The following is a 72,089-nucleotide window of genomic DNA, read 5'->3' on the forward strand; positions in this document are numbered from 1 at the left end:
TTGAAGTCACTTGACCTGAAACTAAATTGTAGGACCTGTCATTTTCTTCTAACTGATACACTAACTTCATCAGCAACTTTCTGTAAACCATCCTCTGATATTGTAAGATGCTGAGGAATAACTATATATGTTGCAGGGTAACCACACTGTGGGTATGGATGTTGCATCATTGGCGAGGTTTTGGAGTCAGGGGTAGACTTATAAACCGCAGATCCGATTGGTTGGACATACCCTCCATACCAGAATTCTTCAGAGATCCCTCAAGGTATGCAATCGAAAAGTCACTTAAATTATGTTTGTTCTTATGGGATAATGTTTAGCTTCAATGATCAGTAGTGTTCATATAAAGCTCACAAATATCTTAATTCGATTATAGCAAAGTCTAACATCAAATAAACTATATTTTAAAAACAAGGACTGATTTGTATGCAAAGTAAAGATAACGAACAGTGGTCAATCTCGTAACTACTAAAGACATACAAAATAGATAGTTGGGCCAACGCGGACCCCTGGAAACACCAGAAGTGGGATCAGGTGCCTAAGAGTAGTAAGCATCCCCTGTTTACCGGTCACACCCACCGTGAGTCCTATTTTCTGATCAGGTAAACGGAATTATTCGCAGTCAAAATTAGTGCGCCAAGAACGGCTTAACAATCGGTATGAAACACGTTAGACAGCATGCGAGGTTGTATTGACGAACTAGATCGCTATAACCACCATATAATTTGCGAAATGCTGACTTCCATCGAGACTCTTGAAATACCTGTACCATCAACTTGTTTGTCAGTAGCTTATTTCGATTTAAAAACTGACTATATGCAGAACAAGCTCTTGCATATCGAATCAGGTGAGATATATAAACACCACATGCAGTTGATAATGGAATATTGCTTCATAAATATGGGAAGTTGACGACGGAGAAGCTGAAATAATCCCGTTTGTCATACATTTGAGTTGTCAGTTTGCCGTTAATGTCTACTTTCAATAAAATATCTTAGTATGAAGCAGAAGTGGACGACTCTCTGGTGTCCTTTATTTCCTTTATTTATATATGAATCGTACATTGGCTTATCTGAACTTTCAAAGGCTTTAAAGTAGTTACTGATAGCTAGCCGCAAAACACCACTCATTGATTTTTAAAAAAAAATTATTTATTATAATATTTGGACTTTATCGTGAAACATATAAACAAATCGACGAAAGTAATTAGGTTGATTTTCGAAGAAAACGAGATTGAAATCCTCTCTTTTGCAGCCCCAAAAATCAAAAAATGCCAAAATAGAGCAAATTGACACAGAAGCCAATAAAGTTTTTATTGACACCAGATATATTGTTTGTCATATATAGTTATGTAAATTAAACACAAACTGATAAAAATCAACATTTACTAAAGCTTCAAAATGCATCTAAGGAAAACATTGCGATGATTCGACTTGGCAATTGGCTAAATTTATCCTAAATATGGCATTTCTCAATCACTATCAGGCATAAATGTTCTGAAAACAAAACGTTTCTGCTCATAAAATTTCTGATTTTATTTCATTTTTACAATTAGTCAAGTAATATCTAAAATATTGAATCGAAAAGATAGACCAATTGAGATTTAATCTGAAACTATGTCAGATTTTGTAACCCTACCCCATCCCTGCCAGAAATGAATTTTAAGATATACAGTCAGCAGAGATAAATTATTGACCTTAAATGATTAAGCATTCCCAACTTATCACTTTGAGCATTCAACATCACAATGCTAGAAGTTTCTATGACCCATTTAAGAATGATCTTTGGTGTGTGCTATTGCAGTTTACCTTTTTGCACTCACAATGATTGCCTAAATATTTACTTATTTTTCATACAATGTCGTGTAATAACTGGACCCAATATATTACCTATGCATATTTTTTTATAGAGTATAATACACCAAATATGTTTAAATAACCATTTCATATTTCAATAAATAATTGATATCAATGGAAAGAGACCTATGGACTACTCATGGATCACTAAGTTCATCTGAGTCATCTTGCCCTCACAGATAGGTGTGTCTTTCATAAGGTTAAGATTCCTAATTGTGGTTTCACAATTAACCAAAACTCACTATTGGATAACTGAGAATACATGTATATTGCATTAACTATTAACTAACTGCAATTTCTCCAAGTGAAGGTATATGATAACTGTATGTATAAGGTGGTGGTGGTGGTGGTGGACGGGGAGGGGGTTTTCTATTATGAAACGTTTCTAAAACTTTGATGTGCATTAAAATATCAATGATGTATGTTTCAACTAAATTTTGAATTACAAGGAAAATTCAAACACATTGATTGAAGTTATAAAATTGGTATTCTATCATGTGTAATTTCTTTTACTAATATGCAAGGTGAAGATAACGAACAGTGATCAATCTCATAACTGCTATACGCAATACAAAATAGATAGTTGGGCAAACACGGACCCCTGGACACACCAGAGGTGGGATCAGGTGCCTAGGAGGAGTAAGCATCTCCTGTTGACCGGTAACACCCGCCGTGAGCCCCATATCCTGATCAGGTAAACGGAGTTATCCGCAGTCAAAACCAGTGCGCCAAGAACGGCCTAACAATCGGCATGAAACAAGTCAGACATCATTTGACCCAATGCGAGGTTGTATTGACGAACTAGATTGTAACTTTATCAAATATTTTTAAATTTGTGGAGTTGTGGGGGTCCAGGGGATATACCATCGTCACTGTAAATGGAGTACCTGTTCAAAATATAGATAGATATATTTAAATATAGCGAAAAAGAGGAATATCTGATATACTCAGAATTGTCTTTACAAATGCTGTCTGATGTTTATCTAAAGAAAATATAGTACCTCTCTTGCTGTTAAACTTGTTGACTTGAAACCCACTTCAACCTGCACTGGTCCTATCTAACCTCCATTAGTCCTCAGGCTGATGCCTAGAAAAAAGATCATCATAATTGATATTTAAACAGTTAGGTCTATATTATACCATTGAGTAATTAAACGGCATCAGACAATGTGAATTTTAAAATTGTGTCTCAACACATATTCAGTAAAAATTTAAATACTGATGTTTCAAAATTATAAATAGCAATATGAGATGACATATATGTTTTCATAAACTACCATAGACTCATCATATATGTTTTATTTACAAAATGTAAGTCAAGAAAAGGACATAAGTGTAGTATACATATCTTACTTATACCTGTATACAATGCATGCATTTGCCCATGAAAGGGCATATGCAGGCATCTGATTAATTTACATTATTTTTAAAAAGGTTTTGTCAACCTACATGTTTGTATGAAACTCGAAACCTCAGGTTTGACATATTTCTTAGGTCACTGAAATTCCAAAGTAATAGTATATGTATACTTTAGTCTAGGGAATTATAATTCAAAACATGCCCCCTCCCCTTCCACTTTCTATTCGGTTAATCCATACACCTAGATATTAGATCTATACAGATATTTGTTTTTCATCACTTTTATACATATAGTTCAAGGTATGTTATTTTCTTAATAAAAGATATGTGATATATCCCTGTGAGCTGGAAATATAGGACACCACAGAGTCGTCCACTTCTGCTTCATACTTAGATATTTTATTGAAAGTAGACATTAACGGCAAACTAACAACTCAACTGTATGACAAACGGGATGATTTCAGCTTCTCCATCGTCAACTTCCCACATTTATGTAGCAATATTTCATTATCACCTGCATAAGGTGTTTATATATCTCAACTGATTCGATATGCAAGAGCTTGTTCTGCGTATAGTCAGTTTTTAAATCGAGGTAAGCTACTGACAAACAAGTTGATGGAACAGGGATTTCAACAGTCTCGATTGAAGTCAGCATATCGCAAATTCTATGGTCGTTATAACGATCTAGTTCGTCAATACAATCTCCCATTGGGTCAAATGCTGTCTGATGTGTTTCATACGGATTGTTAAGCCGTTCTTGGCACACTGATTTTGACTGCGGATAACTCCGTTTACCTGATCAGGATATGGGGCTCACGGCAGGTGTGACCGGTCAACAGTCGATGGTTACTCCTCCTAGGCACCTGATCCCACCTCTGGTGTGTCCAGGGGTCCGTGTTTGCCCAACTATCTATTTTGTATTGCTTGTAGGAGTTATGAGATTGATCGCTGCTCGTTATCTTCACTTTGTATAGACATAGGCCTCACAGTCAAGAGGAGCTGCTTACTTACAACTGGTATATCAGGGAGACCAAGTTCCCCTTCTTTGATTTTTTTTATTCCTTGTAGAATTTTGAGAGTGATTACTATTCGTTATCTTCATCGATTTCAGTGCAGCATTGTTCTTTATTACCATGGAAGGTCATATAAATGTATGTAGCAAACTGGACGCATTCCAAATACCCGGGCATTTCACGCATCTTGGTTCTTTAGCTGGAAACCAAAGCGTCTAGTTAATTAATACTCAATTGTATTTATCAATAAGAGTAATTACCACATAGGTGTTTCAAGCAGCACTAGCAAACCGTGTCTTGTTTACGTGTTTAATATAGTCCATATTTGATGCCTTGCATAATTTTTGATTTTGTGTTAGAAAACATTTTGGAATATCTTTATTATTATACATGGGTTGAAAAACATAAACAAACAAAAAATGGATGTTCTCTTGCAAGCTTAGTTGTTTCCTCCACAGAATCAGTCAGGTGGAAACTTTGATTTTATATTTCAGCATTCATCATTTATATCACACATGTTGACCAGACTGTGTGGTCTCTCCTCTTTGTTGATTGTTGTTCCAGAGCATCCTGTCGTCATTGAATATTCTTCATTTGCAGCACCCTTGTTCAACTCTACAAGTCCATCTTCAGAAGTAAAGCCAGTAAGACTGCAAGTGGATTTCTTGTTTTGTCTGCGCCAGGTAAAATCGGCTCCAGATATTCTGTTCACGATTTTGAATCTTCCCTTTCTTTTTTTTTTTCGCTGGGTCACCTATGATACCAGATGATTTCACTGGTGTGTACTCTTCCTGTGAACTGCATGCTCCTTCACGCCTTGGCCATCCATCCATGTTTGAATCAGCACTTTGTCTTTTCTTTAACCGAAGGGTGCTGTACTGACCCTCATCCTCATATTTACTGTAAATGTTTTGCGACATTCGAGTTTTGCTATCACTGATGATGGTTCCGTTTCCACAACACGGAGAAGGACATGAGTCTACCCATGAGTTGCTGCAGTTATATTGGAATGAGTTGCGAATTTCGTCGTAAATGTCAGCATCATCATTGGAACCACACATCTCGCCTATGGGCTGTCCGTCAGGTTCCACTTCAATGTTATTTCCAGCAATAGCAGTTTCACCTCCTAGATATGATATCAATGACTTTTAAATACTTCCGAAAGTTATTCATATAAAATTTCTCAATTAATTTTCCAATTAAAGTGCTTTAATATTAGATTCCATGGAATAAAATCTCTCATACTTACTTACATATCTGTCTATACTGATAATGTTTTATTACAGGAGGATGAAGCAATCATTATTGTAATTGATAATAAGAGTATTCTGCAAAATATTTGAATGTATTACCTAAATAAGGATATTGTGAAGTAGATTTGCACCTGAAATGTAAAACATAGGTGTTTTATCAACCGGAATTGAAAAACAAAATCAACAAAACAACATACACAGTATTTTATGGCATATCTACAACTCTGGTGTGTCCAGGGGCCCGTGTTTGCTCAACTCTCTATTTTGTATTGAATTTAGGAATTATGACATTGAACACTGTTCGTTGTCTTCACCTTTCATTCAGTGCCATACTTTACCACCCCAAACCATTAGAAAACGGAAATAAAAAAGTGATATTTGCAATTATTTCTTTCGAAATGTTAATTCAAAGACGAAAAAACAACTTTAAAATATTCACTGTGAACATCTATTCCACTAACTCTCAGGGTCGATAAATAATTTTCTACTCAAATAGAAAGTAATGAATCGACATGCACTGTATTTGTAGCCATTAACTACATTAGATTCATTAGTAAAGCATATACAAAGCAAATATATCTTTATTTCAGATGTTAAGACAACATCTGAAATAAGTAAGACATCCTACACAATATTTTAAACGAAAGGGTGGCGATAACGAACAGGCATCAACCTTCTAACTCTAATAAGGAATTCAAAATAGAGTTGGACAAACACGGACCCCTGGATATACCAAAGGTGGTGTCAGGTAACAAAGAGGAGTAAGAACCCCCCTTGTCCATCGACACATATAAACATAATTCATAGTAACTTGTCAACATTGACAATGAACAGTTCCAAATATTACGTATGGAAATCAACTGGCAAAACATTAGTTTAATGCGTTGTGTTAGCCTGTATGAATACGATACCACATTATAATTATTGCAAGAGCCGCAGAGGTGGAAATTCGAAATTAATTTTGGGTGCGAAATAAACCAGTCGAAGAAATATGTTCATTTCTCAACTGCAAATACATTAATATTCAGATTTTCGTTTTTGCTGCATGATTTGGCAACATATAATTTGTATTAAAATTCTACTTTACAAGCATATGAATATAAAAAAATGCTAGGAAATAAGTTCCTCATCAACGGAGTTTCGTAGTTCTACAACTACAACATACCAGCTCAGCTTCCTCGTACAAATGACAAGACCAGCAATGAGAGTTGTGCCTGAATCCAACGAGAGCAAGGCCGACCAACATCCAAATCTGATTTTCATGATGATCCCTGAAAACAGGATCCCCCCTTGCCTGCGCTAATATTAATTTCGTAGATTCTGAATGTATCGCTGAGCTTTCTTGAAATGGTATCGTAATTTTGCCTTGGGTTGGTTTCTTGGAACTCGTGTTGCCACTGACATCAAAATTAAACAAAAGGAAACATACACACCAACAAACATGTTTTGTAAATTCATTATCTGGAAAGGAAAATGTTCCAATATTTTTGCACATATTATTTTTATTTTTTCAGCTAAAACATAGTGGAACATATCGAAATAAATAACATCACAATGAATTTAAGTGGTAGGTTGCATGTTTTAGTTTGAATAAAAAACGTTCATTACTTGAATGATCTTGGCATCCTGTAACTGGATCGCATGCGGATACTTCACAACTGCAGTTCCTCTGGAAAAGATAGCCATAATAACCTCTAATACATTCTTCTTTACAATTCACTCCAAAACTGTCCAATGGACACTCTAAATCGGGATATATATATATATATAATTACTTTTCGGAATGATCCGTAAAAATATAGGTAACAAAATGAAAATGATATACGACCTAGTTTGCCGTGTTTCATACCGATTGTTAGACCGTTCTTGGTATACTGATTTTGACTAAGTATAACTCCACTTACATGATCAAGATATATGACTCACGACAGGCGATGCTTACTCCTCCTAGGCACCTGATCCCACTTCTGGTGTGTCCAGTGGTCCGCGTTTGACCATCTATTTTGTATTTCTTATAGGAGTTATGAAATTGATCACTGTTCGTTATCTTCACCTTTCATTGATCACTGTTCGTTATCTTCACATTTCATACACAAAGACGTTTAGTAAATCTTTAGCGCTTTCATTTCCATGTTACGTAACATAGCAACGTTACGTCACAAACAACGGAACGTTAAAATCAACAAATCCAGACATTATTAGATATTGACTCAATCTCTCCGACAAGGCCTCGTCTGTTATATGTATATGCATGCAGTTATATATCTTCAACAGAACAAGTAAGTGCGAAGCAGATATGGATGACTGTGGCGTATTTGATTCAGAATTCACCGAGATACATTGCATCGACATATGAATTAATACTATAATTGCAAATAGGTAAATATTCGTCGATTTATCTAGATATCGAATTGAAGGCCACAGCAAGAGATTTTTACATCTGATCATATAGAACTTTTGGAATAAATTTTGTTTTGTATGTCTTAAAATCAAATACGCTCACAGACTGTTTCTTAATGCTTTTATTCCCAACATTGTTCAATACGAATAGGAGAATTACAGAACATTTATTCGTGTACTTGTAATAGGGAGAAAAAACAAATAACTTACCTACACAGCGGTGGACACTTTCGTTGAAATAGGTATTGTAACCACACGTTTTAAGCGATTCGCTGAAAATTGTATATTTCTATAGAAGTACAATGCATTAAAATTATACATATATAACACAACACTTGATAAGTCAATGTAGAATCTTCCTGAAATTCCAAACTACTTGAAGATAGATGTAGAATTTACTAAAAAAAAAATACGGATTAACGACCAAATGTGAAGATGTAGATCAAGAAATCCCCCAAAAAACTTTCTTCTGAAATCATCTATTCTAAAACGCTTGGAAACGTCTCGATAGCTCGAAGAATTCAGAGGATGTCTAGATATACGTATATACGTACCTATTATTATAACCAATATTCGAGGACACTCCATTAACCCCTGATGATGCTGCGGTAAACAACAACTGAATTAAAAGACTTCCATCCATCCTGACATTTAATTTATGAAATAAAACAAGTAAATTGCTACAATTAATATTATAGGGAAATGCATTTGAGTATGCTCCGGAATTGGGAATTTGGAATGATTATGGGCGCATTGTTTCGTGATTGGTTACAACAGAGTGAATCATCACGTGTACATGTATGCATGCTTTGAAATATTGATGCACTACAGGAGAATGGTGGGATGCTTACCATACTCCTCTTAGGCACCTGATCCCGTCTCTGGTGTGTCCAAGGGTCCGTGTTTGTCTGATCCCTCCTCTAGTGTGTCCAATGGTCCGTGTTTGGCCAACTTCCTATTTTGTTTTGCTTTTAGGAGTTATCAGTAATGAGATTGATCACTGTTCGTAACATTCAACTTTCTTAACCGTTTATTCTTTAGGGGATTTGTTCAATTGATCACTGTTAGTTAACTTTCCCTTTCACACCGCACAGAGTACATGCAAGTGTTAAAATTGTTGCATATCATCGATTACCGCAGCCTGTAACAGAAAAAGCTTTGATTAATACATTGAACGTTCGATATCATAAATATTGAACAATTAATGAACAATCCTAGTCAAAAGGAAATCATTCGTGCGAAGCTGTCCTCGCAGATTTTAAAACTTTGCGTCCAATTGGATTGTAAATTAGCCTATTTTGAAAAACTCAAATGATGGTTCCAATAAAGGCATACAGTACCGTATAATTTCTAGTAAATCCTCCACCTTTAAAAATTTGAAACTGAATCAAATAATTCACTGCTGTCATTTAACCATGTTTATTTGATATCATTATGTTTTTACGTAATATGCAATAAACCTTCAAATAAAATCGACAACAATACAAGAGAGATAACTCTTACGATGACGTTTTGTTGACTTTGAATTCAACATCAGATGTCTTTGCCCAACTTTTAATTTCGTATTCCTTAGGTCTCAAACTACCAGGAAATGGAGGAAAATTCGCCTTCAGAAGCCCAGGTTTTAATTTTCAAATTTCATTACTATGGCAACCAATTGTCAAAAAAAAATGTATATGGTTCTTGAAAGTACACATGTGAAAGATTGTAAAGGTCCATCATGACATCTGATGCTAGCCTGGAAATGGGTCGGGATACACTCAGGCATGTGCCATCCTGGAAGTAAAAAAGCAACAAAAACGAGGAAAATATACCCATTTTCAACCCCTTCTAATTCAACAAAAAAAAAAATGTTCCCAGTATAATGACAGATATCAACTTTCAGCAAAATTCCTCACCTTTCCAACAAGGCCAAATTTCCATATGGTCCTTGATTCTTTTTCGAGATATTTTACATCAAAGATGCAGCATGCTCTTTTCAACTTACCGTTTAAAGTGAAAGTAGAATTGCCCGCCTAGAAGTCAAACTCTCATACATCTCACAGTCACAGTTTCGAATCCCATAAAAGGGCACTGGATTAATGCAAGGTGAAGATAACGAACAGTGATCCATCTCATAACTCCCACAAGCAATACAAATTAGATAGTTGGTGTAGAATGGTCACCTCCCTATATTAATACAGATATTAATAACAATGAAATTATTTAAATTCTATAAAATACTCTTTTAACATATTTACATTTTAACCCTGGTCACTTTAGTTTCGTATTGGCAATTCGCCAGGTATATTGAGACTTTATAGGAGTTATAAGATTGATCATTGGTCCTTATCTTCGTCTGTTCATAGATGATGTGAAATGTATGTCTTTCAAAGTCTGAACTCACTATTGTGTGTTCTCGAGATTTAATTGAATGACACATGCATAAAAGACTCCAAAATCGTCCATATCTGCTTCAGTTTGAATATTTTATTGATCATGGATGTTAAAGGTATATAACTTCCATATCTGCTTTATTTTAGAAATTTCATTGAAGGTATAGATGTAGTAATAAACAGTGTCTCGTTCCATGTTAAAATGCTACAGCGACCAAAAGTTTGTTAAACAGGTATATGGAATAATCCGTAGTCAAGATCAGTAAAATGTGTTTTTTTCTTTTTATTATCTATTTTATTTTCTCTTATTTCTCGGTATGTAAATATTTTTATAGAGGTCCTCAGTGTAAACTATTCATTTCATACTATTTGTGTAATTCTGTTTAAATGAAACAATTTATTATCATTATTATTACTTTGATTACAATATATATTTTTGTATGATCTTTCGATGATGGGAAAGTCAAATAACATATCGTCATTCTGGGACAATGACAAAACAGAATATAATCATATAAATACATATTGATTTCAATACATAGCCCTAAATAAACCAGGGTTGTAAATATTGTCAAGTGCCAAACACAGTCTATCTCTACTCTGTAATTATATATACAACACATTCAGGAAACTGTTAGAGTATTTGTAAATCTAAACACTTCAATTTCAATGAGATCACAGTGATTATATCAATACTATCAACAGTTTGCTGTTGTCAATGACGTACACCACTTATGGCCACTTCATACGTTTCATGATAAAAAGGGTTATCCTCTTCCTCATGCCAAAAATGTAAAATAGTTCTTTTGTTAAGGTATTCTGTGTATATCGAATGTAAAGCAGTTCTTTTGTTATGGTATTCTGTGTATATCGAATGTAAAACAGATCTTTTGTTAAGGTAATCTGTGTATATTGAATGTAAAACAGTTCTTTTGTTAAGGTATTCTGTGTATATCGAATGTAAAACAATTGTTTTGTTAAGGTATTCTGTGTATATCGAATGGATGTAAAACGGTTCTTTTGTTAAGGTATTCTGTGTATATCGAATGTAAAACAGTTCTTTTGTTACGGTATTCTGTGTATATCGAATGAATATCGAACAACCGCGAAGATAAATGATTACTACATAATAATGAAGGTAAAACAGACCAGACATACCAATTATAAAGTCTGCCGAACGAGTACTGACTGTATAAAAGTTAGTTTTTCTGAGTTCTACTATTTTCCTCTCTTGCACAAAAGCCATGCCAATTTTGACTCATTTAAAATGTAGTGGATCAACTAGATCACAAAGACCGTGATTTATAATTTTTCAAAAGATACTGGGTTTTTTGGTTTCTTACAATTGGCGTCACTTGACTTTGAACCTAGTTTGTAGGCGCCATGTCTCTATCAGTCCCGGTTCTAAAGTTATATAAGTTTTTATAATCAAGGTCAAATGTCAAGGTCACTAGAGATATCATTTTGTAGGTCACAACACATTTTTATTATTTCTGAAAATTCCATGTCTCTGTCAGTCCCGCTTCTGAAGTTGTATCGGATTCATGTTCAACGTCAATATCACAGAAGTCGCTGACCTTGATACCAATTTCTAGATCCCATCATCTTTTTATCATTTCCTAAGATCACATCTCTTTATCAGACGTATTTCTTAAGTATTACCAAGTTTATATCCTACGGTAAAGGTCAATGTCACTGGAGTCACTTGAACCTGATACTAGTTTGCAGGTCCTGTCATTATCTTAAAATTTATGGAGATCCAATGTCCTGTTTGTTCCACTTCTAAAGTTATACCAGATTTTATGTTCATTGTCTGAGGTCAAGGTTGCTGTAGTTACTTGACCCGAGACTAAAGTGTAGAACCAGTCATTTCCTTCTCACAGAAGCGCTACCTTCATCATGAATTTCCTGCAAATCATCGACTGATATTGTACGATGCTGAAGATTAAGTAGATATGATGCAGGATAACCAAACTGTGGGTGTCGGTGTTGCATCATTGGCGAGGTTTTGGAATCAGGGGTAGACCTAAAAACCGACGCTCCGAGTTGGTTGGACCTACACTCTATACCAGAAATATTCAGAGATCCCTCAAGGTTTTTTTTTACTTACAATCTCCTAGTATGTAATCGAAAGGTCACTTAATTTACGTTTGTTCTTATCACACATACTACATACTAGAGGGTACAGACGTGGGGATAATGTTTAGCATCGATGATGAGTAATGTTCATATAAAGCTCATAAATCTCTGAATTTGATGGTAAAGTCTAACATAGAATAAGCCATATTTAAAAAAGATATATCTGTATATGAATAGCACATTGGCTTTATGAATTTTAAAATTCGTTAAATACAGGGATAAAGGGGGTGGTTAATCGTTATTTCAATGTTTATTTTTACAATTTCAAACAGATGAAATTCGTTTGTTTTGTTGGATATTTTTATCTCTAAAGGGTCGTCCGCCCCCTTATATTACCAGTAAATGATGAAGGGTGAAGACAAGAAACAGGGATAAATCCCATATCTTCTATAGGGATAACCAAACAAGCAAACAAACCAAAATGTGTAAAAACAACAGATAGCCAAACAAACAAACCGAAATGTGTAATACAACAAATAACCTAACAAACAAACCGAAATGTGTAAAACAACAGATAACCAAACAAACAAACCGAAATGTGTAAAACAACAGATAACCAAACAAACAAACCGAAATATGTAAAACAACAAATAACTAAACAAACAAACCGAAATGTGTAAAACAACAGATAACCAAACAAACAAACCGAAATGTGTAAAACAACAGATAACTAAACAAACAAACCGAAATGTGTAAAACAACAGATAACTAAACAAACAAACCGAAATGTGTGAAACAACACATAACCAAACAAACAAACCGAACTGTTTAAAACAACAGATAACCAAAACAAACAAACCGAAATGTGTAAAACAACAGATAACCAAAAAAACAAACCGAAATGTGGAAAATAACAGAGAGCCAAACAAACAAACCGAAATGTGTAAAACAACAGATAACCAAACAAACAAACCGAAATGTGTAAAACAACACATAACCAAACAAACAAACCGAAATGTGTAAAAGAACAGATAATCAAACAAACAAACAAACCTAAATGTGTAAAAGAACAGAAAATCAAACCAAAAAACAAACCAAAATGTGTAAAACAACAGATAATCAAACAAGCAAACAAACCAAAATTTGTAAAACAAAACAAAGTGTTTAAAACAAAATGTGGAAGAAAAAAACAACAAATAATCCAAGAAGAAAACAAACCGAAATGTGTAAAACAAACCAAAATGTGTAAAACGATTTTGGAAATAAGTTGATGTTAAAGAGTCAAATTATAGGGTCATATCTAATCTTTATACTGTGATTTTTATTTTATTTAACGCGAGTCTCCATTATCGCGAAATGACTCATGGACGTCAAATCGCGAGAAAAGCAATCTGCGAGTGCTCCGTAGATCCGGTGCTTTTATCAATATGAAAATAAAAGCGAGAAATATTTTTTGCGAGTGATATTTTTGACGAAATTACGCGATAGCAGATTCCCCGTGTATATTTAGGAATTTACAGTATAGTTGACCATTTCTAAAGTCCTAATACTAGTAACAATATCAATATACTGTACCTCTGCAATAACACATATTGCACGGAATCATATAACGATGCACATTTAAAAGTAGTATTCAGTTGTAACATGATGAGGTCGGTACAAAAGTACAAGGTGTTGAGATGAAGCACATCAACCAAATAAGCAATCGAAAACACTTCCTTAGTTTAGTGTTGTTACTTATGAGATAGATCACAGTTCGTCATCTTCACCTTTCACCGCAGTGTTGTACAGATTCAAATATCCTCCATTGTTAAATTCTCCATTCATCTAAATCAATATTACTTCAAAGATCGACATACGGGTTTGTTTCTTATATATATATATATATATATATATATATATATATATATATATATATATATATATATAAATCTATGTGACATTAGTTATCTTAGGAAAACATACATTCACATAATCAAACTTCAAATTCGTTTATACATGATATCTAAGATTATGCTGGTTAATTGAAAATTGTTTAATGTTCTTCTCGAGAATATTTCACTCATATGGACACGTCACCACTGCCGGTGAAGGGCTGCAAAATTTACGCCTATGCTCGGTACTTATGGCCATTGTGCAGGGACGTATCTTTATCGTGTCACATCTCCTCCAACACGGGGCCTCGGTATTTGCGGTCTCATCCGAAGGACCGTCCCATTTAGTTGCCTCTTACGGCGAGCAAGGGGACACCCAGGGCCTATTAAAACCCGGATCCCCACGGGATTGATTATAATGGCATGAAATGTTAAAAGCAAAATGTTATATCAAGTAAATCTGGGACAATAATAAAAACAAACGTCTGAAAGTAAGTATTTTGAATACATCGATGAAAAACAGGATTAAAATGAAGCGTTATCTTAACCTTTTCCTGAGTGTCCCTATCTCGTGTGAATTTATATGGCATTGTTACGGCATATTTGGTCGTCTTGGCACGTTCGGTCGCCCGGCGACAATACGTGTGGCACGTTTGGTCGCCGACGACCAATCGTGCGGCATGTTTCGTCGCCAGCGCCCAAACATACCGCACGTATCGTCGCCCGGCGACCGAATGTGCCGTGAGGGTGGACACGAATGGTCGTCAATTCTAGGCCATACCCAAGCACGAATGGTCACCACCGAAGCCCCTATCCCAAACCCCAAACTTTGCTTTTGCTTTTGTTTTGCAAAAAGGGTGCGTGTTCGTTCCTGCGTGTCTGTGTGTATTTGAGTAACGGTGTGAGTGTGTGTCCGCGTGTATGTGTACATCCATGTGTAATAAAGTCCCCCCCCCCGATCTTAGATCTTGGGGGCATAAGAATTGACGACTCCTAAAGTATTCGTCGTAGAGAGATGGAACACACTGGAATGGGTTGGGTGACCTTGACCTTGAAAAGTGGGTCAAGGTCATCCAGAATGGCAAGAAAATGGCACTTTTTGTACTCTCTTGCATTACACACGAACATACGTACACACTTTTGTGACACAAGTCAAGTACGATACAAAGCCAACAAACAAAAAACCTGGGCATTTCTGGATGGAATTTGATGGGAATTTATTTCGCAAACACACGAGTTCCAACATTTTAGCAACACAATACTCTTACATTATGGTACGCCGTTTTTACATTTATTCCTCTTCAAAGATATCTCATAGATTTTATAAGACATCTTATAAAAGACATAAAATATCTTAATATGTTTTTTTAATATGAAATACCTTATATAGTATAAATTAAAAGATCGGTAAAGTTGGCTACTGATAACCAGCTACTAGTAAGTGGCTACTTAAAATGAGAAAAGTTCAGACCTTCATTCATTTGATATACCATATATTTTGAGATATTTGCTACTTCATGATACCCAATATCACTACTCGCAATACGTATCGTTATAAGTTAGTTAAATATATGATATAAACACGGAGTTCCTTATGGTATTCACACGGATCTTGAAATTTCATTGTACCGATAATCAAAATGTATAAGTAACTGATTTCCTAAAGAGCATTATCTGAAAATTCGTGGTGAATTGAAACACCATCTATCACTTCTTGCCATATGTATAGTCGTAAATTCGTCAGATATCTAATACAAACATAAAGTTTCTTACGGTATTCACACAAATGTTGAAATTTCAGGGTAACTCGAATCAAATTGTGAAAGTAGCAGATATCTCAAAATGGATGGTATATCAAATGAATGAAGGTCTGAATTCAATCCATATCATTTTTAAAGTAAACACTCATTTGAAAAAGTTTATTCGTATTTTGCATTGCAACGTTATGTAATTGGGGATAACTTGGCATGGAATTTTATACGACTCCTCGTCCACTTTAGAAATAAATCTGATAGATAATAATTTTCAAACTCATTAACCTTTATCTGGTAGCTGGCTATCAGTGATTATAACTTTTATATTTTGTAGTAGCTGGCTACGAGTAGCTAACTTTTCTTACTTTTAGTAGCTGGCTACTAGTAACTGGCTACTAGTAGCTAACTTTTCCTGGTTCAAGTAACTGGTTACTAGTAGCCAACTTTACCGATCTTAAATAATATATCTCATAAACTTTATAAGATGTCTTATCAACGTTTTTGATTTAAGATATCTCATTTTACAAGATATTCTATTACTTTTATAAGGTATCTTATAAAAGACATCTTATATAAGATATCTTATATTTTTATAAGATATCTCATCAATGATTTCTTATAAGATATCTTTTAAACTATATAAAGTATCATATTGTTATGTAATACTTGCACTTGAGTGACACCTGTGACCTAGATTGTTCTAGAGTTCGATGTTTATCACGTAGTAGAAAGATGACGAACTGTGTCTTTCAAGAATGTACCAGAAAATTCATTCTGATTATGAATACAATGTGAATTTAGCCGATGATAAGCTCTGGTTAGACAAGCACTTTAGGCATTTTGGATTATTCTATAACTGGGACTAGGATTTAGGAATTTTGTTGGAAATTAACAGGCGATTTGTGATTTGTTTTGTATACAGATTCAGCTCGGCACGGACATTGTTTATTGGTCACCTATTGTAAGTTAGTACTTTATTATTATTATAATTTTCTTCCAATAATAGCAAATAAATGTCATTCCTTGTTTGACTGCCTTTGTTAGTAAATCGGCTGCTGGGTAATTCTGAACCAAAGCAAAATGAATTTACTTTTATAACATGTATAGGATATCTTATAAAACATATTTGATATCCCGTATGTTTTATAAGATATCTCATAAAGTTGATGATATATCTTATAAAAATTCATTTATGAGATATCTTCTTATAAAGGATATGGAATATATTGTATGTTTTATAAGATTTTATAAGATATATTCTATCTTTTATAAAATATCTCATAAACTTCATAAGATATCTTATAAAGTTTATGAGACATCTTATGAAATTCATTACATATCTTATTCAAAATAGAAGATATCTCATAGATTATATAAGATACATTTATAAAGGAGTAAATATGAACATGGCGTGACATACATCCTGAAAAGTATGAATGTGCAAACACGCATACAAATATAAGTTGATGAGCACACAGAGTGAAATACAAAGCAAGTACTGCTATTTGTCATAGTTTGAAAAAGAAAATGAAATCTTTAGATTCGGCATAAACAACACTGCGTGCACAATTTTAATTTTAGTGAACATAATATTCATGAACAGAACTTTACCACTTACCATGTTAACTTAATGTAAAAAAGAAATCCATCAGTACTATCATGATGAACAAAATAAAAAAAAGGAATTTAAGCCAACTACTGTACAAGCGATAAGCATGGAGTAAAAGGTACGAAATAGCTACAAAATTGATACTTTTACAAAGTATGCATCAAATTGAACAGGTGGAGTAAGCAAATCTATAAATTTTCAACTTCATAAACTGTAGGCACGAAGCATTTTTAGCCGAGTTGCAACGAAGTTGATCTCGGCTATTGGTTTGGCGGGTGGGCGTCAACAATTGGTTTCCAGATGATAACTCAAAAAATTTAGAATCTAATCAAATGAAACTTTGATATATTGTTGGGTACCAGGTAAGGAAGAACCCTAGTAATTTTGGAGAAAAATGGTCTAGGGTCAAGATCACGGTGACCGAAAATAGAATGGAAATTTCAGAAAAATGTGGTTTCCGGATAACTCAGAAAGTTTAAATCCGAATAAAATTATACTTAGCGATACTGTTATGTACCAAGTAAGGAAGATCCCTATTGATTTTGGAGAAAATAGGTCAAAGTTCAAGGTCACAGTATCCGAAAATAGATTTTAAATTCCAAAAAATTGGTTTCCGGGGGATAACTCGAATTTTTTTAAGTTCAATCCAATGAAACATATTGTTGGATACCAACAAAACAGGGCCACTATTGATTTTGGAGAAAAATCGTCAAAGGTCAAGGTCACAGTGACCGAAAATAGATTGAAAACTTCAGACAAATATGGTTTCTGTACAGTAACACGAAAAGTTGAACTCCAAACTCCTTTTAAAAATGTATTCACAAGAATTTATTACATTATATCCAACAATTAGTTCTTCACAATTATAAATATGCCACATCATTCCTGACTTTACAATGTATCCCATGCAACTCGGCTCATGCACCTTTGGGTGCATATATTGACTTTTCATGCATGAAATTGTCTCTCTTAAAATATAGCCATTAGTTTTTAATGTATATAGTAGAAACACAGTTGTCTTTCTCTCTGTTATTGAATTTGGCGTGGAAGAAGAAGAAGAAGAGAGAGAGAGAGAGAGAGAGAGAGAGAGAGAGAGAGAGAGACTGCTTTTGCGTGAGTGTGTGTGAGAGAGAGACGGGTTACATGGGATGGTTGTAGGGACAGCGCGGGGATAGGTCTGACTTGTTGAAGAGTAGTCGTCTATGGAGGATCACTACTGTTTTGTGGGTATATCAATGTCATGTTTCGTGTTTAGACCTATCCTGTTACGCCACATTTATAGAATGCAAGATTAAAACATAAAACATGTCGAAATTTGACGAAATGTAAAGAAATTTCGAATCGTAATAAAATTATTAATCGAAGGTTATTAGAAAGCGCCATATCCCCCTTAAAGCTATTACCTGCCAATTCAAAAGACTCGTTCGGTTTGATCAAAGAGGAAGAAATTAATGAAGGATTTGGAGAAGAAGGTGGAGGAGGATTAGAAGGAAGAAAGAGAAGGAAGAGGAATAGGTGCTGGAAGAGGAGGAGAAAGCAAAGTTGGGGTTTGGAGTTGGGCTTCGGTGGCGACCATTAGTGCTCGGGTATGGCCTAAAATTGACGACCATTCGTGTCAACCCTCACAGCACATTCGGTCGCCGGGCGACGATACGTGCGACAAGTTTGGTCGCTGGCGACCAAACGTGCCAAAACGACCAAACGTGCCGTAACATGGCATATTCAGGAAATCGACAATATATCATCTGTGACCTTTGAATGAAATGTTAATGATTTTATCAGTAACAATTAATCTAGATACTACTCATTTATGCTGAGAGTTCTAAACACACATACCTTCAACCCCCAATATTGTCAAAAGTTCTACGTGAGAAATAAGCATCAGGATTTGGCCTTCAACAAGACGTTTCATCTCATAGCCATGCTAATTTTCATTCCTATGTTGATTCCATATAATCCAGTAAATTCACAATAAAACACATCATATCTACATGTACTACCTATATGAATCTTTTATTGAAAATTCATATCAATCGCAAACCATCAAGACAACTTTCTGACTAACGAGGTGGCTTGAATTTCTTCCTCTTCAAATTTCGATATACGTGTAGCAATATTTCATTACCACCTGCATATTGTGTTTTATGGCTTTCAAATGATTCGATACGCGAGAGTATGTTCAGTATGTTCTGTGTATAAACAATTTTCAAATTAAAGCAAACTGATGGCAAATATGTCACATGGGGATTAACAGTCTTGTTTAAAGTCAGCATTTCGCACATCCTATGCTCGTTAACTGATCTCATTTGCAAATACAAGTTATCACTAGGTCAAATGCAGTCTGATATGATTTATACCACCGGGTACACTGTTCCTTACATATTAGTTTTGACTACGGATAACTCCGTTTGCCTAATCAAGACATAGGACTCACAGTCAAGAGGAGCTGTTAACTGTTAACTTACATCTGGTATATCAGGGGGTCCACGTTCCCCTTCTTTGATTTTTTTTATTCCTTGTAGAATTTTGAGAGTGATTACTATTCGTTATCTTCATTGATTTCAGTGCAGCATTGTTCTTTATTACCATGGAAGGTCATATAAATCTATACAGCAAACTTGACACAATCCAAATACGCAGACATTTCATGCATTTTGATTCTTTAGCTGGAAACCAAAGCGTCTAGCTAATTAATCATCAATTATATTTATCATTGAGAGTAATTGCCACATAGGTGTTTAAAGCAGTACTAGCAAACCGTGTCTTGTTTAAGTGTTTAAACAATTCCATATTTTATGCTTTACATAATTTTCAATGTTCTGATAGAAAACATTTTGGAATATCTTTATTATTATACATGGGTTGAAAAACATAAACAAACAAACAATGGATGTTCTCTTGCAAGCTTAGTTGTTTCCTCCACAGAATCAGTCAGATGGAAACTTTGATTTTATACTTCAGCATTCATCATTTATATCACACATGTTGACCAGACTGTATGGTCTCTCCTTTTCGTTGATTGTTGTTCCAGAGCATCCTGTCGTCATTGAATATTCTTCATTTGCAGCACCCTTGTTCAACTCTACAAGAAAATCTTCAGAAGTAAAGCCAATAAGACTGCAGGTGGAAATTATTGTTTTGTCTGCGCCAGGTAAAGTCGGCTCCAGATATTCTGTTGAAGATTTTGAATGGTCCCTTTCTTTTTTTCGCTGGGTCACCTATGATACCAGATGATTTCACTGTTGCGTACTCTTCCTGTGAACTACATGCTCCTCACGCCTTGGCCATCCATCCATGTTTGAATCAGCACTTTGTCTTTTCTTTAACCGAAGGGTGCTGTACTGACCCTCATCCTCATCCTCATTTTACTGTAAATGTTTTGCGACATTCGAGTTTTGCTATCACTGATGATGGTTCCGTTTCCACAACACGGATAAGGACGTGAGTCTACCCATGAGTTGATGCAGTTATATTGGAATGAGTTGCGAATTTAGTCGTAAACATCAGCATCATCATTGGAACCACACATCTCGCCTATAGGCTGTCCGTCAGGTTCCACTTCAATGCAAGGTGAAGATAACGAATAGTGATCAATCTCATAACTCCTACAAGCAATAGAAAATAGATAGTTGGGCAAACACGGACCCCTGGACACACCAGAGGTGGGGTTGTATATTTATATATAAGTACAATGCATTAAAAATCATGCATTTGTAAAAGAGCACTTGATAAGTCTATGTAGAATGTTTCTGAATGATAAGTCTATGTAGAGTGTTCCTGAATGATAAGTCTATGTAAAATGTTCCTTTATGATAAGTCTATGTAGAACGTTCCTGAATGATAAGTCTATGTAAAATGTTCCTGAATGATAAGTCTATGTAGAATATCCCTGAATGATAAGCCTATGTAGAATGTTCCTGAATAAGTCTATGTAGAATGTCCCTGAATGATAAGTCTATTTAAAATATTCCTGAATGATAAGTCTATGTAGAACGTTCCTGAATGATAAGTCTATGTAAAATGTTCCTGAATGATAGTCTATGTAGAATGTCCCTGAATGATAAGTCTATGTAAAATGTTCCTGAATGATAAGTCTATGTAGAATGTCCCTGAATGATAAGTCTATATAGAACGTTCCTGAATGATCAGTCTATGTAGAATGTCCCTGAATGATAAGTCTATGTCGAAGGTTCCTGAATGATAAGTGCATGTAAAATGTTCCTGAATGATAAGTCTATGTAGAACGTTCCTGAATGATAAGTCTATGTAGAATGTCCCTGAATGATAAGTCTATGTAAAATGTTCCTGAATGATAAGTCTATGTAGAACCTTCCTGAATGACAAGTCTATGTAGAATGTTCCTGAATGATAAATATATGTAGAATGTTCCTGAAATTCCAAACTACTTGAAGGTTGATGTAGAATTTACAAGAAATTATGGATACACATCAAAAAGCAATGTAGATCAAGAAATAAAAAAACTTTTTACGAAATCATCAATTCCAAAACGCTTGGAAACGTCTCGATAGCTCGACGAATTCAGAGGATGTCTAGATATACGTATATACGTACCTATCATTATAACCAATATTCGAGGACACTCCATTAACCCCTGATAATGTTGCGGTAAACATCAGCTGAATTACAAGACTTCCATCCATTCTGACAGTTTGTTTATGAGATGAAACAAGTAAATTCCTGCAATTGACACTTGATATTATAGGAAAATCCATTTGAGTATGCTCCGGAATTTGGAAATTTGGAATGATTATGGGCGCATATTGTTTCGTGATTGGTTTCAATAGCGTGAATTATCACGTTTAGATGCATTCATATTGCCTAATATGCTTTGAAATATTGATGTAGGTTAGGGATACAGGAGAATGGTGGGATGCTTACCGTACTCCTCTTATGGAACCTGATCCCACCTTTGCTGTGCCCATGGGTCCGTGTTTGTCTGATCCCATATCTAGTGTGCCCAAAGACCCGTGTTTATCTGATCCCACCTTTGGTGTGTCCAGGGGTCCGTGTTTGTCTGATCCAACCTCTGGTGTGTTCAAGGGTCCGTGTGTGCCTGATCCCACCTCTGGTGTGTATAGGGGTCCGTGTTTGTTCAAGTCTCTATTTTTTATTGCTTATAGGAGATATGAAATTGATCACTCTTCGTTATATCAACCTTTCAATTAACGTTTCTGAATCGTTTATTCTTTACGGGATTTGTGCAATTGATCATTGCTCGTTATTTTCACCTTTCACGCAGCGTGGAGTTTATTTGAACGTTAAAACTGTTGCATATCATCGATTACCGCAGTCTGTAACAGAAAAAGCTTTAATTAATACAATGAACACTCTATATCATAAATGTTAAATAATTAATGTAGAATCTTAGTCAAAAGCAAATCATTCGTGCAAAGCTGCCCTCGCAGATTTTAAAACTTTGCGTTCATTGGAATTGTGAATTAGCCTATTTTGAAAAGCTCAAATGGTGATTCCAATAAAACTATACAGTATCGTATAATTTCCAGTAAACTCTCCACCTTTAAAAATTTGAAACTGAATCAAATAATTCACTGCTGTCATTTAACCATGTTTATTTGATATCATTATGTTTTTACGTAATATACAATAAACATTCAAATAAAATCGACAACAATACAAGAGAGATAACTCTTACGCTGAAGTTTTGTTGACTTTGAATTCAACATCAGATGTCTTTGCCCAACTTTTAATTTTGTATTCCTTATAGGAGTTATAAGATTGATCATTGGTCCTTATCTTCGTCTGTTCATAGAGGATGTGAAATGTATGTCTTTCAAAGTGTGAACTCACTATTGTGTGTTCTCGAGATTTAATTGAATGACACATACATAAAAGACTCCACAATCGTCCATATCTGCTTCACTTTGAATATTTTACTGATCATGGATGTTAAAGGTAGATGTCTTCCACATCTGCTTTATTTTAGATATTTTATTGAAGGTATAGATGTAGTAATAAACAATTTCTCGTTCCATGTTAAAATGCTACAGCGACCAAAAGTTTGTTAAACAGGTATATGGAATAATCCGTAGTCAAGATCAGTAAAATGTTTTGTTTTTTTCTATATTATCTATTTTATTTTCTCTTATTTCTCGGTATGTAAATATTTTTATAGAGGTCCTCAATGTAAACTATTCATTTCATACTATTTGTGTAATTCTGTTTAAATGAAACAATTTATTATCATTATTATTACTTTGATTACAATATATATTTTTGTATGATCTTTCGATGATGGGAAAGTCAAATAACATATCGTCATTCTGAGACAATGACAAAACAGAATATAATCATATAAATACATATTGATTTCAATACATAGCCCTATATAAACCAGGGTTGTAAATATTGTCAAGTGCCAAACAGAGTTTATCTCTACTCTGTAATTATATATACAACACATTCAGGAAACTGTTAGAGTATTTGTAAATCTAAACACTTCAATTTCAATGAGATCACAGTGATTCTTTAAATACTATCAACAGTTTGTTGTTGTCAATGACGTACACTACTTATGGCCACTTCCTCATGCCAAAAATATAAAACAGTTCTTTTGTTAAGGTATTCTGTGTATATCGAATGTAAATCAGTTCTTTTGTTATGGTATTCTGTGTATATCGAATGTAAAACAGATCTTTTGTTAAGGTAATCTGTGTATATTGAATGTAAAACAGTTCTTTTGTTAAGGTATTCTGTGTATATCGAATGTAAAACAGTTCTTTTGTTAAGGTATTCTGTGTATGTCGAATGTAAAACAGTTCTTTTGTTAAGGTATTCTGTGTATATCGAATGTAAAACAGTACTTTTGTTAAGGTATTCTGTGTATATCGAATGTAAAACAGTTCTTTTGTTAAGGTATTATGTGTATATCGAATGTAAAACAGTTCGTTTGTTAAGGTATTATGTGTATATCGAATGTAAAACAGTTCTTTTCTTCAGGTATTCTGTGTATATCGAATGCAAATCGAACAACCATGAAGATAAATGTTTGTTGAATAATTGTGGAGGTAAAGCAGTTCTTTTGTTAAGGTATTCAGTGTATTTTGAATGCATATCGAACAACCTTGAAGATAAAAGTTTGTTAAATAATTATGGAGGTAAAACAGTTTAGGTATTCAGTGAATTTCGAATGCATATCGAACAACCTTGAAGATAAATGTTTGTTAAATAATTAAGGATGTACAACAGACCAAACACACCGATTATAATGTTTACCGAACGAGAACTGAATGCATAAAAGGGTCTTTTTCCGTGTATCACTATTTTCCTTACTTGCACAAAATCCATGTAAATTTTAACTTCATTTTGAAAATCTAGATCAACTAGATCACAAAGACCGTGATTGTATAATTTTTGGAAAAAATGCCGGTTGTTTTTGTATTCTTACTACTGGCGTCAATTGACCTTGCACTTAGTTTGTAGGTCTCATATCAGTCCCGGTTCTAAAGTTGTATAAATGTTCATAATATAGGTAAATTGTCAAGATCACTAGTTTGTAGATCCCACCTCTGGTGTGTCCAGGGGTCCATGTTTGCCCAACTATCGATTTTGTATTGCTTGTGGGAATTATGAGATTGATCACTGTTCGTTATCTTCATCTTCCATCACAACACACTTTTATCATTTCTGAAAATTTCATGTCTTGGTCAGTACCTGTTCTACTGTTATATCGGATTCATGTTCAAGGACAAGATCATGGGAGTCACTTGACCGTGGTATCAATTTGTAGATCCCATCATCCTTTAGTCATTTCTGAAAATCACACCTCTCTATCAGAACTAGTTCTTAAGTAATACCAAGTTGATGTCCTACGGTCAAGGTCAAGGTTACTGGAGTTACTTGACCCCGATACTAGTTTGTAGGTCCTGTCATTATCTTACCATTTCTGAACATCCAACGTCCTATTCGTTCCGCTTCTAAAGTTGTACCAGCTTTTATGTTCATTGTCAGAGGTCAAGGTTGCTGTAGTCACTTGACCTCAAACTAAATTGTAGGACCCGTCATTTCCTTCTAACAGAAGCGCTAACTTCATGAGCAATTTCCTGCAAACCATCGACTGATATTGTAAGATGCTAAGAATTAAGTATATATGGTGCAGGGTAACCAAACCTGTGGGTGTGGGTGTTGCATCATTGGCGAGATTTTGGAGTCGGGGGTAGAACTACAAACCGAAGCTCCGAGTTGGTTGGACATACACTCCATACCAGAATTGTTCAGAGATCCCTCAAGGATTTTTTTCTTACAATCTCAGAGTATGTAATCCAAAGATCACTTAATCTACGTTTGTTCTTATCACACTATCTATTTTGTATTGGTTATAGGAGTTATGAGATTGATCACTGTTCGTTATCTTTACCTTGCATACTACATACTACAGGATACAGACGTCGGGATAATGTTTAGCATCGATGATGAGTATTGTTCATATCAAGCTAACTAAACAAACAAACCGAAATGTGTAAATTAACAGATAATTAAATAAACATACAAAAATATGTAAAGCAATAGATAACTAAACAAAGAAACCAAAATGTGTAAAACAACAGATAACCAAACAAACAAAAAACGAAATGTGTAAAACAACAGATAATCAAACAAACAAACCAAAATATGTAAAACAACAGATAACTAAACAAACAAACCGAAATGTGTAAACCAACAGATAATCAAAAAAAAACAAAACAAAGCAAATAGTGTAAAACAATAGATAATCAAATAAACAAACCAAAATATGTAAAACAACAGATAACCAAACAAACAAACCGAAATGTGTAAAACAACAGATAATCAAACAAACAAACCAAAATGTGTAAAACAACAGATAACCAAACAAACAAAAAAACGAAATATGTAAAATAACAGAAAATCAAACAAACAAACAAAAAACGAAATGTGTAAAACAACAGATAACCAAACAAACAAACCAAAATGTGTTAAATAACAGATAACCAAACAAACAAACCGAAATGTGTAAAACAAAAGATAATGAAACAAGCGAACGAACCAATATATGTAAAACAAACCCAAATGTTTAAAACAAACCAAAATGTGTAAAACAAACCAAATTTTTAAAACAAACCAACGTGTGTAAAACAAGCCAAAATGCGAATGAATAAAAAACAAACGATCAAAGAAAAAGAACGAAATATGTAAAACAAACCAAATTGTGTAAAACTGTTTTGGAAATAAGTTCATGTCAAAGATTTAGATTAAAGGGTCATATATAATCTCTATACTGTAATTTGTTTGTTATTTTACGCGAGTCCCTATTATCTCGAAATGACTCATGGACGTCAGATCGCGAGAAAATGAACTTGCGAGTGCTCTGTAGATCCGGTGTTTTTGGCGATATGAAAATAAAAGCGAGAAATATTTTTGCAAGTGATGTTTCTCACAAAATTACGCAATAATAATTCCCTGCGTATATTTAAGAATTTACAGTACAGATTAATATTTCTAAAGTCCTAATACGTATCAATATGCTGTATCTCTGCAATAACACATATTGCACGGAATCATATAAGGATGCACATTTAAAAGTAGTATTCAGTTGTAACATGATGAGGTCGGCACAAAAGTACAAGGTGCTGAGATGAAGCACATCAACCAAATAAGCAATCGAAAACACTTTCTTAGTTTAGTGTTGTTACTTATGAGATTAATCACAGTTCGCTATATTCACCTTTCATCCCAATGTTGAACAGATTCAAATATCTTCCCTTGTTAAATTCTTCATTTATCCAAATCAATATTACTTCAAAGATCGACATACGGGTCTCTTTTTTTTCTATAAATTTATATGACATTAGTTATCTTAGGGAAACATACATTCACATAATCAAATTCAAATTCCTTTATACATCATATATACTATTATAGTGATTCTTGAATATTGTTTAACGTTCTTCTCGAAATTACTTCACTCATATGGAGACGTCACCACTGCCGGTGAAGGGCTTCAAACTTTACGTCTATGCTCAGTGCTTATGGCCATTGTGCCACATCTACTGTGACACGGGACCTCAGTTTTTGCGGTCTCATCCAAAGGACCGTCCCATTTGGTTGCCTCTTAGGGCAAGCAAGGGGACACTCAGGATATATTTTAACCCGGATCCCCACAGGATTGATTATGATGACATGAAATGTTAAACAGCAAACTGTTATATGTAGTAAATCTGGGACAATAATAAAACAAACGTCTGAAAGGAAGTATTTTGAATAATCAATGTAAAACAGGATTAAAATGAAGCGTTATCCTAACCTTTTCCTGAGTGTTCCTATATCGTGTGAATTTCTATGGCATTCAGGAAATCGGCAATAGATCATCTGAGACCTTTGAATGAAATGTTAATGATTTTATCAGTAACAATTAATCAAGATACTACTCATTGATGATCAAAGTTCTAAACACACATACCTTCAAATGCCCCCCTCCTCCCCCAAAACATAGTAAGAAGTTCTACGTTAGAAATTATCACCTGGGTTTGGCCTTTAACACGACAGTTAGATCTGTCGACAACGTTTCATCTAATAGCCATGCACATTTTCATTCATATATTGATTCCATGTAAAACTTATACGGTACCAAATTTGATGCACCAGATGCGCATTTCGACAAATAATGTCTCTTCAGTGATGCTCAACCGAAATTATTGAAGTCCGAAATAACTATGAAGTTTTAGAGCTAAATATAGCCAAAAAACAGCGTGCCAAAAAAGTGGAGCCAAATTTGTCCAAGGATAAGAGCTATGCATGAGGGAGATAATCCTTAATTTTGAAATGAATTTCTAAATTTTATAACAGCAATTAAATATACATCCGTATTTTCAAGCTAGTAACGAAGTACTTAGCTACTGGGCTGTAGAGACCCTCGGGGACTAACAGTCCACCAGCAGAGGCCTCGACCCAGGGGTCATAATGTAAAACTTATACGGTACCAATTTTGATGCACCAGATGCGCATTTCGACAAATAATGTCTCTTCAGTGATGCTCAACCAAAATGTTTGAAATCCGAAATAACTATGAAGTTTTAGAGCTAAATATAGCCAAAAACAACGTGCCAAAAAAGTGAAGCCAAATTCGTCCAAGGATAAGAGCTATGCATATAACGCAGTAAATTCACAATAAAACACACCACATCTACATGTACTACTTATATGAATCTTTTGTTGAAAATTCATATCAATGGCGAACTATCAAGACAACTTTGTGACAAACGAGGTGGCTTTAGTTTCTTCCTCTTCGAATTTCGAGATATGTGTAGCAATTGATTCGATACCCGAGAGTATGTTCAGTATGTTCTGTGTATAAACAATTTTCAAATTTCAAATGAAAGCAAACTGCTGGCAAATATGTCACTTGGGGCTTAACAGTATTGTTTAAAGTCAGCATCTTACACACCCTATGGTCGTTCAATTATCCCATTTACAAATACAAGTTATCACTAGGTCAACGTGATTTATACCATCGGGTACATTGTTCCTTACATAGTAATTATGACTACGGATAACTCCGTTTACCTGATCAAGACATAGGCCCCACAGTCAAGAGGAGATGCTTATTTACATCTGGTATGTCAGGGGGATCACGTTCCCCTTCTTTGATTTTTTTAATCCTTGTAGAATTTTTAGAGTGATTACTATTCGTTATCTTCACTGATTTCAATGCAGCATTGTTCTTTATCACCATGGAAGGTCATAGAAATGTATATAGCAAACTTGACGCAATCCAAATACCCAGACATTTCACGCATCTTCGTTCTTTGGCTTGGAAACAAAGCGTCCGGATAAATAATGCTCAATTGTATTTATCATTGACAGTAATTACCACATAGGTGTTTCAAGTAGTACTAGCAAACCGTGTCTTGTTTACGTGTTTAAACAATTCCATATTTTTATGCTTTGCACAATTTTCAAAGTTCTGTTAGAATACATTTTGGAATATCTTTATTATTATACATGGGTTGAAAAACATAAACAAACAAAAAATGGATGCTCTCTTGCAAGCTTAATTGTTTCCTCCACAGAATCAGTCAGGTGGAAACATTGATTTTATATTTCAGCATTCATCATTTATATCACACATGTTGACCAGACTGTATGGACTCTCCTCTTCGTTGATTGTTGTTCCAGAGCATCCTGTTGTCATTGAATATTCTTCATTTGCAGCACCCTTGTTCAACTCTACAAGTCCATCTTCAGAGGTACAGCCAGTAAGACTGCCAGTGGATTTCTTGTTTTGTCTGCGCCAGGTAAAATCGGCTCCAGATATTCTGTTCAAGATTTTGAATCTTCCCTTTCTCTTTTTCCCTGCGACAACAATAGTACCAGATGATTTCAATGATGCGTACTCTTCCTGTGAACTACATGCTCCTTCATGTCTCGGCCATCCACTCATGTTTGAATCGGAACTCTGTCTTTTCTTTAACTGAAGGATGCTGTACTGACCCTCATCCTCAACCTCATTTTTACTGTAAATGTTTTCCGACATTCGGATTTTTCTATCACTGATGTTGGTTCCGTTTCCACAACACGGAGAAGGACGTGAGTCTACCCATGAGTTGGTGCAGTTATATTGGAATGAGTTGCGAATTTCGTCGTAAACGTCGGCATCATCATTGGAAGCACACATCTCGCCTATGGGCTGTCCGTCAGGTTCCACTTCAATGTTATTTCCAGCAATAGCAGTTCCACCTCCTAGATACGATATCAATGATTTTTAATTACTTCCGAAAGTCATTCTAATATAAAATTTCTCAATTAATGTTTCAATTAAAGTGCATTAAGATTAGATTCCATGGAATAAAATCTCTCATACTTACTTACATATTTGTCTATACTGATAATGTTTTATTACAGGAGGATGACGCAATCATTATTGTAATTGATAATAAGAATATTCTGCAAAATATTTGAATGGATTACCTAAATAAGGATATTGTGAAGTAGATTTGCACCTGAAATGTAAAACATAGGTGTTTTATCAACCGGATTTGAAAAACAAACTCAACAAAACAACATACACAGTATTTTACGGCATACCTACACTTCTTGTGTGTCCAGGAGTCCGTGTTTGCTCAACTCTCTATTTTGTATTGAACTGTTCGTTGTCTTCACCTTTCATTCAGTGCCATACTTTACCACCCCAAACAACTTTAAAATATGCAGTGTGAACATCTATTCCACTAACTCTCAGGGTCGATAAATAATTTTCTACTCAAATAGAAAGTAATAAATCGACATGCATTGTATTTGTAGCAATTAACTACATTAGATTCATTAGTAAAGCATATACAAAGCAAATATATTTTTATTTCAGATGTTGTCTTACCCTACACAATATTTTAAACGAAAGGGTGACGATAACGAACAGGGATCAACCTCATAACTCTAATAAGGAATTCAAAATAGAGTTGGGCAAACACGGACCCCTGAATATACCAGAGGTGGTATCAGGTAACAAAGAGGAGTAAGAACCCCACCCCCCTGTCAATCGGCACATATAAACATAATTCATAGTAACTTGTCAACATTGACAATGAACAGTTCCAAATATTACGTATGGAAATCAACTGGCAAAACATTAGTTTAATGCGTTGTGTTAGCCTGTATGAATACGATACCACATTATAATTATTGCAAGAGCCGCAGAGGTGGAAATTCGAAATTAATTTTGGGTGCGAAATAAACCAGTCGAAGAAATATGTTCATTTCTCAACTGCAAATACATTAACATTTAGATTTTCGTTTTTGCTGCATGATTTGGCAACATACAATTTGTATTAAAATTCTACTTTACAAGCATATGGATATAAAACCATGCTAGGTAATAAGTTCCTCATCAACGGAGTTTCCTAGTTCTACAACTACAACATACCAGCTCAGCTTCCTCGTGCAAATGACAAGACCAGCAATGAGAGTTGTGCCTAAGAATCCAACGAGAGCAAGGCCGACCAACATCCAAATCTGATTTTCATGATGATCCCTGAAAACGGGATTCCTCCTTGTATGTGCTAATATTAATCTCGTAGATTCTGAATGTATCGCTGAGCTTTCTTGAAATGGTGAGGAGTTGTGCCTTGGGTTGGCTTATGGGAACTCGTGTTGCCACTGACATCTAGATTAAACAAAAGGAAATATACACACCAACAAACATGTTTTGTAAATTCATTATCTGGAAAGGAAAATATTTCAATATCTTTGCATATCTTAGGAAAGTATTTTTTCAGTTGAAACATAGTGGAACATATCGAAATAAATAACATCACAAAGAATTAAAGTGGCAGGTTTCATGTTTTAGTTTGAATAACAAACTTTCATTACTTGAATGATCTGGGCATCCCGTAACTGGATCGCATGTGAATACTTCACAACTGCAGCTGCTCCGGCAAAGATAGCCATAATATCCGCTCATACATTTTGCTTTACAATTCACTCCAAAATTGCCCAATGGACACTCTAAATCGGGATATATATATAATTACTTTTCGGAATGATCCGTAAAAATATAGGTAACAAAATGAAAATGATATACGATCTAGTTTGCCGTATTTCATACCGATTGTTAGACTGTTCTTGGTATACTGATTTTGACTAAGGATAACTCCACTTACATGATCAAGATATATGGCTCATGACAGGAGATGCTTACTCCTCCTAGGCACCTGATCCCACTTCTGGTGTGTCCAGGGGTCCGTGTTTGACCATCTATATTGTATTGCTTATAGGAATTATGAAATTGATCACTCTTCGTTATCTTCACCTTTCATGGATCACTGTTCGTTATCACGTTTAGTAAATCTCTAGCGCTTTCATTTCCATGTTACGTAACATAGCAATGTTACGTCACAAACAACGGAACGTTAAAATCAAACAAATCCAGACATTATTAGATATTGACTCAATCTCCCCGACAAGTCTTCGTCTGCTATATGTATATACATGCAGTTATATATCTTCAATAGAAGAAGTAAGTGCGAAGCAGATATGGATGTCTTTGGCGTATTTGATTCAGAATTCACCGAGATACATTGCATCGACATATGAATTAATAGGTAAATATTCGTCGATTTATCTAGATATCGAATTGAAGGCCACAGCAAGAGATTTTTACTTCTGATCATATGGAAGTTTTAGAATAAATTTTGTTTTGTATGTCTTAAAATCAAATACGCTTACAGAATGTTTATGAATGCTTTTATTCCCAAAATTGTTCAATACAAATAGAAGAATTACATAACATTTATTCGTGTACTTGTAATAGGGAGAAAAAACAAATAACTCACCTACACAGCGGTGGACACTTTCGTTGAAATGGGTATTGTAAGCACACGTCTTAAGCGATTCGCTGAAAATTGTATATTTCTATAGAAGTACAATGCATTAAAAATATACATATATAACACAACACTTGATAAGTCAATGTAGAATATTCCTGAAATTCCAAACTACTTGAAGATAGATGTAGAATTTATTAAAAAAAAAAAAAATACCGATAAACGACCAAATGTGAAAATGTAGATCAAGAAATCCCCCAAAAAACTTTCTTCTGAAATCATCAATTCTAAAACGTTTGGAAACGTCTCGATAGCTCGAAGAATTCAGAGGATGTCTAGATATACGTATATACGTACCTATCATTATAACCAATATTCGAGGACACTCCATTAACCCCTGATAATGCTGCGGTAAACATCAGCTGAATTACAAGACTTCCATCCATCCTGACATTTAATTTATGAAATAAAACAAGTAAATTGCTACAATTGATATTATAGGGAAATGCATTTGAGTATGCTCCGGAATTGGGAATTTGGAATGATTACGGGCGCATTGTTTCGTGATTGGTTACAACAGTGTGAATCATCACGTGCACATTTATGCATGCTTTGAAATATTGATGTACTACAGGAGAATGGTGGGATGCTTACCATACTCCTCTTAGGCACCTGATCCCGTCTCTGGTGTGTCCAAGGGTCCGTGTTTGTCTGATCCCACCTCTAGTGTGTCCAATGGTCCGTGTTTGGCCAACTTCCTATTTTGTTTTGCTTATAGGAGTTATCAGTAATGAGATTGATCACTGTTCGTAATATTCAACTTTCTTAACCGTTTATTCTTTAGGGGATTTGTTCAATTGATCACTGTTAGTTAACTTCCCCTTTCACACTGCACAGAGTACATGCAAGTGTTAAAATTGTTACATATCATCGGTTACCGCAGCCTGTAACAGAAAAAGCTTTGATCAATACATTGAACATTCGATATCATAAATATTAAACAATTACTGAGGAATCCTAGTCAAAAGCAAATCATTCAAGCTGTCCTCGTAGATTTTAAAACTTGGCGTCCAATTGGATTGTAAATTAGCCTATTTTGAAAAACTCAAATGATGGTTCCAATAAAGGTATACAGTACCGTATAATTTCTAGTAAACTCTCCACCTTTAAAATTTTTGAACTGAATCAAATAATTCACTGCTGTCATTTAACCATGTTTATTTGATATCATTATATTTTTACATAATATGCAATAAACCTTCAAATAAAATCGACAACAATACAAGAGAGATAACTCTTACGCTGACGTTTTGTTGACTTTGAATTCAACATCAGATGTCTTTGCCCAACTTTTAATTTTGTATTCCTTAGGTCTCAAACTACCAGGAAATGGAGGAAAATTCGCCTTCAGAAGTCCAGGTTTTAATTTTCAGATTCTATTACCATGGCAACCAATTGTCAAAAAAATGTATATGGTTCTTGAAAGTACACGTGAAAGATTGTAAAGGTCCATCATGACATCTGATGCTAGCCTGGAATGGGTCGGGATACACTCAGGCACCTGTCATCCTGGAAGTAAAAAAGCAACAAAATGAGGAAAATATCCCAATTTTCAACCCCTCCTAATTCAACAAAAAAAAATGTTCCCAGTTTAATGACAGATATCAACTTTCAGCAAAATTCCTAACCTTTCCAACAAGGCCAAATTTGCAATAGGGTCCTTGATTTCTTTTCGAGATATTTTACATCAAAGATGCAGCATGCTCTTTTCAACTTACCGTTTAAAGTGAAAATAGAATTACCCGCCTAGAAGTCAAACTCTCATACATCTCACAGTCACAGTTTCGAATCACACAAAAAGGCACTGGATCAATGTATAATGGTCACCTCCCTATATTAATAAGATATTAATAACAATAAAATTATTTAAATTCTATAAAATACTCTTTTAACATATTAACATTTTAACCCTGGTCACTTTAGCTTCATATTGGCAATTTGCCAGGTATATTGAGACTTTATAGGAGTTATAAGATTGATCATTGGTTATTATCTTCGTCTGTTCATGGATGATGTGAAATGTATGTCTTTCAAAGTCTGAACTCACTATTGTGTGTTCTCGAGATTTAATTGAATGACACATACATAAAAGACTCCACAATCGTCCATATCTGTTTCACTTTAAATATTGTATTGATCATGGATGTTAAAGGTCTATAACTTCCATATCTGCTTTATTTTAGATATTTCATTGAAGGTATAGATGTAGTAATAAACAATGTCTCGTTCAATGTTAAAACGTTACAGCGACCAAAAGTTTGTTAAATAGGTATATGGAATAATCCGTAGTCAAGATCAGTAAAATGATTTTTTTTTCTATATTATCTATTTTATTTTCTCTTATTTCTCGGTATGTAAATATTTTTATAGAGGTCCTCAGTGGAAACTATTCATTTCATACTATTTGTGTAATTCTGTTTAATTGAAACAATTTATTATCATTGTTATTACTTTGATTACAATATATATTTTTGTATGATCTTTCGATGATGGGAAAGTCAAATAACATATCGTCATTCTGGGACAATGACAAAACAGAATATAATCATATAAAGACATATTGATTTCAATACATAGCCCTAAATGAACCAGGGTTGTAAATATTGTCAAGTGCCAAACACAGTCTATCTCTACTCTGTAATTATATATACAAATTAATAGCATTAAAACCTATGACTTTTCAACACTATACACGACCATTCCTCACGATAAATTAAAGACTAGACATTTTGACATCATAGACAGTTGCTTCTTCAACAAAAACGGAAAACGGAAATATTCATATCTAGTGATCAGTCATTCCAAAACTTACTGTGTTAAACACCACTCTGATTCCACGCATAAGTACTCTGGAGTTGAAATAAAAAATATGCTAGAGTTCCTCATTGACAATATCTTCGTGGTCTTTGGTGATCAGGTCTTCCAACAGTCTTCCAACAGTCTGTTGAAATTCCCATGGGCACGAATTGTGCTCCTTTGTTAGCTGACCTGTTTTTATATTCATATGAAGCAGAATTTATTCAAAAACTTCTACGTGAAAAGAAAAAATCTCCCGCTGTGACATTCAGTTCGACTTTTAGATATATCGATGACGTTTTGTCTATTACCAATGATAACTTTCATTCATATGTCCATTTGATATATCCCTGTGAGCTCGAAATAAAGGACACCACAGAGTCGTCCACTTCTGCTTCATACTTAGATATTTTATTGAAAGTAGACATTAACGGCAAACTGACAATTCAACTGTATGACAAACGGGATGATTTTAGCTTCTCCATCGTCAACTTCCCATATTTATGTAGCAATATTCCATTATCACCTGCATATGGTGTTTATATATCTCAACTGATTCGATATGCAAGAGCTTGTTCTGGGTATAGTCAGTTTTTAAATCGAGGTAAGCTACTGACAAACAAGTTGATGGTACAGGGATTTCAACAGTCTCGATGGAAGTCAGCATTTCGCAAATTCTATGGTCGTTATAACGATCTAGTTCGTCAATACAACCTCGCATTGGGTCAAATGCTGTCTGACATGTTTCATAGCGATTGTTAAGGCGTTCTTGGCAAACTCATTTGACTGCGGATAACTCCGTTTATCTGATCAGGATATGGGGTTCACGGCGGGTGTAACCGTTCAACAGGGGATGCTTACTCCTCCTAGGCACCTGATCCCACCTCTGGTGTGTCCAGGGGTCCGTGTTTGTCCAACTATCTATTTTGTATTGCTTGTAGGAGTTATGAGATTGATCACTGTTCGTTATCTTCACCTTGCATCAAGGATTATAAGGATGTTTTTATGAACACAAAAGATAGTATATTACAATGGCTACACTATCGAGTAAATCATAGAATTTTAACTATAAACACTTTTTTTAAATGATTGGGAAATCAGACAGCGATTTATGTACTTTTTGTTTAGAGGAGAGATAATCATTGGAACACATTATTATTTCACACGAGTCGCTATCATCGCAAAATGACTCATGGCCGTCAAATCGCGAGAAAATGAACTTGTGAGTGCTCTGTGGATCAAGTGTTTTTAGCGATATAAAACTAAAAGAGAGAAATATTTTATGCGAGTGATGTTTCTCACCAAATTACACGATAATAAATTCCCCGCGTATATTTAGGAATTCACAGTATAGTTGAACATTTCTAAAGTCCTAATACGAGTACCAATATCAATATGTTATACCTCTGCAATAACACATATTGCACGGAATCATATAAGGATGCACAGTTATAAGTAGTGTTAAGTTGTAACATGATGAGGTCGGTACAAAAGTACAAGGTGATGAGATGGAGGACATCAACCGAATAAGCAATCGAAAACACTTCCTTAGTTTAGTGTTGTTACTGATGAGATAGATCACAGTTCACTATCTTCACCTTTCATCCCAGTGTTGTACACAATCAAATATGTTCCATTGTTAAATTCTTCATTAATCCAAATCAATATTACTTCAAAGTTCGACTTAGGTTTGGGTTTTTTCCCTAATAAATCTATAAGATGATAGTTATTTTAAGAAAATATACAGACACATTATAGAAACTCAAAATAGTTTCTACATGGTATACACGATTATAATGACACGAAATGTTAAATAGTGAAATAGGTTTTGGTAAGTTTTGAATAAATAAAATAAGTTTGCCCTTAGATTGTCGGCACTGGACATACGCTACCATTATCAACACATTCGCAATAATGAGTATCAAATTTAGAAATTATAAAGGTCCGCTCATTTTGTCTTTGATCAACTATTCGACCTGGCGTATTATAATTACATTCATAATTTTTTTTATCTAATTTTCAATTTGGAGAAAGATCATTTATGTTACATAAGGAACATTTACTTTGGAGCCCCAAGTGAATTCCTCATAATCAAGTTTTCGTTATGCACTGTATATGCTAGCAATGAATATAACATACCTATTGTACGCAATTATTAAAAAAATTGCTTTGAATACATTTGAATTAAAGATATCGTTCACGGAATTCATGTCCGCAGCAATTTGAAAACACAATAAAAATGTACTTCCTCTATGCAACACCATTTAACTGTGATTTCCCGCGCTTATGCGAGGTTTCAACTAGTCATGTTTATATTTAACAAATAAGCTGTATTATCAACATGATAACTGTCACTGGTACTACTCGAACACCTTCCTTCACACACATAACTTGCGTACCATTCTGAAGTAACAAAGGTTTAACGTTTTTGTGGTCTGTATGCAATTAAAGCTACCTATATACATGTGTGTAAATAAATACTATCAAACATTGAACATTTGCATTAAATCTGTATTTACTACCTTAGAAGTGTTGTGTAAATGTATAATTATATACAAAACACGGTGAATGGTGTCTGTTTGATTCTTAACAACTTTAGTTTCAAGTATTCATACATCATACATCATTATTGATAATTCCCAACTTTTACCTTCATTTTTCCAATTCCATAGCTGACATCATCTCGTCGACTTTGCTCTATGCGTAGTAAGTGCTTTTTAGATGAGGATTTCATTCAAACACCAAACTTTACCGACTTATTTGATTAAAGATAGCAAAATCATGGAAAATTAATTTATTCTAAACGTGAAATTAAGGCAGTTCCGATATATAATAACATGATCCTAAAAATAGAGATCTTATGTCAATATCTTAACATGGAGTGATCAAGGCGAAGTTATTATCATGACGCAACAGTTCATTATGACATCTTACCCATACCGAATTTTATTGTTGCATTGAATGTATTGCGCAGTGGAGACGCAGTAGCCATAACTGTACTGCGTAGGGGAGACGTATGATTGTCTTGTGCTGGGCTCTTGGAACTTTTGTTACCACCGAAATCTAGAGTAAAAAAGCCACAATTGTGCTTTTTAAACAAGGATGTGAAGACAAAATTCATGCTGAAATATAGTGGAAAAAAATCGACACCCAGACATTGAAAAGAAATAAATAACAGATGATTTTAATGCTTTAGTTCTGAATAACTAACTTTCATTACTTGAATGATCTTGGCACCCCGTAACTGGATCGCATGCGGATACTTCACAACTGCAGCTGCTCCGGCAAAGATAGCCATAATAACCTCTAATACATTCTTCTTTACAATTCACTCCAAAACTGCCCAATGGACACTCTAAATCGGGATATATGAATAAATCCTAGCATTACTAATTCTTCGTCGATTTATCTAGATATCGAATTGAAGGCCACAGCAAGGAATTGTTTCTTCTAATCATTTAGAAGTTTATGAATAAATTTTGATCTATGTCTTAAAATCAAATACTTTAACAGACTGTTTACTAATGCTTTTATTCCGAAAATTGTTCAGTACGAATAGGAGAATTACAGAATTTATTCGTGTACTTGTAATAGGGAGGGAAAAAAAACAAATAACTTACCTACACAGCGGTGGACACTTTCGTTGAAATGGGTATTGAAACCACACGTCTTAAGCGATTCGCTGAAAATTGTATATTTCTATATCAGTACAATGATTTAAAATTATACATATATAACACAACACTTGATAAGTCAATGTAGAATGTTCCTGAAATTCCAAACTACTTGAAGATAGATGTAGAATTTACTAAAAAAAAAAAATACGAATAAACGACCAAATGTGAATATGTAGATCAAGAAATCCCCCAAAAAACTTTCTTCTGAAATCATCAATTCTAAAACGCTTGGAAACGTCTCGATAGCTCGAAAAATTCAGAGGATGTCTAGATATACGTATATACGTACCTATCATTATAACCAATATTCGAGGATACTCCATTAACCCCTGATAATGCTGCGGTAAACATCAGCTGAATTACAAGACGTCCATCCATCCTGACATTTAATTTATGAAATAAAACATGTAAATTGCTACAATTGATATTATAGGGAAATGCATTTGAGTATGCTCCGGAATTGGGAATTTGGAATAATTCTGGGCGCATTGTTTCGTAATTGGTTACAGCAGAGTGAATCATCACATGTACATGTACGCATGCTTTGAAATATTGATGTACTACAGGAGAATGGTGGGATGTTTACCATACTCCTCTTAGGCACCTGATCCCGTCTCTGGTGTGTCCAAGGGTCCGTGTTTGTCTGATCCCACCTCTAGTGTGTCCAATGGTCCGTGTTTGGCCAACTTCCTATTTTGTTTTGCTTATAGGAGTTATCAGTAATGAGATTGATCACTGTTCGTAATATTCAACTTTCTTAACCGTTTATTCTTTAGGGGATTTGTTCAATTGATCACTGTTAGTTAACTTCCCCTTTCACACCGCACAGAGTACATGCAAGTGTTAAAATTGTTGCATATCATCGATTACCGCAGTCTGTAACAGAAAAAGCTTTGATTAATGCATTGAACGTTCGATATCATAAATATTAAACAATTAATGAAGAATCCTAATCAAAAGCAAATCATTCGTGCGAAGCTGTCCTCGTAGATTTTAAAACTTCGCGTTCAACTGGATTGTAAATTAGTCTATTTTGAAAAACTCAAATGATGGTTCCAATAAAGGTATACAGTACCGTATAATTTCTAGTAAACTCTCCACTTTTACAAATTTGAACCTGAATCAAATAATTCACTGCTGTCATTTAATCATGTTTATTTGATATCATTATGTTTTTACGTAATATAAAATAAACATTCAAATGCAATCGACAACAATACAAGAGAGATAACTCTTACGCTGACGTTTTGTTGACTTTGAATTCAACATCAGATGTCTTTCCCCAGCTTTTAATTTTGTATTCCTTTGGTCTCAAACTACCAGGATATGGAAGAAAATTCACCTTCATAAGCCCAGGTTTTAATTTTCAGATTTTATTACCATGGCAACCAATTGTCAAAAAAAATGTATATGGTTCTTGAAAGTACACATGTGAAAGATTTTAAAGGTCCATCATGACATCTCATGCTAGCCTGGAAATGGGTCGGGATACACTCAGGCACCTGCCATCCTGGAAGTAAAAAAGCAACAAAAATGAGGAAAATATACCCATTTTCAACCACCCCCCCCCCCCCTAATTCCAAAAAAAAAATGTTCCCAGTATAATGACAGATATCAACTTTCAGCAAAATTCCTAACCTTTCCAACAAGGCCAAATTTGCATTAGGGTCCTTGATTCCTTTTCGAGATACTTTACATCAAAGATGCAGCATGCTTTTTTAAACATACCGTTTAAAGTGAAAGTAGAATTACCCGCCTAGAAGTAAAACTCTCATACATCTCACAGTCACAGTTTCGAATCACACAAAAAGGCACTGGATCAATGTAGAATGGTCACCTCCCTATATTAATACAGATATTAATAACAATGAAATTATTTATATTCTATAAAATACTCTTTTAACATATTAACATTTTAACCCTGGTCACTTTAGCTTCGTATTGGCAATTCGCCAGGTATATTGAGACTTTATAGGAGTTATAAGATTGATCATTGGTCCTTATCTTCGTCTGTTCATAGATGATGTGAAATGTATGTCTTTCAAAGTCCGAACTCACTATTGTGTGTTCTCGAGATTTAATTGAATGACACATACATAAAAGACTCCACAATCGTCCATATCTTCTTCACTTTGAATATTTTATTGATCATGGGTGTTAAAGGTATATAACTTCCATATCTGCTTTATTTTAGATATTTCATTGAAGGTATAGATGTAGTAATAAACAATGTCCCGTTCCATGATAAAATGTTACAGTGACCAAAAGTTTGTTAAACAGGTATATGGAATAATCCGTAGTCAAGATCAGTAAAATGTTTGTTTCTTTCTATATTATCTATTTTATTTTCTCTTATTTCTCGGTATGTAAATATTTTTATAGAGGTCCTCAGTGTAAACTACTCATTTCATACTATTTGTGTAATTCTGTTTAAATGAAACAATTTATTATCATTATTATTACTTTGATTACAATATATATTTTTGTATGATCTTTCGATGATGGGAAAGTCAAATAATATATGGTCGTTCTGGGACAATGACAAAACAGAATATAATCATATAAAGACATATTGATTTCAATACATAGCCCTAAATAAACCAGGGTTGTAAATATTGTCAAGTGCCAAACACAGTCTATCTCTACTCTGTAATTATATATACAACACATTCAGGAAACTGTTAGAGTATTTGTAAATTTAAACACTTTAATTTCAATGAGATCACAATGATTCTTTAAATACTATCAACAGTTTGCTGTTGTCAATGACGTACACCACTTATGGGCACTTCATACGTTTCATAATAAAAAGGGTTATCCTCTTCCTCATGCCGAAAATGTAAAACAGTTCTTTTGTTAAGGTATTCTGTGTATATTGAATGTAAAGCAGTTATTTTGTTAAGGTATTCTGTGTATATTGAATGTAAAGCAGTTATTTTGTTAAGGTATTCTGTGTATATCGAATGTAAAACAGTTCTTTAGTTAAGGTATTCTGTGTATATCGAATGTAAAAGAGTTCTTTTGTTAAGGTATTCTGTGTATATCAAATGTAAAAGAGTTCTTTTCTTCAGGTATTCTGTGTATATCGAATGCAAATCGTACAACCATGAAGATAAATGTTTGTTGAATAATTGTGGAGGTAAAGCAGTTCTTTCGTTAAGGTACTCAGTGTATTTCGAATGCATTAAGGTATTCAACCTTGAAGATAAATGTTTCTTAAATAATTATGGAGGTAAAACAGTTAAGGTATTCAGTGAATTTCGAATGCATATCGAACAACCTTGAAGATAAATGTTTGTTAAATAATTAAGGATGTACAACAGACCAAACACACCGATTATAATGTTTACCGAACGAGAACTGAATGCATAAAAGGGGTCTTTTTTCTGTGTACTACTATTTTCCTTACTTGCACAAAATCCATGGAAATTTTAACATCATTTTGAAAATCTAGATCAGCTAGATCACAAAGACCGTGATTATATAATTTTTGAAAAAATGCCGCTTTTTATTCCTACTACTGGCGTCAATTGACCTTGAACTTAGTTTGTAGGTGTCATATCAGTCCCGGTTCTGAAGTTGTATAAATGTTCATAATCAAGGTAAATTGTCAAGATCACTAGTTTGTAGATCCCACCTCAATGTGTGTCCAGGGGTCCGTGTTTGTCCAACTATCTATTTTGTATTGCTTGCGGGAGTTATCAGATTGATCACTGTTCGTTATCTTCACCTTGCATCAAAACACCCTTTTATCATTTCTGAAAATTTCATTTCTTGGTCAGTACCGGTTCTACAGTTATATCAGATTCATGTTCAAGGACAAGATCATGGGAGTCACTTGACCGTGATATCAATTTGTAGATCCCATCATCCTTTTGTCATTTCTGAAAATCACACCTTTCTATCAGAACTAGTTCTTAAGTAATACCAAGTTGATGTCCTACGGTCAAGGTCAAGATTACTGGAGTCACTTGACCCCGATACTAGTTTGTAGGTCCTGTCATTATCTTACCATTTCTGAACATCCAACGTCCTATTCGTTCCGCTTCTAAAGTTGTACCAGCTTTTATGTTCATTGTCAGAGGTCAAGGTTGCTGTAGTCACTTGACCTCAAACTAAATTGTAGGACCCGTCATTTCCTTCTAACAGAAGCGCTAACTTCATGAGCAATTTCCTGCAAACCATCGACTGATATTGTAAGATGCTAAGGATTAAGTATATATGGTGCAGGGTAACCAAACCTGTGGGTGTGGGTGTTGCATCATTGGCGAGATTTTGGAGTCGGGGGTAGAACTACAAATCGAAGCTCCGAGTTGGATGGACCTACACTCCATACCAGAATTGTTCAGAGATCCCTCAAGGTGTTTTTACTTACAATCTCAGAGTATGTAATCGAAAGGTCATTTAATTTACGCTTGTTCTTATCACACTATCTATTTTGTATTGCTTATAGGAGTTATGAGATTTATCACTGTTCGTTATCTTCACCTTACATACTACATGCTACAGGATACAGACGTCGGGATGATGTTTAGCATCGATGATGAGTATTGTTCATATAAAGCTCACAAATCGCTGAATCTGATAGCAAAGTCTAACACAGAATAAGATATATTTTGAAAAAGATTTATCTGTTTATGAATAGTACATTGAATTATCTTAAGTTTCAAATACTATAAAGACAAGTATAAAGGGGTCATTAATTAGGGTTTGTCTTTATTTCAATGTGTAAAACAACAGATAATCAAACAAGCGAACGAACCTCTATATGTAAACAAATAACAAAACAAACAAACCGAAATGTGTAAAACAACAATTAACCAAAGATATAAAACTCGAAATGTGTAAATTAACAGATAACCAAACAAACAAACAAACCGAAATATGTAAAACAAGAAAGAACCAAACAAACAAACAAAATGTGTAAACCAACAGATATTCAAACAAACAAACCAAAATATGTCAAACAACAGATAACCAAACAAACAAACCGAAATGGGTAAAACGACAACTAGCCAAACAAAAAGCCGAAATGTGTAAACCAACACAAAGCCAAACAAACAAACCGATATGTGTAAAAACACAGAAAATCAAGAAAACAAAGAAACGGAAATGTGTAAAACAACAGATAACAAAAACAAAAAAAACAAAAACAAAAACGAAATGTGTAAACCAACAGAAAATCAAACAAACAAACAAGCCAAAATATGTTAAAACAACAGATAACCAAACAAAGAAACCAAAATGTGTAAAACAAAAGATAATGAAACAAGCGAACGAACCAATATATGTAAAACAAACCCAAATGTTTAAAACAAACCAAAATGTGTAAAACAAACCAAATTTTTAAAACAAACCAACGTGTGTAAAACAAGCCAAAATGTGAATGAATAAAAAACAAACGATCAAAGAAAAAAAAAACCGAAATGTATAAAACAAACCAAATTGTGTAAAACTGTTTTGGAAATAAGTTCATGTCAAAGATTTAGATTAAAGGGTCATATATAATCTCTATACTGTATTTTTTGTTGTTGTTATTTTACCCGAGTCCCTATTATTGCGAAATGACTCATGGACGTCAAATCGCGAGAAAATGAACTTGCGAGTGCTCTGTAGATCCGGTGTTTTTAGCGATATCAAAATAAAAGCGAGAAATATTTTTTGCAAGTGATGTTTCTCGCAAAATTACGCAATAATAATTCCCCGCGTATATTTAGGAATTTACAGTACAGTTTAATATTTCTAAAGTCCTAATACGAGTAGCAGTATCAATATGCTGTATCTCTGCAATAACACATATTGCATGGAATCATATAAGGATGCACATTTAAAAGTAGTATTCAGTTGTAACATGATGAGGTCGGCACAAAAGTACAACGTCCTGAGATGAAGCACATCAACCAAATAAGCAATCGAAAACACTTCCTTAGTTTAGTGTTGTTACTTATGAGATTAATCACAGTTCGCTATATTCACCTTTCATCCCAATGTTGAACAGATTCAAATATCTTCCTTGTTAAATTCTTCATTTATCCAAATCAATATTACTTCAAAGATCGACATACGGGTTTCTTTTTTTTTCTATAAATTTATATGACATTAGTTATCTTAGGGAAACATACATTAACATAATCAAAATTCAAATTCCTTTATACATCATATATACGATTATAGTGATTGCTTGAATATTCTTCAACGTTCTTCTCGAGAATACTTCACTCATATGGAGACGTCACCACTGCCGGTGAAGGGCTTCAAACTTTACGTCTATGCTCAGTGCTTATGGCCATTGTGCAGGGAGGGGTCTTTATCGTGCCACATCTACTGTGACAGGGGACTTCAGTTTTTGCGGTCTCATCCAAAGGACCGTCCCATTTGGTTGCCTCTTAGGGCAAGCAAGGGGACACTCAGGATCTATTTTAACCCGGATCCCCACAGGATTGATTATGATGGCGTGAAATGTTAAACAGCAAAATGTTATATGAAGTAAATCTGGGACAATAATAAAACAAACGTCTGAAAGGAAGTATTTTGAATACATCAATAAAAAACAGGATTAAAATGAAGCGTTATCCTAACTTTTCCTGAGTGTTCCTATATCGTGTGAATTTCTATGGCATTCAGGAAATCGGCAATATACCATATGTGATCTTTTAATGAAATGTTAAAGATTTTATAAGCAACAATTAATCTAGATATTACTCATTGATGATCAAAGTTCTAAACACACATACCTTCAAATGCCCCCCCCCCCCCCCACACACACACACAAATATAGTCAAACGTTCTACGTGAGAAATAATCACCAGGGTTTGGCCTCCAACACGACATTTAGATCTGTTCACAACGTTTCATCTAATAGCGATGCAAATTTTCATTTATATCTTGATTCTATATAACGCAGTAAATTCACAATAAAACACACCACATCTACATGCATTACCTATTTGAATCTTTTGTTGAAAATTCATATCAATGACAAACTATCAAGACAACTTCCTGAAAAACGAGGTGGTTTCAGCTTCTTCCTCTTTAAATTTCGAGATATGTGTAGCACTATTTCATTACCACCTGCATATTGTGTTTATGGCTTTCAAATGATTCAATACGCGAGAGTATGTTCAGTATGTTCTGTGTATAAACAATTTTCAAATTAAAGCAAACTGATGGCAAATATGTCACATGGGGATTAACAGTCTTGTTTAAAGTCAGCATCTCGCACATCCTATGGTCGTTAAATGATCTTATTTGCAAATACAAGTTATCACTAGGTCAAATGCTGTCTGACATGATTTATACCTCCGGGTACACTGTTCCTTACATAATAGTTTTGACTACGGATAACTCCGTTTACCTAATCAAGACATAGGAATCACAGTCAAGAGGAGCTGCTTATTTACATCTGGTATATCAGGGGGATGTTCCCCTTCTTTGATTTTTGTATTCCTTGTAGAATTTTGAGAGTGATTACTATTCGTTATTTTCATTGATTTCAGTGCAGAGTTGTTCTTTATTACCATGGAAGGTCATATAAATATATACAGCAAACTGGATGCAATCCAAATACCAGGGCATTTCATGCACTTTGGTTCTTTGACTGGAAACCAAAGCGTCTAGCTAATTAATCCTCAATTGTATTTATCATTGACAGTAATTACCACATAGGTGTTTCAAGCAGTACTAGCAAACCGTGTCTTGTTTATGTGTTTAAACAAGTTCATATTTGATGCTTTGCATAATTTTTGATTTTCTGTTAGAAAACATTTTGGAATATCTTTATTATTATACATGGCTTGAAAAACATAAACAAACAAAAAATGGATGTTCCCTTGCAAGCTTACTTGTTTCCTCCACAGAATCCATCAGATGGAAACTTTGATTTTATATTTCAGCATTCATCATTTATATCACAGATATTGACGAGACTGTATGGTCTCTCCTCTTCGTTGATTGTTTTTCCAGAGCATCCTGTCGTCATTGAATATTCTTCATTTGCAGCACCCTTGTTCAACTCTACAAGTCCATTTTCAGAAGTAAAGTCAGTAAGACTGCCAATGGATTTCTTGTTTTGTCTGCGCCAGGTAAAATTGACTCCAGATATTCTGTTCAAGATTTTTAATCTTCCCTTTCTTTTTTTCGCTGCATCACCAATAATACCAGATGATTTCAATGATGCGTACTCTTCCTGTGAACTACATGCTCCTTCACGTCTCGGCCATCCATTCATGTTTGAATCGGCACTCTGTCTTTTCTTTAACTGAAGGGTGCTGTACTGACCATCATCCTCATCCTCATATTTACTGTAAATGTTTTGTGACATTTGAGTTTCTCTGTCGCGGATGTTGCTTCCGTTTCCACAACACGGAGAAAGACGTGAGTTTACCCATGAGTTGCTGCAGTTATATTGGAATGAGTTGCGAATTTCGTCGTAAACGTCAACATCATCATTGGAACCACACATCTCGCCTATGGGCTGTCCGTCAGGTTCCACTTCAATGTTATTTCCAGCGATAGCAGTTCCACCTCCTAGACAGAATATCAATGACTTTTAAATACTTCCGAAAGTTATTCTAATATAAAATGTCTCAATCAATGTTTCAATTAAAGTGCATTAATATTAGATTCCATGGAATAAAATATCTCATACTTACTTACATATCTATCTATACTGATACATTTCTATTACAGGAGAATGACGCAATCATCATTGTAATTGATAATAAGATTATTCTGCAAAATATTCTAATGTATTACCTAAGTAAGGATATTGTGAAGTAGATTTGCACCTGAAATGTAAAACATAGGTGTTTTATCAAACGGATTTAAAGAACAAAATCAACAAAACAACATACACAGTATTTTATGGTATATCTACCCCTCTGGTGAGTCCAGGGGTCTGTGTTTGACCAACTCTCTATTTTGTATTGATTTTAGGAGTTATGAGATTGATCACTGTTCGTTGTCTTCACCTTTCATTTAGTGCCTATAGTTGTACCACCCCAAAACCATACGAAAATTAAAACAAGAGGCCCTTGGGCCTAGAATCGCTCTTCTGACACATTGTAGAACAGGCAAAAATTCTCACTAACCAAGATTCATCGATTAACAAAGTTTGATGATGTTAAGCTAAATTGTACCTGAAAATTTAAATGTAACTGTCCAAAAGTAGGTCACGGTGACCTACTTTTGGTCGACACACCGAAGACTCAAGATGCATCAACTGACAAGTCAAATAGTATTCAAATATAGCCGTCAAATTTCAAAAGAAGGCCACAGTGACATACTTTTTGGTCGACACACTCCAACGATTCAAGATGCATCAACTGACAAAGTTTGATGATTGAAGTCAAATAGTATCTGAAATATTCAGATATAAACGTCAAATTCCAAAAGTAGGTCACAGTGACCTCCTTTTTGGTCGACACACTCTGAAGACTCAAGACCCATCAACTGACAAAGTTTGATGATTGTTAGGCAAATAGTATCTGAAATATTCAAATATGGCCGTCAAAATCCAAAAATACGTCACTGTGACCTACTTTTTAGTCAACACACTCTGACGACTCAACATGCATCAACTGACAAAGTTTGATAATTGTAAGTGAAAAAGTATCTGAAATATGAAAATATATCCGTCAAATTCCAAAAGTAGGTCACGGTGACCTACATTTTGGTCAACAAACTATGAAGACTCTAGATGCATCAACTGACGAAGTTTGATGATCCTAGCTTTCATAGTGTCCAAAATATGCATCTAAAATTGAAAATGTGAAATTTGAATGTCTGCAAAATTCAAAAGTAGGTCACTGTGACCTACTTTTTTTATAAATATGTTTTGAAGCCTCTAGACGCATGAACTTACAAGGTTTGATGATTCTAAACATCTCGGTATTTGAAATAACAACCTAAAATGTATTCACAAATGATTAGCCATAACATTCAAAAAGTAGTGGCATACTTTTCACATGACGCAGTTCAAGGTCTCATGATCCATCAACTGACAACTTTTGATGATCATAGGCTCAAAAATGTCCAAGATATGCATCAAAATCCATTTAATAATAATTACCTGCGAAATTCAAAATGTAGGTCACCATGATAGTATGTCCTAAGATGCATCAACTGACAAAATTTGATGATCCTAGTCCTTATACTAAACAAAATATCAAAGTCTTAACAAAACAAAATTTGAAGTGACCTTGAGACCGCACCCTTTACCCCAGGATCATGCCTTGAACTTTTTTTTTTATCTACAACCTATCTTGATCTTTATGCATAAGTTTGGTGATAATTTGCCCAGTGGTTCTTGAGAAGAAGAGTTTTCTAGCAACCGCTACTTTTGTTTGCATTTTCCTAATTATCTTCCCTTGTTAAAAGGTCACAACCCTAATTTTAATACAAATGAAGGCCCTTGGGACAAAGATATTCTGTGACAAACTTGACAATAATTGGCCAAGGGGTTCTTCGGATATAGCCCTTTTCCAAAAAGCTGACGCACACCGCCCGTCAGACATATGGCCATATGATTAGCTCTTTGAGCCTTCGGCTCAAAAGAGCTAAAAACGGAAATAAAAAAGTTAAATTTGCAATTATTTCTTTCGAAATATTAATTCAAAGAAGAAAAACAACGTCAAAATCTGCACTATGGATGTGAAAATCTATACCTCTCAGGATCGATAAGTAATTTTCTTCTCAAATAGAAAGCAATGAATTCACATGCATCGTATTTGTAGCAGTTAAGAGAAGCTGTCAGTAACCATTGAGAATTTTCTTTAGAAAAGTGGAAAGTGCAAAAATCACAAATCTGAATGAAACTCTCACACTTTTGTGTATGGTGATAATCAATGTTAAAAAAGTGAAAATTATTGGAACCATGCATCGTGTTTCCATGGCAACGGACCGTACCCACAGTTAAATCATGAGATGTTGAGTTTTTAATCTTTTCACAAATATTTCTAATAAAACAATTTCCCAGTAATGTACAGTGAATAGAAATTCAAGAAAGCACTTAGATTATTGTACTTTTGATTGAAAAAATGTGTATTTTCTTGCTTATTCTTAAAAATAAGTCATAAATTAAGGTAAAAAAGAGCATTTATGACTTCTTTTCAGACACTATTGTCTCTGAAACGCAGTAGGGCTGGCATTAATTCTACATGCCGTTTTTAAGACAGTTATTTATACTACCAATATAGTAAATAAAAACAGTTAAACAATTTACCCTTTTTTGTAAAACCTCTCAAAACTCTACACTAGGGCCTACTATTTTACACAATTATTACCCCCCTTGATGTGAACTCTCTAGAATTAAAGGAAGAAATGAATGAATATCACTTTGCAGACAACATAACAAATTCTGGATGGTCAGTAAGGAATTCATTTAACAGGAAACTTGAAAGGTGGTGTAGAGATTAGCCTATTTTTCTGTAAATTAAATTTGATTTGTTAGTTAATAGTAGAGTTAGAATCCATTTAATCATTCCAAATTCATACAAACTGTCCCGATGACAGATAGATCTAGTAAATTAATAGTAAACACCGGTAAATAAGATTCCAAGTATGTCTAGTGTAGAACACTTGTTTCTCTTTAAAAAAAAACCAAAGAATATCTAAATCATTTTCTACACTCAATCAGTATCAATGCTGACGTCACACTTTCACCTCATATTGCGTCATACTCAACATGCATTGTGACGCACTTTTTGTGTATTCAAAGTATTTCATTCTCACTGAAATAATTTATCTTCTATCAAATGGTCAATGTAATTTCTATTATAATGCAATTCATATTTCAAAATATTGTATATGTAACGATGTGGAAGGGGGAAGGGGGGGGGGGTATTTTGTTGGTAGATCCTCTAACAAATATCCCATCCCTATATCATTACGCTATGGGTATAGCACACACGTTTTCCAATTACAAATTCTGTAATTCATGTACTTTAGACCACATCCATATTTTAAATGTAATAAAACAATACACTTCATAGAGATTTCGATATAGAAATACTTGAGGCCTACTTATTTCAACAGCTTACATGTAGCCTATGTATCAAAAAATCAATTTCTCTATTTTCAGTGAGTATTTGTTTTCGATATCATAATCAATGTTTCCTAAATTATACTCTTAAAACCAGGCATGTAGAACCAGGATGGCGGTGGGGAGGGGAAGGTGTCCTATTTTTGATAAGTTAATTTTTTATTTGTTTTTGCTTACCCCCCCCCCCCCAAGATTTTGCATTCGAAGTTAGGGTATGATAACACTATTTAGGTTTCAATTCTTATAGCCATGCATTTGGGGTGGAGTTTTGTTTTTTTTTTTTCTTTTCTTTTTTGATTGCTTGTCAATAATTATTCGAAATTCCTCTGCGTTTTTTAAATTTCTTTTTATCCCGAACATCCCCTCCAGCTGCCCCCCCCCCCCTGGAAAATTATAGGCCTAATATGTGTCAGAAACTCTCAAATTTAGACCAATGACTGTAAATGTGTTAATAACTTATTCATCTTCCGAAGACCTCTAATGTCGGCTTCAAATGAATTTATAAAACCGGGAAACGATATACATCCTAGATATCATGTTACGAAGATTACACAATTTGATTTCAAATCTGCTGCCTAATATGATATATTTGCATCTGGTAATAATTGTTTAATAAACATGTGAATAGCAAGTGAACTTTTTATATTTGGTTAAATTAACACATCAATTCAGTGTCCGGGGGCCGTGTTTGACCAACTATCTATTTAATTGCTTACGGGATTTAGGAGAATGATCACTGTTCGATGTTTGTTATCTTCACCTTTCATTTTCCTTTGGGGTACCTCAGTAACTAAGTATTGTCTCAGAGTTATCTCTCTTGGATTTATAAATAGGATTACCAGACGCACAGATTTTTCATACAGAATATACTAAACCCAAAAATTTTCAAGTTTTTCATGACTGTTTACTAGTCTGTAAATTATGTATAATGAATAATGAATTATGATAGGGTATAACCTAATAAATTGGGGGGTGTATCACAAATCGTCTGTTTAACATCGTATTGACAGTGTAAATATTGCAGCCGAGGCGGATCATGAATTTTTAGAAAGTGGATTCAACTTTTGTATTGAAAATTATGATTTTTTTTTTTTACCTCAGATTCATTCAGGATTAATTGTTCAAAGAAATAAACACAGTCTTAGATGAACCTTCATGGATGTGCGCTACTATATCTGCTGTTACCTACATGTTTTATTTTTTGTCGGTCCACTGCCGAAAGAAACCGACGCGGAACATTCAAATTCTTAAATATCATACATTCTATAAATATTTTATCTAAACCTGTATATTGTTTCCAAATTGTCTATTTGGTTTGGTTTAAAGCGTGCATACTAGCCTAAATCAAACACGTGGTTTTGAATCATGTGCGTGTACATAGGGATATATGCATCTTTACGTATGGCGCTAGGCCTACGTAACGTCAAATCTTTGTGACGGTATTTCTTTGTTCTCTTGAATATGCCATAAGGACCTTTTGTCATGGGCGCAATCATATATAAACTTTAATATATATAAACCACAGCAATATGTGATTTTAAAAAAAATACACAGGTTCGTTAGTAGATAAAGATATATACAAGTTTAAATTAAATCCAAATGCAGTTTAAGTCAACTGATTAAATATGAAGGTCATTGGTTAATGTATGTGACCTTGAGATTGTAGGACAAGGTCATTTACAAGGTTCAATAGAATTTAGCATGTCATTAGAAAGTAATTGATGCACCCAGAAGGCAAATGTTCTTGACCTAAATTAGATCATTAGCCTAGTAATTAGATAGATTTTCGAAAATGTAGCTGAACATGAAAAAAAATGGGTGTTTTTGGTAAGGTCAGTAACAAAAAACTAAAAGTTGTTTAACTGATATTATTTTTTTGAATAAAAATCTAACATTTGTTATTTCTTTCTATATGAAAGACCTTGCATGATTGTGTTGCGTTTTTGAAAAAAGATAGTTAAAAAATCTATTGTTTTATTGAATTTTTGACTGTATACAATGCACGGTATGTTGGTTGCCATGGAAACCATTTTTTGCTGAGATATTTAAATTTCTTATTTAAACAAAATTTTATATAAGCCTTTTCCATTTACCTTAAACTAAAAAAATATGCATCTTATTATCTTAATTATATTTATTTTGGACTTTAAAGAGGTATATTTCACTGTTTTTTCAAGGACTGTGTCCTTGTTACCATGGTAACAACAAAGTGATCAATAACTCTGTGTTATTTGAGTTTAAGTGACTCACACATGCGTTTTGAATGATTTTATCAATAACGCTGCATAAAATTATAGAATTTTTCAATAATTTTTTTTTGTTGCACTTTCCAAAAAATTCTCCATGATTACTGACAGCTTCTCTTAACTACATTAGATCCATTAGTAAAGCATATACAAAGCAAATCTATCTTTATTTCAGACGTTGTCTTACCCAACACAATATTTTAAACGAAAAGGTGAAGATAACGAACAGGGATTAACCTCATAACTCTAATAAGGAATTCAAAATAGAGAGTTGGGCAAACACGGACCCCTGGATATACAAGAGGTGGGATGAGGTACCAAAGAGGAGTGAATCGGCACATATAAACATAATTCATAGTAACTTGCCAACATTGAAAATAAAAAGTTCCAAATATTATGTTGTACAACACAAATCATTTCATAACTCCGACCACAGATCAGGCAAGACTTCGCACTGAACTTAAGGATATCACTAAGGGCAGGAAAAGAAACTAAATAGGATTCCCCTAGTAACGGCGAGTATGGAAATCCACTGACAAAACATTATTTTAATAAGTTGTGTAAGCTTGTGTGAAAATACGATATCACATTATGATTATTGCAAGAGCAGGAAAGTTGAAAATTCGAAATTCGAAATTAATTTTGGGTGCGAAATTAACCAGTCGAACAAATATGTTTATTTCTCAACTGCAAAAACATTAATATTCAGATTTTCTTTTTTGCTGCATGATTTGTCAACATAACATTTGCATTAAAATTCTACTTTACAAGCATATGAATATGAAACCATGCTAGGAAATAAGTTCCTCATCAAGGGGGTTTCCTTGTTATACAACTACAACATACCAGCCCAGTTTCCTCGTGTAGATGAGAAGACCAGCAATGAAAGTTGTGCCTAAGAATCCAACGAGAGCAAGGCAGACCAACATCCAAATCTGATTTTCATGATGCTCCCTGAAAACGGGATTCCCCCTTTCCTGCGTTAATATTAATTTCGTGGATTCTGAATGTATCGCTGAGCTTTCTTGATATGGTATAGTAGTTTTGCCTTGGGTTGGTTTCTTGGAATTCGTGTTGCCACTGACATCTAGATTAAACAAAAGGAAACATACACACCAACAAACATGTTTTGTAAATTCATTTTCTGGAAAGGAAAATATTTCAATATTTTTGCATATCTTAGGAAAGTATTTTTTTTTTCAGTTAAGACACAGTGGAACATATTGAAATAAATAACATGACAATGAATTAAAGCGGCAGGTTTCAAGTTTTAGTTTGAATAACAAGCTTTCATTACTAGAATGATCTTGGCATCCCGTAACTGGATCACATGCGGATACTTCACAACTGCAGCTGCTCCGGCAAAGATAGCCATAATAACCTCTAATGCATTCTTCTTTACAATTCACTCCATAGCTGCCCAATCGACACTCTAAATCGGGATATATATATATATATATATATATATATATATATATATATATATATAATTACTTTTCGGAATGATCCGTAAAAATATAGGTAACAAGATAAAAAAAGATATACGATCTAGTTTGCCAATAAAATTTATCATTGGGAGTCAAATGTTGTCTCATGTGTTTAATACTGATTGTTAGACTGTTTTGGTATACTGATTTTAACTAAGGATAACTCCATTTACATGATAAAGATAGATGACTCACAACAGGTATGACCGGTTGACAGGTGGTGGTTACTCCTCCTAGGCACCTGATCCCACATCTAGTGTTTCCAGGTATCCATGTTTGTCTATCTATTTTGTATTGCTTATGGGAGTTATGAGATTGATCACTGTTCGTTATATTCACTTTTCATTGATCACTGTTCGTTATCTTCGCATTTCATACACGAAGACGTTTAGTAAATCTTAAGTGCTTTCATTTCCACGTTTAGTAACATAACGACGTTACGTCACAAACATCGGAGCGTTAAATTTAAATAAATCCAGACATTTTTAAATATTGACTCAAAGTTCCCGACACGGCCTCATATGCTGTATGTATAAACCTGTAGTCATCTATCTTCAATAAAACAATTAAGTACGAAGCAGATATAGGTGACTCTGTGGCGTATATGATTTCGAGTTCACCGAGATACATCGCATCGAAATATGAATAAATACTCTCATTGCTAGTAGGTCAAACTTCGCCGATTTCTCTTGATATCGAATTGAAGGCCACAGCAAGAGATTGCTTATTCTCATGTAGAAGGTTTTGAATAATTCTGTTGTATATTTTAAAATCGATTACTCTAACAGACTGTTTACTAAATCTTTTATTCCCAAAATTGTTCAGTACGAATAGGAGAATTACAGAACTTTTATTCGTGTACTTGTAATAGAGAGAAAAAAAACAAATAACTTACCTACACAGCGGTTGACACTGTCGTTGAAATGGGTATTGTAACCACACTTCTTAAGCGATTCGCTGAAAATTGTATAATTCTATATCAGTACAATGCAATAAATAGTATACATATGTTCCAAACTACTTGAAGATAGATGTGGAATCTAAATGAAATTACGGATAAAAGACCAAATGCGAACATGTAGATCAAGAAATCCCCTCCAGAAACTTTGTTTTCCGAAATTATCAATTCTAAAACGCTTGGAAACGTCTCGATAGCTTGAAGAATTCAGAGGATGTCTAACTATACGTATATATTTACCTATTATTATAACCAATATCCGAGGACACTCCATTAACCCCTGACAAAGCTGCGGTAAATATCAGCTGAATTACAAGACGTCCATCCATTCTGAGAGTTCATTTATGAAATGAAACAAGTAAATTCCTACAATTGACACTTGATATTATAGGGAAATGCATTTGAGTATGCTCCAGAATTAGGGAATTTGGAATGATTATGAGCACATATTGTTTCGTGATTGGTTTCAATAGGGTGAGTTTTCACATGTACATGTATGCATATTGCCTAATGTGCTTTGAAAAATTAATGTAGGTTAGGGCTACATGAGAATGGTGGGATGCTTACCATACTCCTATTAGGCACAAGATCCCATCTCTGGTGTGTCCAAGGGTCCGTGTTTGCTCTGGTGGGTCCAGAGGTCCGTGTTTGTCTGCTTCCACCTCTGGTGTGTTCAAGGGTCCATGTTTGTCCAACTCTCTATTTTGCATTGTTTATAAAAGTTATGAGATTAATCACTGTTCGTTATATTAACTTTTCAATTAACCTTTCTTAACCGTTTATTCTTTAAGGGATTTGTGCAAATGATCATTGTTCGTTACCCTCACCTTTTATGCAGCATGGAGTATATGTGAATGTTAAAATTGTTGCATATCATCGATTACCGCAGCCTGTAATAGAAAAAGCTTTAATTAATACACTGAACGTTCGATATCATAAATGTTAAATAATTAATGTAGAATCCTAGTCAAAAGCAAATCATTCGTGCGAAGCTGCCCTCGCAGATTTTAAAACTTTGCGTTGATTGGAATTGTGAATTAGTCTATTTTGTAAAGCTCAAATGGTGATTCCAATAAAACTATACAGTACCGTATAATTTCTAGTAAACTCTTCACCTTTACAAATTTAAAATTGAATCACTACAATCATTTAACCATGTTTATTTGAAATATATATGTTTTATGTAAGATAAAATAAACATTCAAATAAAGTCGGCAACCATACAAGAGAGATAACTCTTACACTGACGTTTTGTCGACTTTGAATTCAGAATCCGATTTCTTTGCCCAATTTTTAATTTTGTATTCCTTATAGGAGTTATAAGTTTGATCATTGGTCCTTATCTCCGTCTATTCATAGATGATGCGAAATGTGTGTCTTTGAAAGTCACTACTGTGTGTTACAATATCTTCGTGGTTTTTGGTGATCAGGTCTTCCAACAGTCTGTTGGAATTCCCATGGGCACGAATTGTGCTCATTTGTTAGCTGACCTGTTTTGATATTCATATGAAGCAGAATTTATTCAAAAACGTCTACCTGAGAAGAAAAAAATATCTTGCTGTGGCCTTCAATTCGACTTTTAGATATATCGATGACGTTTTGTTTATTAACAATGATAGCTTTCATCCATGCAAGGTGAAGATAACGAACAGTGATCAATCTCATAACTCCTACAAGCAATACAAAATAGATAGTAAGGCAAACATGAACCCCTGGACACACCAGAGGTGAGATCAGGTGCCTAGGAAGAGTAAGCATTCCCTGTTGACCAGTCACACCCGCCGTCAGCCCCATATCCTGATCAGGTAAACGGAGTTATCCGCAGTCAAACTCAGTGTGCCAAGAACGGTTTAACAATCGGTATGAAACACGTCAGACAGCATTTGACCCAATGCGAGGTTGTATTGACGAGCTAGATCGTTATAACGACCATAGAATTTGCGAAATGCTGACTTCAATCGAGACTGTTGAAATCCCTATACCATCAACTTGTTTGTCAGTAGCTTACCTCGATTTCAAAACTGACTATACCCAGAACAAGCTCTTGCATATCGAATCAGTTGAGATATATAAACACCATATGCAGGTGATAATGGAATATTGCTACATAAATGTGGGAAGTTGACGATGTAGAAGCTGAAATCATCCCGTTTTTCATACAGTTGAGTTGTCAGTTTGCCGTTAATGTCTACTTCCAATAAAATATCTAAGTATGAAGCAGAAGTGGACGACTGTGTCGTGTCCTTCATGTCGATTTAATATATATCTGTGAGCTCGAAATAAAGGACACCACAGAGTCGTCCACTTCTGCTTCATACTTAGATATTTTAGCGAAAGTAGACATTAACGGCAAACTGACAACTCAACTGTATGAAAAACGGGATGATTTCAGCTTCTTCATCGTCAACTTCCCATATTTATGTAGCAATATTCCATTATCACCTGAATATGGTGTTTATATATCTCAACTGATTCGATATGCAAGAGCTTGTTCTGCGTATAGTCAGTTTTTATTCGAGGTAAGCTACTGACAAACAAGTTGATGGTACAGGGATTTCAACAGTCTCGATTGCAGTCAGCATTTCGCAAATTTTGTGGTCGCTATAACGTTCTTGGTACACTGATTTCGACTGCGGATAACTCCGTTTACCTGATCAGGGTATAGGGCTCACAGCAGGTGTGACCGGTCAACAGGGGGTGCTTACTCTTCCTAGGCATCTAATTCCACCTCAAGGAGTTATGAGATTGATCACTGTTCGTTATCATCACCTTGCATGACACATATATAAAAGACTTCACTATCGTCCATATCTGCTTCATTTTTACTTTGATGCCAATATCTAGTTTCTGAATGATCTCGTGATGATGGGAAAGTCATTTTGGGATAATGATAAAAAAAATAACATAATTATAGAAATAGATATAGATTTCAATGGATAACTTCGTTATTAGCTTGAAAATACGGATGTATATTTAATTGCTTTTAAAAAGTTTAGAAATTCATTTCAAAATTAATTATTATCTCCCTCACGCATAGCTCTTATCTTTAGACGAATTTGACTCCACTTATTTGGCACACTGTTTTCCCCTATAATAGCTCTAAAACGTCATTGTTATTTCGGATTTCAAACATTTCGGTTGAGTAACACTAAAGAGACATTATTTGTCGAAATGCGCATCTGGTGCATCAAAATTGGTACCGCATAAGTTTTACATATCTCTATATAAATCAGGGTTGTAAATATTGTAAAGTGCCAAACAAAGTGTATCTCACTTATGTAGATTTATACAAAACATTCAGGAAATTGTCAGTGTATCTGTAAATCTAAACACTTTCATTTCAAAGAGATCAGTGATTCTATCATTACCATCAACAGTTCTTGTTCTAATGACGTACGCCACTTATGGCGACTTATACGTTTCATGATGAAAAGGGTTATCCTCTTCCTCATACCAAAAAATGTAAAACAGTTCTTTTGTTAAGGTATTCTGTGTATATCGAATGGATATCGAACAACCTCTAAGATAAATATTTGATAAATAATAATGAAGTAAACAGACCAAACATGCCGATTATAAAGTGTACCGAACGAGTACTGACTGTATAAAGGTTGGCTTTTTCTGAGTTCTACTATTTTCCTCACTTGCACAAAAGCCATGCCAATTTTGACGTCATTTAAAAATCTAGTGGATCAACTAGATCACAAAGACCTTGATTTTATGATTTTTCAAAAAATCCCGGGTTTTTTGCTTTCTTACAACTGGCGTCACTTGACTTTGAACTTAGGTTGTAGGTCCCATGCCTCTATCAGCCCCGGTTCTAAAGTTATATAAATTTTTATAGTCAAGGTCAAATGTCAAGGTGACTAGATATACTGTTTTGTAGGTCACAACACACTTTTATTATTTCTCAAAAGTCCATGTCTCTGTCAGTCCCACTTCTGAAATATCCGATTCATGTTCAACGTCAATATCACAGTAGTCACTTGACCTTCATACCAATTTATAGATCCCATCATATTTTTATAATTTCCGATGATATCACATCTCTCTATGAGACCTAGTTCTTAAGTAATATCAAGTTTATGTCCTACGGTAAAGGTCAAGGTCACTGTAGTCACTTGAACCTGATACTAGTTTGTAGGTCCTGTCATTATCTTACCATTTATGGATGTGCAAGGTGAAGATAACGAACAGTGATCAATCTCATAACTCCTACAAGCAATACAAAATAGATAGTTGGGCAAACATCCAACGTACTATTTGTTCCGCTTCTAAAGTTATACCAGTTTTTATGTTCATGTCAGAGGTCAAGGTCATTGAAGTCATGTGACCTGAAACTAAATTGTAGGAGCAGTCATTTTCTTCTTACAGAGCACTAACTTCATCAGAAATGTCCTGCAAACCATCGACTGATATTGTACGATGCTGAGGATTAAGTACATATGGTGAAGGGTAACCAAACTCTGTTGTATCATTGGCGAGGTTTTGGAATCAGGGGTAGGCCTACACACCGACGCTCAGAGTTGGTTGGACATACCCCCCCCCCCTCCCATACCAGAAATGGTCAAAGATCCCTCAAGATTATTTTTACTTACAATCTCCGAGTATGTAATGGAAAAGTCACTTAATTTACGTTTGTTCTTATGACACATACTACATACTACAGGGTACAGACGTGGGGATAATGTTTAGCATCGATGATGAGTATTGTTCATATAAAGCTCACAAATCTCTGAATTCGATAGCAAAATCTATCATAGAATAAGCTATATTTTTAAAAAAAAATACATCTGTACATGAATCCCAAATTGGCTTTATCAACTTTCAAATCCGTGAAATACAGAGATAAAGGGGGTGGTTAATCCTTATTTCAATGTTTATTTTTGCAATTTTAAACAGATGAAACTCGTTTGTTTTGTTGGAATTTTTTATCTATTAAGGGTCTTTCGCCCCCTTATATTACCAGTAAATGATGAAGGGCGAAGAGAAGAAACAGGGATAAATGTCATAACTCCTATAGGGATAATCAAACAAGCAAACAAACCGAAACGTGTGAAACAACAGATAACCAAACAAACAAACCAAAATGGGTAAAACAATAACTAGCCAAACAAAAAACCGAAATGTGTAAACCAACACAAAACCAAACAAACAAACCGAAATGTGTAAAAACACAGAAAATCAAACAAAGAAACCCAAATGTGTAAAACAACAGATAACCAAACAAACCAAAATGTTTAAAACTAACTAAAATGTCTAAAACAAACCAAAATCTGTAAAACGACAGATAATCAAATAAACAAACAAACCAAAATGTGTAAAACAACAGATAATCAAACAAGCAAACAAACATACATGTTTAAAACAAACCAAATGGTTTAAAACAGACAAAAATGTGTAAAAGAAACAAAAATGTTGATAACAAACCAAAGTGTGTAAAACAAACCAAAATGCGAAAAAAGCCAACAAATAATAAAAAAAGAAAACAAATCAAAATGTTTAAAACAAACCAAAGTTTGTAAAACAAACCAAAATCTTTATAACAAACCAAAGTGTGTAAAACAACTGATAATCAAACAAGCAAACAAACCAAAATATGTAAAACAAACCAAAATGTTTAAAACTAACTCAAATGTGTAAAACAAAACAATATGTGTAAAACAACAGATAATCAAACAATAATACGACTACGAATATCAATATGCTGTATCTCTGGAAGAACACATATTACAGAGAATCATATAAGGATATAAAATTATAAGTAGTATTCAGTTATAACATGATGAAGTCAGCACAAAAGTACAAGGTGCTGAGATGAAGCACATCAACCGAATAAGCAATCGAAAACACTTCCTTAGTTTAGTGTTGTTACTTATGAGATAGATCACAGTTCACTATCTTCACCTTTCATCCCAGTGTTGTACACAATCAAATATGTTCCATTGTTAAATTCTTCATTTATCCAAATCAATATTACTTCAAACGTCGACATACGAATTTGTTTTTCTATTTTTTTTTTTATAAATCTATTTTGCATTAGTTATCTTAGGAAAACATACATTCACATAATCAAAATTCAAATTCATTTATAGATGATATATACGATTTTAATGATTGATTGAATATTGTTTAACGTTCTTCTCGAGAATATTTCACTCATATGGAAATGTCACCACTGCCGGAGAAGGGCTGCGATATTTACGCCTATGTTTGGTACTCGTGGCCATGTGCAGGCAGGGATCGTTATCGTGCCACACCTACTGTGACACGGGACCTCGGTTTTTGCAGTCTCATCCTAAGGACCGCCCCATTTACTTGCCTCTTACGGTAAGCAAGGGAACACTCAGGACCTATTCTAACCCGGATCCCCACGGGATTGATTATAATGACATGAAATTTTTAACAGCAAAACGCTATATGAAGTAAATCTGGGACAATTATCAAAACAAACCTTTGAAAGTAAGTATTTTGAATAAATCATTGAAAAACAGGATTAAAATGAAGCGTTATTAGGAAATCGGCAATAAATCATCTTTGATCTTTGAATGAAATGTTAATGATTTTATCAGTAACACTTAATCTAGATATTACTCACTGATGATCAAAGTTCTAAACACACATACCTTCACCCCCCCCCCCCCCCCCTGCCTCCCCAAATATAGTCAAAAGTTCTAAGTAAGAAATAATCACCTGGGTTTGGCCTTCAATACGACATTTAGATCTGTCGACAACGTTTCATTTAATAGCAATGCTAATTTACATTCATATATTGATTCCATATAATCCAGTAAATTCACAATAAAACACACCATATCTACATGTACAACTTATACGGTACCAATTTTGATGCACCAGATGCGCATTTCGACAAATAATGTCTCTTCAGTGATGCTCAACCGAAATATTTGAAATCCGAAATAACAATGAAGTTTTAGAGCTATTATAGGGGAAAACAGTGTGCCAAAAAAGTGGAGTCAAATTCGTCTAAGGATAAGAGCTATGCATGAGGGAGATAATCCTTAATTTTAAAATGAATTTCTAAATTTTATAATTTAATGTAATACGTACCGTATATCAGGGTTTTTTCCACGTCATGTTTTTTTTTTCCGCGAATCAGAACCTAAAATAGTGTATTAAATTTACGCGAATCAAATTTTCACTATTTCAAAGTCATCGTGAAAATATAATTCACGATTATTTAAACTTATAAAAGAAGCCAGCTGGTGCAAGCATTACTCTTAATTTTTAATGCAAAACATTCAGAAACGATTTACACGATTTCTGAGTTACTGATCACACAACGATTTTGCACTTTTCTTTACATAAAAGTAAAAAAGTGACTCACTGCTGTATGTGAACGTAATAATCCACCCCAAGGCGTTACCCTATCTATTGTATTAAACGACCACCTGTCTAACGCGACCAACGACCATTATTTTTACAACATTTCCGTGTGTTTTCACGATATTTTACCTTTATTTAACGACTGCACATTTTTCGATTATACGCGATTCCTACTTTCGATTTCAGTCGAGCATGACTAATCTGGAAATTATCGTCCCTAATACTTTCCGTTTTAAAACGCACGGGTAATAGTTCGGCTGTGATCATTTTTATTCGCCACCATGACTCAATTATTATAACCAAGCTACCAACTGATTAACGTATAATTTACACAGGATCGGATGAGATTAGTTAATAAAACCCGAGTTGTTGTTTATTTAATAAAATCAAGAATCGGGGAATCAAGGCCGTTGTTTTCATAGTTTTGAATTTCGACAGACTTTGAGATGTGCAGGGTAGATCGGCCTTATAACTTTATCATAAAAGCTAACTTTGTTTCAAATTTACGCGGATTTATTTTCCGCGATTAGGAAATCGTAACGAACAAAGCGGAAATTTGATACACGCGGAAAAAACCTGATATACGGTATTTGAATTTTTGTTGAAAATTCATATCAATGGCAAACTATCAAGACAACTTTTTGACAAACGAGGTGGCTTCAGTTTATTCCTCTTCAAATTACGATATATGTGTAGCAATATTTCAATACCATCTGCATATTGTGTTTGTGGCTTTCAAATGATTCGATACGCGAGAGTATGCCCCGTATGTTTTGTGTATAAACAATTTTCACATTAAAGCAAACTGCTGGCAAATATGTCACTTGTGGCTTAACAGTCTTGTTTAAAGTCAGCATCTCGCACATCCTATGGTCGTTAAATGATTTCATTTGCAAATACAAGTTATCTCTAGGTCAAATGCTGTCTGACGTGATTTATACCAGCGGGTACACTGCTAATTACATAATAATTTTGACTACGGATAACTCCGTTTACCTGATCAAGACATAGGCCTCATAGTCAAGAAGAGATGCATAATTACATCTGGTATGTCAGGGGGTCCATGTTCTCCTTTGTTGATTTTTTCATTCCTTGTAGAATTTTGAGAGTGATTACTATTGGTTATCTTCATTGATTTCAGTGCAGCATTGTTTTTTATTCCCATGGAAGGTCATATAAATTGTATACAGCAAACTTGACGCAATCCAAATACCCGGGCATTTCACGCATCGTGGTTCTTTGGCTGGGAACCAAAGCGTCCGGCTAAATAATGCTCAATTGTATTGATCATTGAGAGTAATTACCACAAAGGTGTTTCAAGCAGTACTAGCAAACCGTGCCTTGTTTACGTGTTTAAACAATTCCATATCTTATGCTTTGCATAATTTTCAAAGTTCTGTTAGAAAACATTTTGGAATATCTTTATTATTATGCATAGGTTGAAAAACATAAACAAACAAAAAATGGATGCTCTCTTGCAAGCTTAGTTGTTTCCTCCACAGAATCAGTCAGGTGGAAACTTTGTATATTTCAGCATTCATCATTTATATCACACGTGTTGACGAGACTGTATGGTCTTTCCTCTTCGTTGATTGTTGTTCCAGGGCATCCTGTCGTCATTGAATATTCTTCATTTGCAGCACCCTTGTTCAACTCTACAAGTCCATCTTCAGAAGTACAGTCAATGAGACTGCCAGTGGATTTCTTGTTTTGTCTGCGCCAGGTAAAGTCGGCTCCAGATATTCTGTTCAAGATTTTTAATCTTCCCTTTCTTTTTTTCGCTGCGTCACCAATAATACCAGATGATTTCAATGATGCGTACTCTTCCTGTGAACTGCATGCTCCTTCACCTCTCAGCCATCCATTCATGTTTGAATCGGCACTCTGTCTTTTCTTTAACTGAAGGGTGCTGTACTGACCATCACCCTCATCCTCATATTTACTGTAAATCTTTTGTGACATTTGAATTTCTCTGTCGCAGATGTTGCTTCTGTTTCCACAACACGGAGAAGGACGTGAGCCTATCCATGAGTTCCTGCAGTTATATTGGAATGAGTTGCGAATTTCGTCGTAAACGTCAACATCATCATTGGAAGCACACATCTCGCCTATGGGCTGTCCGTCAGGTTCCACTTCAATGTTATTTCCAGCGATAGCAGTTTCACCTCCTAGACACGATATCAATGACTTTTAAATACTTCCGAAGGTTATTCTAATATAAAATGTCTCAATTAATGTTTCAATTAAAGTGCATTAATATTAGATTCCATGGAATAAAATATCTCATACTTACTTACATATCTATCTATACTGATACATTTCTATTACAGGAGAATGACGCAATCATCATTGTAATTGATAATAAGATTATTCTGCAAAATATTCTAATGTATTACCTAAGTAAGGATATTGTGAAGTAGATTTGCACCTGAAATGTAAAACATAGGTGTTTTATCAAACGGATTTAAAGAACAAAATCAACAAAACAACATACACAGTATTTTATGGTATATCTACCCCTCTGGTGAGTCCAGGGGTCTGTGTTTGACCAACTCTCTATTTTGTATTGATTTTAGGAGTTATGAGATTGATCACTGTTCGTTGTCTTCACCTTTCATTTAGTGCCTATAGTTGTACCACCCCAAAACCATACGAAAATTAAAACAAGAGGCCCTTGGGCCTAGAATCGCTCTTCTGACACATTGTAGAACAGGCAAAAATTCTCACTAACCAAGATTCATCGATTAACAAAGTTTGATGATGTTAAGCTAAATTGTACCTGAAAATTTAAATGTAACTGTCCAAAAGTAGGTCACGGTGACCTACTTTTGGTCGACACACCGAAGACTCAAGATGCATCAACTGACAAGTCAAATAGTATTCAAATATAGCCGTCAAATTTCAAAAGAAGGCCACAGTGACATACTTTTTGGTCGACACACTCCAACGATTCAAGATGCATCAACTGACAAAGTTTGATGATTGAAGTCAAATAGTATCTGAAATATTCAGATATAAACGTCAAATTCCAAAAGTAGGTCACAGTGACCTCCTTTTTGGTCGACACACTCTGAAGACTCAAGACCCATCAACTGACAAAGTTTGATGATTGTTAGGCAAATAGTATCTGAAATATTCAAATATGGCCGTCAAAATCCAAAAATACGTCACTGTGACCTACTTTTTAGTCAACACACTCTGACGACTCAACATGCATCAACTGACAAAGTTTGATAATTGTAAGTGAAAAAGTATCTGAAATATGAAAATATATCCGTCAAATTCCAAAAGTAGGTCACGGTGACCTACATTTTGGTCAACAAACTATGAAGACTCTAGATGCATCAACTGACGAAGTTTGATGATCCTAGCTTTCATAGTGTCCAAAATATGCATCTAAAATTGAAAATGTGAAATTTGAATGTCTGCAAAATTCAAAAGTAGGTCACTGTGACCTACTTTTTTTATAAATATGTTTTGAAGCCTCTAGACGCATGAACTTACAAGGTTTGATGATTCTAAACATCTCGGTATTTGAAATAACAACCTAAAATGTATTCACAAATGATTAGCCATAACATTCAAAAAGTAGTGGCATACTTTTCACATGACGCAGTTCAAGGTCTCATGATCCATCAACTGACAACTTTTGATGATCATAGGCTCAAAAATATCCAAGATATGCATCAAAATCCATTTAATAATAATTACCTGCGAAATTCAAAATGTAGGTCACCATGATAGTATGTCCTAAGATGCATCAACTGACAAAATTTGATGATCCTAGTCCTTATACTAAACAAAATATCAAAGTCTTAACAAAACAAAATTTGAAGTGACCTTGAGACCGCACCCTTTACCCCAGGATCATGCCTTGAACTTTTTTTTTTTATCTACAACCTATCTTGATCTTTATGCATAAGTTTGGTGATAATTTGCCCAGTGGTTCTTGAGAAGAAGAGTTTTCTAGCAACCGCTACTTTTGTTTGCATTTTCCTAATTATCTTCCCTTGTTAAAAGGTCACAACCCTAATTTTAATACAAATGAAGGCCCTTGGGACAAAGATATTCTGTGACAAACTTGACAATAATTGGCCAAGGGGTTCTTCGGATATAGCCCTTTTCCAAAAAGCTGACGCACACCGCCCGCCAGACATATGGCCATATGATTAGCTCTTTGAGCCTTCGGCTCAAAAGAGCTAAAAACGGAAATAAAAAAGTTAAATTTGCAATTATTTCTTTCGAAATATTAATTCAAAGAAGAAAAACAACGTCAAAATCTGCACTATGGATGTGAAAATCTATACCTCTCAGGATCGATAAGTAATTTTCTTCTCAAATAGAAAGCAATGAATTCACATGCATCGTATTTGTAGCAGTTAAGAGAAGCTGTCAGTAACCATTGAGAATTTTCTTTAGAAAAGTGGAAAGTGCAAAAATCACAAATCTGAATGAAACTCTCACACTTTTGTGTATGGTGATAATCAATGTTAAAAAAGTGAAAATTATTGGAACCATGCATCGTGTTTCCATGGCAACGGACCGTACCCACAGTTAAATCATGAGATGTTGAGTTTTTAATCTTTTCACAAATATTTCTAATAAAACAATTTCCCAGCAATGTACAGTGAATAGAAATTCAAGAAAGCACTTAGATTATTGTACTTTTGATTGAAAAAATGTGTATTTTCTTGCTTATTCTTAAAAATAAGTCATAAATTAAGGTAAAAAAGAGCATTTATGACTTCTTTTCAGACACTATTGTCTCTGAAACGCAGTAGGGCTGGCATTAATTCTACATGCCGTTTTTAAGACAGTTATTTATACTACCAATATAGTAAATAAAAACAGTTAAACAATTTACCCTTTTTTGTAAAACCTCTCAAAACTCTACACTAGGGCCTACTATTTTACACAATTATTACCCCCCTTGATGTGAACTCTCTAGAATTAAAGGAAGAAATGAATGAATATCACTTTGCAGACAACATAACAAATTCTGGATGGTCAGTAAGGAATTCATTTAACAGGAAACTTGAAAGGTGGTGTAGAGATTAGCCTATTTTTCTGTAAATTAAATTTGATTTGTTAGTTAATAGTAGAGTTAGAATCCATTTAATCATTCCAAATTCATACAAACTGTCCCGATGACAGATAGATCTAGTAAATTAATAGTAAACACCGGTAAATAAGATTCCAAGTATGTCTAGTGTAGAACACTTGTTTCTCTTTAAAAAAACCCAAAGAATATCTAAATCATTTTCTACACTCAATCAGTATCAATGCTGACGTCACACTTTCACCTCATATTGCGTCATACTCAACATGCATTGTGACGCACTTTTTGTGTATTCAAAGTATTTCATTCTCACTGAAATAATTTATCTTCTATCAAATGGTCAATGTAATTTCTATTATAATGCAATTCATATTTCAAAATATTGTATATGTAACGATGTGGAAGGGGGAAGGGGGGGGGGTATTTTGTTGGTAGATCCTCTAACAAATATCCCATCCCTATATCATTACGCTATGGGTATAGCACACACGTTTTCCAATTACAAATTCTGTAATTCATGTACTTTAGACCACATCCATATTTTAAATGTAATAAAACAATACACTTCATAGAGATTTCGATATAGAAATACTTGAGGCCTACTTATTCCAACAGCTTACATGTAGCCTATGTATCAAAAAATCAATTTCTCTATTTTCAGTGAGTATTTGTTTTCGATATCATAATCAATGTTTCCTAAATTATACTCTTAAAACCAGGCATGTAGAACCAGGATGGCGGTGGGGAGGGGAAGGTGTCCTATTTTTGATAAGTTAATTTTTTATTTGTTTTTGCTTACCCCCCCCCCCCCCCAAGATTTTGCATTCGAAGTTAGGGTATGATAACACTATTTAGGTTTCAATTCTTATAGCCATGCATTTGGGGTGGAGTTTTGTTTTTTTTTTTTTTCTTTTCTTTTTTGATTGCTTGTCAATAATTATTCGAAATTCCTCTGCGTTTTTTAAATTTCTTTTTATCCCGAACATCCCCTCCAGCTGCCCCCCCCCCCCTGGAAAATTATAGGCCTAATATGTGTCAGAAACTCTCAAATTTAGACCAATGACTGTAAATGTGTTAATAACTTATTCATCTTCCGAAGACCTCTAATGTCGGCTTCAAATGAATTTATAAAACCGGGAAACGATATACATCCTAGATATCATGTTACGAAGATTACACAATTTGATTTCAAATCTGCTGCCTAATATGATATATTTGCATCTGGTAATAATTGTTTAATAAACATGTGAATAGCAAGTGAACTTTTTATATTTGGTTAAATTAACACATCAATTCAGTGTCCGGGGGCCGTGTTTGACCAACTATCTATTTAATTGCTTACGGGATTTAGGAGAATGATCACTGTTCGATGTTTGTTATCTTCACCTTTCATTTTCCTTTGGGGTACCTCAGTAACTAAGTATTGTCTCAGAGTTATCTCTCTTGGATTTATAAATAGGATTACCAGACGCACAGATTTTTCATACAGAATATACTAAACCCAAAAATTTTCAAGTTTTTCATGACTGTTTACTAGTCTGTAAATTATGTATAATGAATAATGAATTATGATAGGGTATAACCTAATAAATTGGGGGGTGTATCACAAATCGTCTGTTTAACATCGTATTGACAGTGTAAATATTGCAGCCGAGGCGGATCATGAATTTTTAGAAAGTGGATTCAACTTTTGTATTGAAAATTATGATTTTTTTTTTTTTACCTCAGATTCATTCAGGATTAATTGTTCAAAGAAATAAACACAGTCTTAGATGAACCTTCATGGATGTGCGCTACTATATCTGCTGTTACCTACATGTTTTATTTTTTGTCGGTCCACTGCCGAAAGAAACCGACGCGGAACATTCAAATTCTTAAATATCATACATTCTATAAATATTTTATCTAAACCTGTATATTGTTTCCAAATTGTCTATTTGGTTTGGTTTAAAGCGTGCATACTAGCCTAAATCAAACACGTGGTTTTGAATCATGTGCGTGTACATAGGGATATATGCATCTTTACGTATGGCGCTAGGCCTACGTAACGTCAAATCTTTGTGACGGTATTTCTTTGTTCTCTTGAATATGCCATAAGGACCTTTTGTCATGGGCGCAATCATATATAAACTTTAATATATATAAACCACAGCAATATGTGATTTTAAAAAAAATACACAGGTTCGTTAGTAGATAAAGATATATACAAGTTTAAATTAAATCCAAATGCAGTTTAAGTCAACTGATTAAATATGAAGGTCATTGGTTAATGTATGTGACCTTGAGATTGTAGGACAAGGTCATTTACAAGGTTCAATAGAATTTAGCATGTCATTAGAAAGTAATTGATGCACCCAGAAGGCAAATGTTCTTGACCTAAATTAGATCATTAGCCTAGTAATTAGATAGATTTTCGAAAATGTAGCTGAACATGAAAAAAAATGGGTGTTTTTGGTAAGGTCAGTAACAAAAAACTAAAAGTTGTTTAACAGATATTATTTTTTTGAATAAAAATCTAACATTTGTTATTTCTTTCTATATGAAAGACCTTGCATGATTGTGTTGCGTTTTTGAAAAAAGATAGTTAAAAAATCTATTGTTTTATTGAATTTTTGACTGTATACAATGCACGGTATGTTGGTTGCCATGGAAACCATTTTTTGCTGAGATATTTAAATTTCTTATTTAAACAAAATTTTATATAAGCCTTTTCCATTTACCTTAAACTAAAAAAATATGCATCTTATTATCTTAATTATATTTATTTTGGACTTTAAAGAGGTATATTTCACTGTTTTTTCAAGGACTGTGTCCTTGTTACCATGGTAACAACAAAGTGATCAATAACTCTGTGTTATTTGAGTTTAAGTGACTCACACATGCGTTTTGAATGATTTTATCAATAACGCTGCATAAAATTATAGAATTTTTCAATAATTTTTTTTTGTTGCACTTTCCAAAAAATTCTCCATGATTACTGACAGCTTCTCTTAACTACATTAGATCCATTAGTAAAGCATATACAAAGCAAATCTATCTTTATTTCAGACGTTGTCTTACCCAACACAATATTTTAAACGAAAAGGTGAAGATAACGAACAGGGATTAACCTCATAACTCTAATAAGGAATTCAAAATAGAGAGTTGGGCAAACACGGACCCCTGGATATACAAGAGGTGGGATGAGGTACCAAAGAGGAGTGAATCGGCACATATAAACATAATTCATAGTAACTTGCCAACATTGAAAATAAAAAGTTCCAAATATTATGTTGTACAACACAAATCATTTCATAACTCCGACCACAGATCAGGCAAGACTTCGCACTGAACTTAAGGATATCACTAAGGGCAGGAAAAGAAACTAAATAGGATTCCCCTAGTAACGGCGAGTATGGAAATCCACTGACAAAACATTATTTTAATAAGTTGTGTAAGCTTGTGTGAAAATACGATATCACATTATGATTATTGCAAGAGCAGGAAAGTTGAAAATTCGAAATTCGAAATTAATTTTGGGTGCGAAATTAACC

At 34.3% G+C, this 72,089-nt stretch overlaps 4 protein-coding genes across 5 annotated transcripts; all 4 read right to left on the reverse strand.

The window, feature by feature from the left end:
* Positions 1 to 4,592: 4,592 nt before the first annotated feature.
* Positions 4,593 to 6,872, reverse strand: LOC125664890 (uncharacterized). The gene is made up of 3 exons (XM_056150876.1): positions 6,647 to 6,872; positions 5,581 to 5,612; positions 4,593 to 5,354 (listed from the first exon to the last, which is right to left on the reverse strand). The coding sequence occupies exons 1-3, from the start codon at positions 6,742 to 6,744 to the stop codon at positions 4,858 to 4,860; spliced, it is 627 nt and encodes a 208-aa protein (XP_056006851.1). The 5' UTR covers positions 6,745 to 6,872; the 3' UTR covers positions 4,593 to 4,857.
* A 22,668-nt stretch (positions 6,873 to 29,540) lies between these two features.
* LOC125664475 (uncharacterized) lies at positions 29,541 to 34,849 on the reverse strand. 2 transcript variants are annotated; one of them, XM_056150884.1, is made up of 9 exons: positions 34,665 to 34,849; positions 34,188 to 34,455; positions 33,541 to 33,830; positions 33,244 to 33,333; positions 32,896 to 32,957; positions 31,934 to 32,068; positions 31,488 to 31,727; positions 30,536 to 30,567; positions 29,541 to 30,307 (listed from the first exon to the last, which is right to left on the reverse strand). In XM_056150884.1, exons 7-9 carry the CDS (start codon positions 31,568 to 31,570, stop codon positions 29,670 to 29,672), a joined length of 753 nt encoding a protein of 250 aa, XP_056006859.1. In that variant the 5' UTR covers positions 31,571 to 31,727; positions 31,934 to 32,068; positions 32,896 to 32,957; positions 33,244 to 33,333; positions 33,541 to 33,830; positions 34,188 to 34,455; positions 34,665 to 34,849; the 3' UTR covers positions 29,541 to 29,669. The 2 variants fall into 2 exon arrangements, with proteins under 2 accessions (XP_056006859.1, XP_056006862.1); XM_056150887.1 differs by lacking the exons at positions 33,541 to 33,830; positions 34,188 to 34,455; positions 34,665 to 34,849 and having other exon boundaries at positions 33,244 to 33,389.
* Positions 34,850 to 36,675: 1,826 nt separating this feature from the next.
* Positions 36,676 to 39,817, reverse strand: LOC130050679 (endothelial cell-specific molecule 1-like). Its single transcript, XM_056150894.1, has 4 exons — positions 39,709 to 39,817; positions 39,363 to 39,424; positions 38,963 to 39,097; positions 36,676 to 38,805 (listed from the first exon to the last, which is right to left on the reverse strand). Exons 1-4 carry the CDS (start codon positions 39,795 to 39,797, stop codon positions 38,663 to 38,665), a joined length of 429 nt encoding a protein of 142 aa, XP_056006869.1. The 5' UTR covers positions 39,798 to 39,817; the 3' UTR covers positions 36,676 to 38,662.
* A 7,361-nt stretch (positions 39,818 to 47,178) lies between these two features.
* On the reverse strand, positions 47,179 to 56,475 carry LOC125664470 (uncharacterized). Its single transcript, XM_056150897.1, has 6 exons — positions 56,391 to 56,475; positions 56,088 to 56,149; positions 55,003 to 55,137; positions 54,552 to 54,792; positions 48,174 to 48,205; positions 47,179 to 47,945 (listed from the first exon to the last, which is right to left on the reverse strand). Exons 4-6 carry the CDS (start codon positions 54,632 to 54,634, stop codon positions 47,308 to 47,310), a joined length of 753 nt encoding a protein of 250 aa, XP_056006872.1. The 5' UTR covers positions 54,635 to 54,792; positions 55,003 to 55,137; positions 56,088 to 56,149; positions 56,391 to 56,475; the 3' UTR covers positions 47,179 to 47,307.
* Between the last annotated feature and the right edge of the window lie 15,614 nt (positions 56,476 to 72,089).

The sequence above is a fragment of the Ostrea edulis genome, chromosome 1 (assembly GCF_947568905.1).
Source record: "Ostrea edulis chromosome 1, xbOstEdul1.1, whole genome shotgun sequence".
NCBI lineage: Eukaryota > Metazoa > Mollusca > Bivalvia > Ostreida > Ostreidae > Ostrea > Ostrea edulis.

Excerpts from the sequence above, each read along its gene's own strand:
- LOC125664475 (XM_056150884.1), bottom strand. The coding sequence starts at position 31,570 with ATGTTGGTCGGCCTTGCTCTCGTTGGATTCTTAGGCACAACTCTCATT. Across the intron at positions 30,568-31,487 it reads TGCACGAGGAAGCTGAGCTG|GTGCAAATCTACTTCACAAT; the intron begins GTATGTTGTAGT and ends TTTACATTTCAG. Across the intron at positions 30,308-30,535 it reads TTCACAATATCCTTATTTAG|GAGGTGGAACTGCTATTGCT; the intron begins GTAATCCATTCA and ends TATCGTATCTAG.
- LOC125664470 (XM_056150897.1), bottom strand. The coding sequence starts at position 54,634 with ATGTTGGTCTGCCTTGCTCTCGTTGGATTCTTAGGCACAACTTTCATT. Across the intron at positions 48,206-54,551 it reads TACACGAGGAAACTGGGCTG|GTGCAAATCTACTTCACAAT; the intron begins GTATGTTGTAGT and ends TTTACATTTCAG. Across the intron at positions 47,946-48,173 it reads TTCACAATATCCTTACTTAG|GAGGTGGAACTGCTATCGCT; the intron begins GTAATACATTAG and ends TATTCTGTCTAG.
- LOC125664890 (XM_056150876.1), bottom strand. The coding sequence starts at position 6,744 with ATGAAAATCAGATTTGGATGTTGGTCGGCCTTGCTCTCGTTGGATTCA. Across the intron at positions 5,613-6,646 it reads TGTACGAGGAAGCTGAGCTG|GTGCAAATCTACTTCACAAT; the intron begins GTATGTTGTAGT and ends TTTACATTTCAG. Across the intron at positions 5,355-5,580 it reads TTCACAATATCCTTATTTAG|GAGGTGAAACTGCTATTGCT; the intron begins GTAATACATTCA and ends TATCATATCTAG.
- LOC130050679 (XM_056150894.1), bottom strand. The coding sequence starts at position 39,797 with ATGGATGGACGTCTTGTAATTCAGCTGATGTTTACCGCAGCATTATCA. Across the intron at positions 39,425-39,708 it reads AATATTGGTTATAATGATAG|CGAATCGCTTAAGACGTGTG; the intron begins GTACGTATATAC and ends TACAATTTTCAG. Across the intron at positions 39,098-39,362 it reads AAGTGTCCACCGCTGTGTAG|AGTGTCCATTGGGCAGTTTT; the intron begins GTAAGTTATTTG and ends ATCCCGATTTAG.